General features: G+C 33.8%; 1 protein-coding gene across 4 annotated transcripts; it reads right to left on the bottom strand.

The window, feature by feature from the left end:
- Positions 1-740: 740 nt before the first annotated feature.
- On the bottom strand, positions 741-58,839 carry LOC106080014 (uncharacterized). 4 transcript variants are annotated; one of them, XM_056009900.1, is made up of 26 exons: positions 58,360-58,839; positions 57,605-57,880; positions 53,858-53,982; positions 52,075-52,282; positions 43,189-43,383; positions 41,936-42,016; positions 40,982-41,269; positions 40,184-40,456; positions 36,713-37,000; positions 33,770-34,048; positions 32,850-33,167; positions 32,326-32,634; positions 30,336-30,452; positions 28,590-28,634; positions 26,080-26,139; positions 25,183-25,263; positions 24,833-24,868; positions 24,090-24,152; positions 22,259-22,306; positions 20,792-20,863; positions 20,597-20,653; positions 12,580-12,636; positions 11,846-11,905; positions 9,807-9,869; positions 6,890-6,943; positions 741-5,787 (listed from the first exon to the last, which is right to left on the bottom strand). In XM_056009900.1, exons 1-26 carry the CDS (start codon positions 58,445-58,447, stop codon positions 5,735-5,737), a joined length of 3,594 nt encoding a protein of 1,197 aa, XP_055865875.1. In that variant the 5' UTR covers positions 58,448-58,839; the 3' UTR covers positions 741-5,734. The 4 variants fall into 4 exon arrangements, with proteins under 4 accessions (XP_055865875.1, XP_055865874.1, XP_055865876.1 ...); XM_056009899.1 differs by having other exon boundaries at positions 22,259-22,309; positions 58,360-58,838; XM_056009901.1 differs by lacking the exon at positions 22,259-22,306.
- Positions 58,840-62,605: the final 3,766 nt, after the last annotated feature.

Here is a 62,605-nt window from a genome sequence, read left to right on the forward strand (position 1 = left end):
CTTCAGGGATCAGTGAATGGAGCACAAAGAAAGGATCTCTCGAGAGAAAAGCTGGCTGGACACTATGGACAGACTTCTATCTAGATATTGTGCTGACCATAAAGAGTGGAGGAGTTAGTCTACGGTAGCTTTCACTGCAATCCTACGATCAAAGTCAAGAGACTAATGGAAGACAAAAAAATATTTTTCTATTAGTATTATATTCATTAAGTGAAATTAGAAATCACTATCCCCGCCACATAGTTATGTACTTTTTGTGTGTGGAATTTAGTGTACATGTCAGGCTAAACCTATGAACTGAGTACATAGTCTTACAATAAAATTACATAGTCTTACACAACAGAAACACATCAAATCACTGTATGACATTTACATACGAATGTAATATTCAAATTATAACACATAGACATATATAAATATAATACATATGATTATTATAACATATATTTAGGAGTGTGTATGTTTTTGTTCGTGTAGGAATGTTGTTCGTACGTGCATCTATATTGTTATTGTACAGTAGTAACTCTGAGGTTGTCAATCGTAGTCAAACTGAATTTCCATTTGATTGGATCAATAAAAGTTATCTTTTCTTATTTATTTAAATACACGTTCATTATCCAAAATCTTTTAAGCTCTAATATATGTGACAGTTTTTAAATATACGTTAATTCATTATTTATAGTTATCTTATCCTACTGTCACATTTCTATTTTTAAAAAAGAACACACAGAAGACTGTCGTTAAAATATATATATATAACTTTATTTTCTTACCACATCAATATTAACCACATCACATTTAACTACTACCCATTTGCAGTAATTCTCTCATTCTGACTAACCTATACCATTTACCCACAATATAACATTTTTGACTTATAAAAACAACTTGGGCATAGATCGAAAACACATAACAGCTATGTGTTGTTGGCAAGGTAATCTCTTCAGTACTGAATTACAATTTATATTTCTTGGAATCTTTGGGCTTCCATAGGAAATAATCCCAAAAACTTCGTTCGTCTTCAGCAAAGGACAATGGACACCCCAGTGATCGTCAAGTTTGGACAGTTTATGAACAATTTTAACATGAACTGTTGTGTTAACCGTAAACTTATGTTAGTGTCTTATGTGTTGTTGGCATTGTAAATAAAAGAAAAAATTAAAAAAGTTTTTGTTAAGTTTAATCGTAAATTACACTTATCAATCACTGATATAAAATCTTTTTTAATAACAAAGTGGGATAACATAATGTTCTTGGCTTATATATATAAGGCTAGTCTTTTTGTCCAAAGATTAGTGAGGAATGCAGTATTTCCCGTGACTGCGCAGTCCCAGCTGTGACCTACATATTTTGACACATCCAGTGCAAGCATAACTGTTGTCCGTAGGCGGTCGATTTAGATTTTCTTTTCGCCGTCTGCGTTTGTCCTCGGCAGCAGATTTTCTTTTGGTCTCAAATGTGTATCCCGCGGCCTTCGTGAGTGACCTCGTTCTGACTGCCCTGTTGCCCACACTGTGGAGAGTCGGTGGAAACAGTGACGCATCTCTTGCAAGAGTGTCCGCAGCTCCGAGAGCTGCGGGGTAGTTTGTCTGCAGATTTACTTGACCTATATTGGAGCTTAAATTCACTACGCCTAACAGCAGAGTTTCTCGCCAAGGCTCTACGGGAGGACTGATCCTTACAGCCTTGCCACCAATTGGAGTTCATCTCAGGAGGCCGCATGCAACCAGTTGCTCTCTTCTATGTCAGCCATATCATTGCGAACGCCGGTATGGACAGTATAGAGGGACTTCTTTTGGTCCGACATTTACGCTGGGCAGGGCACGTATCCCGTATGGGAGACGAACGTTTGCCAAAGGCAGTCCTTTTTGGTGAGCTAAAAGGTGGTCAACGTAACAGAGGAGCCCCACGGAAACGCCTCAAAGACCAGCTTAGGCGTCAACTCCTTGTTCTTGGCTATTTACAGTTAAAAATGTACACAAAAACTGAATAGATGCAACTTTTGTTGATTTGATAAGTTTCGGATATTTTTTGGTATCTCAAAAAAAGGGGGGGGGGAAAATATAACGCTGATACTATTTAACGTATCGGCAGAATCAGGAGCTAGTGCTAGAGTTGGGGCTGTAAAGACACTTCGTAATGCTAACCACATAAGATAAGGCAGTTATGTTAAAACATAATTAATGCCTGTTTTTTTTTTTATCAAGTAAGTTTATTAATCAAGGGAAACATATCCAATACTAAATTTTAAATAATTCTGATATGTACGTATCAAAGAAAATATTTTTATACATAAAGAGAGAGAGAGAGAGAGAAAGAAAGAGAAAGGTTGAAAGAGAGAAGGTAGAGAGTTAAAAAAAATAGAAGAGAGAGAAGAGAAGGTGATAGAAAGAAAGTTATTACAAAACCAAGTGTTGGGGAGGGGGGTGATTCAATTCTTCCTGTTAATTCTGACACCACTTGTTGTTAACGGTCGTTGACTTGTAGCACCAGACTGTATAGGCGTATTATATCATAACTAATAAAACTTGAAATAGCCTGGGTAACTTCTTTGTGAACAATACTAAATATAATTTCTATTATAAAGTTCACAAAATCAATTTGGTATGAGATGAAATATATGTAGTAGACTTTAGAAATATTATTTTTTTACCAAAATATTACTCAATACATAAGCACAACCTTTCAGTCTCATGTTCTGAAGTCGTCTCCTCTAACTAAGACCAATAATAACAATGCCACCTATGTTGCATCCTTCACAATCAATCTCTAAACTCTTTCCACCCGTAAAAACGTAAACACACACACCGTAACAGAGGGGATGGAGTTAGTCGAATTATATCATTTCCACAATGATATCGAAAACAATCATACAGACAATTTAAACACTTACAAATAGATTTGATAGAAAAGTAAGATACACAAAAAAAAACCCAGTAAAACATAAACAAAAATATTGTCAACAAAATAGTAATTAATAAAATGCAAGAGAACAAAATGCTCCTGCAACACTAAAATGTATAATAGTAAAAGGCTATAGATTTTTAAAATGCTATGACTGGAAACATTCCTACCATAAGTAAAGTGTAGTATCATGAGATTTTCAGGGCTCGTAAAACCTTCTCCGTAGGAAACTATACCACAGAAAAGAAGGAGAGAGAACGACAGACTATACGATGGAAGGAGTACATTAAGGAATGGACGGGCACGTCTATGAGAGAGAATCTAATCCTGCCAAATGACAGCCAAAAAAAAAGAGAGAGAGAGAGAGACGGTCGATAGATCATCCGTAAACACCTTAACGTCCATCAGGTTAAGGGACCGTTGAAAGTGAAAAGAAAATAATAATAATGTTCCCCTTTCAGACCTTGTGGTCTATAGGGCAGATGATGTAAAGGCCATCTAATTCTGTGGCCTACGGTTTACGAGGGTGTTATGTGGCCAGCACAACGACCAATCTCCTTTACTTTTCCCCAACTAATGTCAGGTACCCATTAGAGCTGGGTGGACTCAGATCCCGAAATTAAGAATCCCAGTCCTTACAAGGATTCGAACCGGGATGAAGGTAAAATTAAAATGATTTTGGTTCGAAAAGAAAAATTTAGTCAACGAATTTCACAATTAACTTACAGGTCAAGCTACTGTAATCTTTAACTCCACGTCTACCTTACCGAGGAAACCAGAACTCAAACCCATCCGCAAAGTTTGGGTAAATATAAGAGAAGTGCTGTGAATAACTTTTGTCAATTAGTGGGAGAGAACTAGACAAAAGCCCATCGACCATGCCATCACTAAACGAAAATGGAGCTGGATAGGACACACCCTGTGAAAACCAGCTACCAATGTTGCAAGGCAGGCACTTGATTGGAACCCACAGGGAAAGAGGAAAGTGGGCTGACCCAAGCAAACCTGGAAGAAGTCAGTCATCAGTGAAGCTAAGTGTACTGGAATGACATGGGAACAGATGAAGAAAGCTGTTCAGAAGCGAGTTCGGTGGAGAGGTGTGGTTGCGACCTTTTGCTCCCCTGGGAGTACACAAAATTAAGTAAGTAAGTAAGTACGCTCTGAATTGAATGATGCATTTCTTGTAGTATTTACATAAAATCAATGGCGTCACTAGGCAGGTGCGGGGGGTGCGGTCCGCACCGGGTGACACCCACCAGGGGGGTGACACCCAAATGGAAAAGAATTGTTCTTTGGAAAAAGAAAGACAACTAGACAAAAATAAGTGATAAGCTAGATACACATACCTTGATATATATATATATATATATATATACACACATATATATATATATATATATATTTATATGTGGGCTCTGCAGAAAAGCGCTGTAGACGCCAGGAAAAAAATAATGTTAAGCCCAGAAACTAGGAAAACGCCTGACGAAGCTTACGGTGCCTCCCCTATGAGGTTGGGGGGCTGATTCCTGTCTTATACTATTTCGAGCACAATTTTTTTTGAATCTGCAAAAGACTTAAAATTATCTACAAAACAATATTTACAAAACTAAAGGCGAAACGGACTAGCTTTTAACGAACATTCACTTTGTACATTTCGATTCTTAACATAGTGTGAATATTTATAAATTTTGTCATAATTGTATGTCTTAAAGTATCTTTTCTTTTTCATTACTTTCTTAAACGTCTCCTGAAACCCATTGTGTGAGACATCATCGGTTTCCTCTTTTAGGTACCCAGCTTACTAAGGGGTTGCGATACAAAACTTGTCTAGCGAAAAACCAAAGGAAAAAGTTTATTTGCCTTCTCACACTTCAGATTCAGCCCGTCCACCTCTTCTTATTATTTATTTTTTTTAACCAGCGATTTCTTACTAAAATAAATGATGCAATCTACAACCAAAGAAAATGAGTTTCTGAAGTACAGAAACACTGATAAAGTTTGACCAATAAATAATTAACTGGGCAGCAAACATTTTTTGGTCTAGATTCTAAAATATTTTAGATGAGAAAGGAAAAGTTTATATAAGGTTAGCACAATGTTCAATAGTTTCCATTTTTTAAGTCTTTAAAGTCTAAGTTGATGTTAAGTCTGTTTCTTATTTAATAAACTTACATTTTAATATATATAGTAACCATGGATAAATATCATGATCAATCACATTTAAAATAGAATAGATACAGATTTTAACATATTTAGAAACAACTTTTGAGAAATGATTGGAGACTGTTGTTAGGAGGAGGAGGGTGACACCCTGAGCTTACCGTACCAGGTTACATCGACCCTAGTGACGCTACTGCATACAATGTACATGTAACACATGAAATGTTAAGATATTGAAACACAGAAGTCATGAAATATTGAAATAATTACAAAATATTATAATATAGTAATTGTCATTACTCTTATAGATACATAGATAAATATATATACATATGTATTTGCATATGAATAATAAAAGGAATCCATTATAGCTGCCGTACAAAAGATTATGAACAGATCTTGCTAACAAACTACAAAGTAAATAGAAATCCAAACAAAAAGAGCACTAACTACGAATTGAATTATGCAATAACCAAATGAGAAAAATAATGTAATAAATTGACAAAATCTTTTTTCTAGAACTTGTTACATTTGTAAATCTAAAAATACTCATGCCATTTATATTTTTGTGAATATTTGTAATACACTTTGGATAGCATAGTTCAAACCTTCGAAATGTTGAAATATGTTCGAATGTATCATTACAATGCCACAACATTGCTTAAAATCCTTAAAAGTCTTCATAGAGATCATCAGTCGTGATCGTAGAAAGATCTGAAATAGCTACACATGTAGCAGTTTAAAACGTTTTACAAATATCAAATAAGATAATAAAAATATAGCAAATAATAATTAAAAGACAAGTTCTACTAAGGCTTTTTAATTTTTTAAAGTAGTAATCTAAACAAATCAAATCAAATTTTCCATGGCAACTCATTAAGACTAATGATATTGCTAAAAAAATCCACAAACTCTCTAAGCACTGCAGCATCGCCACAGTTGTGTAGCGTTCGCTTATCTTGTTAAAGGTCATGATAATCATGTTAATATTCGAATTTTTGGCTTTCATTAAAATGGCATACGGGAGGATATGGTAAACGTTTTGGTGTTCTATAAATGACTAGCCAAATATTATGTGCAAATATAATACAAATTGTACTTTTTTTACTAAGGAAAAAATAATGGGTAAGTTAAATATGGAGATATAAAAGGAAACCTCAGTGCAAGAGACAAGCAGTGGACCTAAAAACAATACAGGTACCAGGTTACCAAAAAGGTTCCAGATTTATCGCTTTTATTAACCTTTTGACCCGGGAAAGATTTTATCCCTTGGCCAGGATAAACGATTAGCTTTTCCCCAAACCTTCTGCCTAAAGGCCCCCATTAACTGGATGATCATTTAATCACATCCGTTTGTTCGTAGTTCACGGTCACATGAGACAATGCAATGTTCCCCCCCCCCCATGCCATGAGAGTCAGAAGTCCGGGCCCACGAGGGGACTTCATATTCCTATACTGTACCCTTGCGTTCCGTGGAGGAACCGGAACCGTTAGTACTTAACCTCTCCGCTTCCCCTTGTTGGTATAAAAGAAATAATGTATTACCATTAAGTAATTGACTAGTTGCATACGTTTTTTTACATTTATTTATGTTTTGTTTATGCCAAGGTATCAACTTCATCCGGGAATGGGTGTGGGAGAAATAACGTGTACTAACTTTTTAACTGACTTACAAATAGACGGATAGACAGACAGACAGAGTGAGTTCATAAAAGCTTTGTTCAAAGTCTTGGTTGCAGTTTAGTTTACAGTACAATCCAGATAGAAATATAATCTGTCTTTTAGAAATATATATCATATACTATCAAAGATAAAGAAAACCTACTTTGAATACTTCTGTTTGGAACATTTTCTTTTGTAGAAGAAGGTTCTTCAGGATCTGGATTTTTAGAACAATTTCATTCATTTCATAAAATTAAATAAAGAATACATAAAATAAAATAAAATAAAATACTTTTATTCTAATCCGAGGCGGTTAGAAATCTAAATAAAAAGCAACAAAAAAACGTGTATTAAGAAAATAAAAATGTACATGCATATGGCCGCCATATGTACAATATACATGCATTTGAAAATACTATAAGTATTTAAACAAGTGAATTTTATTGATAAAAATGTATCATCAAACACAAATATGGTTATAATAAATACTTAAAATCATTTCTTTGAAGACGAACTCCACATTTAATACTATAAATCTTAAAAATGTATAATTTTTTTCCCTTTTCGATATTTAACAAAATAATTAATTACCAATAATCAATTGACTAATCTTTATTCTTATTATTAATCTTTTTTTGTTAGGTACAATAAGTAATTGTTTCAAGTTTCACCATGATCTGAGAATGGTCGAAGGTTAAATAGCATATGCACTTTTTCAGCGAAAACAAAGCCCCACTTATTTAGCCTATTAATATTTAGTCTATTAATACTGAATGCTTAACTTCACTTTTTGGTATCAAACAAAATAATTAATTGACAAATTGGATTAGTTTGTTTTTGTTTTGTTTTTCAAATTGATTCATGCTTTGTTAAAATACAATAAATAATTGTGCAAAGTCTCGACATAGTTCTAAAACGGCTGTGGGAGAATAACATGATCAAAATTTGTACAAGACAGGCAGACAGAGTGAGTTTATTCCCCGAAAGGGGAATAGCTGCGTTTAGTTTTGTGTGGTCTGTCTGTCCGCCGTCCGTTTTGTTTAGAACACAAAAACTGAAAAAGATATTGAAATTTGACATCATGCTATTTAAATCTTTCAAAATTTTGATTCATAGGTTTTTTTAAAGATTTAATTTAAAAACTTAACAATGAAAGCAGTTTTCTCATTAAAAAAAACTTCATTTTACAAATATTCATTATTATTATTTTAAAAACAAACACAGTAGACTATAATAAATAGGAAGCTGTTTTTTTATTTATTAATTCAAACGTTTCTTCTTGTTGTTGTTTTTCTAAGATAATGTTTATAAAAATATTTGTATTACTATTGTTTATATTATACAAGCTACTAAAATTTGAAATAAAGTCTTTAAGACTAAGAATAAGACTTCTTTATTGATCCTTATGGAAATCTGTTGTGATTACAAGGACTCTTTTCTCATATAAAGAAAACACAACAGAAACATACACATAAATAAAACAGACACAACTTAAAGAGATTAGTCAGCGACTAAACACAGCAATCTTGGTCCTTTCCATGTTTCCTGATCAAAGGGTGGAGTTGATAAAGTCTGACCGAGTAACGTACAAACGATGTTTGTACCGCCCTGTTCTTGTTTTAATTGACAGCAGAGAAGAGTTTTATTTAAATCGAAAATATCTTAAAACAACAATAATTGTCAGTGTTTCATATTATACAAGTGGTAAAGAGGAATATACTTCAGTAGACATTCAACCAGAAGGTAAAAGTTTGTTCCTTGAATAAAAGAATAGGCATTTTAATAGAGGCTTTACAAAACCAATAATTAGATTATTAGTAAAGATAAGACAATAACATAAATCTTTGTATCCTGGCGTTCCTGGGGTATTATGTCGTCAGTGAGCCTAACAATACAATAGCAGTTGCAGATTTTCAGTGTATGTTTCTGTCACAGGTCAAAAGCTTGCTGACAGAGTCACTCAATTTTATCACAGCATTAATTATTATTTATTTGCTTCATCCAAATGATTTCTTATTTTTAGACACGATTTCACCACCAAACCCAACCTTTTTCTCTGTTCGCTAGACTGAGTCTACCACATCGGCGACCATGTTGTCATGTTCCTTGGCTTATCTCTCCTTCTCTTATTAAGAATGTCTAACCATATTTGCTACTCACCAGTTTGGACATCCGGGCAAGTCTCCCGGATAATTTAGACTTACAATGTAGATATTGCTGCCCTGAGTAAAACGCGACTTGCAGAAGAAGGACAGTTAACAGAAGTTGGCGCAGGCTACACGTTTATCTGGATCGGCAAAAATAGCGAGGATAGACGTGAAGCTGGTGTTGGCTTCGCGGTGAAATCCAAATTAGTCAACAAGTTAGCAGGATTACCAAAAGGCATAAATGAAATTCTTATGACATTACGCCTACCGCTGACCTCAAGGCGACACGCAACTCTAATAAGTACATATGTCCAACCAAGACAACATCAAGGAAAACTTCTACTCGGGTCTGAACTCTGCAATAATCAAAACGCCCAAAAAAGACAAACTCATAATACTGGGTGACTTCAATGTCAGGGTAGGCTCTGACTGGAAAACCTGGAGTAATGTTCTAGGCAGACACGGTATTGGTCACTGCAACAGCAATGGTGCATTGTTACTAGAATTGTGCACAGCCCACGTGCTGACAATAGCAAATACTCTTTTTCAGCTACCTCACAGAAAAAAGACATCATTGATGCTTCCCAGGTCCAAGCACTGGCATCAAAAAGACTTCGTCATTGTCAGACAGTCTGATAGACAAGACGTCAAAGTCACCAAAACATTATGCGGAGCTGACTGTTGGACAGTCTTAACTGTCCATCAAGCATTAGCGCCGAAGCCGTCGCGCGCCTATAACAAGTCCCAATAAACCATTCACTCGCTGACCCTCCCCAGCTCAATGAAGTAATGACTGCAATATCCAACGATTTAATACAACATTTTTGGCTTTGCTACTTTTAAATATTTTATAAAATGATTTACTTTAGAATTATTTGATTTCTAGAAATATAGGCCTAAATATGATTCTGTACTCTAATTGGGTATTCTTACTTTGAGATCTAGTAATTGAAGATTCATAAATTTGTTTTGGAATAGTCTCCTCAGTATATTGTACTGTAAGAAAGAAAAAAAAAAGAATGTTAGAAGATTTAAGAAAAAAAAAACAATTTAAAATTAAACCATGTGTATCACTGGCATAGAGAAGGAAATCTGGCAGTGGATATCTTTTGGAAGAGACAGCAAGAAGGATCTCACAAAAGTTCAGGGGCTATTATAATACATTTGATCTTTACAGTAGCTGTAGAAAGACAATCACTCATGAAAGGATATAAGTATAAAACGAATTCGTCTAAAAACAGGTTTAGCTTACTAGAAGTGATAGATATACAAGTTTCCGGGAACGATTAAGCTAAAGAATAGCAAAACAAGACTCCTGTGGAGGTGCATAAGGGGGTGCGGCAGCATGCTCTTTGCACTGTGCAGTTGTACTTGACACTTGAGAGCAGGGCACACTTCTCCCGAGTATACTAAGACACAAGACCAATAACTAACAGAAAACAAAATGTATAAAGTTAACTATACAGATGTAACACAACTAGTGGGTTTTACGAGTGTGTAGTTATATTGTACTACTAGTTAGTAGAAATGTCCACATCTTCCTTGGCGTTTATTTGCTTCTTGTTAACTCGAATGTCTCTTAGAGTTTATTACTCACACAACGAGTTTGAGTTTTGAGTTTTTGACTTTAGGCACATCGGCATAATTTAGGCCATGTCGTGTCCACTCACACAACGAACACAATGTACTGATACTTGGTAGCAGACAATAAGCTTATTGAATACATATAATTTGGCTGATGCAGCCCCAAAGTCACAACAAACACTCAGATATTAACATCATAAAATATAGTTACAGCTCCATGTTCAGAATAAACTTTACAATATACATACTCCCTCTGTAAAATATATCCACGTCCACACTCTACAAAGGACCAAGTAATGACTGAGGTTTTCACGAAAAAGTTCTCTGAAACTGACGACGAAGTTTCAGACCGAGAACTTTCTCGTGAAAAAGGCATGAGATGATCAAGTGATTACAAAATCACTTCATTTCACAGTGAATCTCAAACGAGTCTGTGACGAAAGACCCAGTGGTCAAGCTGGTAACTTAGGAGCAAGTAGCAACTAAACACACTTCGCAAGGCATTTTATATCCTTCTTAAGGGGAATCACTCCTGTAATCAAAATTGTTATAAAAAAGATAGTAAACTCTCCATTATGTCACAACCGGCCTATAAGCTAGCATTTCTTTTTCCGACGATATACACAAACTGCCATTTTTCTTGGAAAATCGTTAGAGAATCACATTTACCCACCACGAATTCGATACCAGGCTTGAGCAAATTTGTTATTTATTTTATTTTATTGTCATTTGTTATAATGGAAGTTTTTTTTTTTCTTTTCTATTTTTTTATATATTTTTCTTATTAACTATTTATAACTTCAGAATTGTGAGTTTCATAATGCGCAATGATCATAACACTCCTCTGGATCAATTGGGAAAGCAGGGGGGATCGAAAGAGAAAGGAGGCATCTATAAATGTTACCGTGATTGTTTGTAAATGAATTATATTAAAAATATATTTTACGACTTCATTTTGAGCTCAGGTTCAGGCACCAACCACTGTGCCAGGAATGGCTTATGAAAGTAGAAGTCTTAACGGTTTATAGTTATATATTCATATATTTTGAAACTTTTAGGAGACAAGTAGTTAATTATCTACACAATGTATAACTGGGAATTATGTAACGTATGCAATTAACAATAGTTAATTAATTAATTAGTTATTTTATTTGCGAATTCTTGATTTGTCAGGTACAAGAAATAATTGTACAAACTTTTAATTTGTCCCTAGATTGGTCGTGGAAGAAATAACGTGTACGATTTTATAGCATAGAGACAGACAAACATACAGATAGGCAAACAGACAGACAGATTGAGTAGATATAATCTTTGTAATTAAGAAACACTAGTTACAAAATAAAAATAAAAGTATTTTATATTTTTTTATTCTGTAAATTAGTTTATACCTTGAACAACTGGATTTCGGTTGTTTGGAAAACTTTCACCAACAGGACTTTGTCGTGTATCTTAAACAGAGTAGAACAAAAAAAATATTTTATTTTTTTAAAGAAAATATCTCCATTATACAGCTTGTAAAAAAAATAATAATATTTGCTTAAAAACGTGTTTTGAACCCATCATTTTGACACCGTCAGATGCGTGTTATTATAGATTCAATAATAGATCCAGATTTAATATTAGACATAGACTTCTGATTTAGATGTCTTAAAATCTAGTTTATATCTAGATCTACTTCTAGAATATACATGTAAAAAATATTAGTAAAGATTAAATATTCCTTTGATAAAAATTGAATCAGCTTTAAATATACCCTATTATAGTATATTATCGGAACACTATGACTGACTAAGACATGTCTGTTTGTTTTTTCTAAATCTAGTCAAGTCAAATATATATTCATTGTATTTTTTACAATTAAAAAAAAAACGGTCAAACTAGAATTCTCCTCATATGGCCTAGTAATTCTTTTCTCTGTGATAACTTTAAAATTTATAGGAAAATCGTTTAAGCCGCTTTGTAGAATGTTGCTCGATCAAGTTTTCACGAAGTTCTGACTTGAATAGATGCATTGTTATAGTCCTATCTTCAGACACTATCGTGACACATGCATACATAAATATAAACATACACACATGCACACACATATATATAATCGAAATTCTAATTAAGGTGATTTTACCTTGAGATGTTGTTTTTGATGAATCATAAGCTTCTTCTATAATATTATGATGTGATGCTACAAAATTAAGAGCAAGAAAAAAAAATAATTCAAAGTCAGCATTCCTTGCGAACAGGACTAGCAGATAGATAGATAGATAGATAGATAGATAGATAGATAGATAGATAGATAGAGAGATAGATAGATAGATAGATAGATAGATAGATAAATAGATAGAAAGATAGATAAATAGATAGATAGATAGATAGATAGATAGATAGATAGATAGATAGATAGATAGATAGATAGATAGATAGATAGATAGATAGATAGATAGATAGATAGATAGATAAGATATATAGATTAGATATATAGATTAGATTAGATTAGATAGATAGATAGATAGATAGATAGATAGATAGATAGATAGATAGAGAGATAGATAGATAGATAGATAGATAGATTAGATTAGATTAGATTAGATAGATAGATAGATAGATAGATAGATAGATAGATAGATAGATAGATAGATAGATAGATAGATAGATAGATAGATAGATAGATAGATAGATAGATAGAAAATTATATATGCATCCCTGAATTGTAATAAATTTTGTTGACTTTAACATACTGGGGCCGTTGGGTTAAAAAGTTTAGAACCTATGCTTGTACGTTAGGGCTTACATTTAAGTTAAGTTTGTTTATCATTAGATGTGGCTGTATGGTATTGAAAGACGAGGAGAAATCTACGAAGAGGACTCGTGTATATGTTTTGGGTATATCGAGATGCTTATAAAGCTGGTCCAAAAGCAATAGAATGGCATCCTCAGTTCCTCTAGCTGCTTTGTATGCAAATTGGTGAGGGTCTAGGCTGTTATTGACTTTTGCTACAAGTTGTTTACGCATATATTTTTCAAAACATTTCATAACAATAGGTGTTAGTGCTACTGGGCGTAAATCATTTAAGCAATCTATTTGTTATCTATTAATGTATTCAATATACATATTAAAAGTAATATATAATAATAACTCACTATCATAGGGATAAGTGGGTGCCTCATGCCCAGGGCGCCACATGTAATATGGCACCAAAAAAGTCTCAAAAAAAAAACAAAAAACAAGGAGATGTTACAATACTTTAGTTGCTTTTTAGCGGCCACCGTAAGGGGAAAAGCCGCTATTACGTTTGTGCAAAATGTCCGTCTGTCCGTCTGTCACACTCAGATCTCGTAAACTAGAAGAGAAATGAAAAATATTATTTCACCATGCGATGTGGCTTGAAAGTTTAGGTGATACGGCTACTTTTGGTTTTCTAAAAGCAAACCGTTTAGTTTACAAAAGTAATTATGTAAGCGATGTTTTCATTAAAAAATACACCAATTTTAAAACAATTACGTAAATGTAAGAAAGGCATTGTTACATTATGTTAACACTGTATAGTGTCTATATGTGTATTTTCAGTATCACTAAGTCATTTATAAAATGTACAAGGAATATTCACAACAAAAATGAATATTAGAATATTAGTTAAAGGTGTTTTTTTTTTTCTGGTCAACTAGCTGCTTAATATAAAAGAAAACATTTCTGTTTGTTTATAAAGGCTAAGAATGCACTTTGTATGTAAATAACAAGCACATTTTTTAAAATGGACTTTTTATGCAGCGACTTTTGTGCAGTAGCGTAACAAGTATCTGCAAGACTTGGTGCTATTAGTTCCCTCATAATTTTAAAAATAATCAGATTTTATTTATTTTTTATTTAGTGCCCCCCATCAGAATAAAAAAGGCTTATCTTTGTGCGTTTTGTCTGTCGGTCGGTCTGTCCGTCAAGTTTAGATAAAATAAAATAACACTAAAAGATATTGAAAATCTGATTTACCCTTTAATGTTCCTCCCGTAACATCTCAATAGTTTTAAGTATCTACAATTGATTGTTCCGGATGTTTTTGTGCAAAACTAATCAACGCCAACCTATATTACATTCAATTTCCATACTTAAACGTTGCAAAAACACATAATCAATAATATTTTGTTCCGTTTTTTTTATGTAAATAGCATATAAATGTTAAACTAAATCTCTATACTGACTTATATTTCATTAACTGTAAAAATGTTCCGGATATTGTTGTATAAAAAATGAATTATGTCAAATGGTTGTTTGAAATCGCATACTTGACTAATATTACATTTATATTCTTTGACAATGCGTCACTATAATTTGATTATCCATAACAAATTGTTCCGTATTTTAATCTTTAAACAACTTTTAAAAATATCAACAATAGGCTGTTCAGGGCTTTAAAAAAAGAAAGTAATTTAATAGAAATGAGTATTGAAAATTACTTTTTAGAATTATTTTACATTTAATTTTCTTGCTGAAACATAACAAAAGTTTTTTAATCGATAAAGAATGTTCCGGATTTTGTTTTGAAAAGAAATTGACGTACATTGGTTAAATTTTCTTACTAATCGTCGCCACAAATTTTTCGAATTTTATTTTAAAATCTACTAACGCCAAATAACTGCTTGAAATCCCTCTTCTAATTAATAAAACAAATAATCTTCGCATTTAAGAAAAAAAAAATTCCTGTTTATGAAAAATATTTTAACTCTATTTTTATGTAAAATCTCATTTTTATCTTACAGTACATTTAATTTTCGAGCTAAAACGTTACAAAATCTAATTATCGTTAAAATTATGTTCCGATTTTTAAGGAAAACAACTTCCAAACACCAAAGTATGGTATGAAAATCTCTCCACAAAGCTGTGGTACATCTAATTTTTATACGAGACCATCCCAAAAATTTAATTAACGGTATTACATTTATCTGGAATTCTTTTTTTCTTTAACTATTTGTACAATTATCCGGAACAATCTCTTATATATACTTAGATCTTTTGCGTTCCTATTTAAAACTATTTCGATGTTTCGAAAGGAAAATAAAGGTTAATCAAATTTCGATAGCTTTTAGTTGTTTTTTTTTTAATTTTAAGATGACGGACAGACAGACTGACAGACAAAACGCAAAAGAAATGCGGCTTTGATCATCTTTAAATAAATTCTATTAAAATTCAGTACACCAATGTCTTTAAAAACCTCGTCCTAATACAAACATTTTTTTTTGTACTAGCCTATTGTGACATAATGGAATTTTTTTTTCTTTCACGTCATAGGAATGGATTCTTTAAATGTAATGATAAAAAACTCGGTGCACCAATGTCTACGAACCCTAGAAAAATTACTTGTAGTTAACCCTGTGGCGTAGGGATTTTTTAATTTCCTTTGACATCATATGTTATTAATTTAAATGAAATTCTTAAAGAACTTCACTCGGTGCACCAATGTCTACGAGCACTCGATAACTGGCTCGTATTGATGAAGGCGTTTTTTAGTCTAACTAGGCCGTGTGGCGTAGTGTAGTTTTTTTCAAGTCATATGGAATGAATTCTTCAAATGAAATGCTACAATAACTTGGTATAGTAATGTTTATTAAGCCTCGTTATGTGACTCGTGTTTAAAAAAAGGAATGATAGCTAGAATTAGATCTAATCTAGATTTTTTAAACTAGATCTAGATTTTTGTACAGTATATCTAGATCTGGATTTATATGCTAATTAAAATCATTGTAGAGTCTAGATCTAGAATTTTAAGTCTAGATCTAGTTTAGACTGATATAGATTAGATCAAGATGTAGAATTTCAATTTCTATACAATATTTGCAATGTTATAATATACTAAAACTAATCTACTATTTTTAAATTTAATCTTGCATTCGGTCTATTGATAGATTATCTACAGTGGCGTAACTAAGGGGGGGGGGAAGAATTTTAAAATCCCCCCGGGCCCCCACCTAGGGGGGTCCCCCAAATGGGTGTCCGAAATTTATTTGTAAATACATAAATTAATATATTTGATTGACAAATAGTGTCAACGGGTGTCTTTTTTTTTTCAACATTTATGGATTAAATTTATCACAAAGACTAAACCTAGATCTAGGTCTATCAGTACGTTGACTTTGTTGACATTTTAAAAATATTTTTTCCCACAGAGATCAAAGTCTTTTTTAAAGTTTGTTTTACATTTTAAACTTTGTTACCACGAATAAAACTGCATGATATACAGCGAATTCCAGGTATCTTGTTACCTTTACTAATAATAGATCTAAATGGCTAGTATTTTATGGCTACACTAATTAACCTTGAAGCAAAATTTACAGAATCGAGTATAACATATCCAAAAGTTATTCTTAATAATGCTAGAATAGTCCATTATTCGGGTTTGGCGTCTATAATATCAGAATTAAACTTCACACTCGAGTTATTACCCCTCTATTCATCTTTCCTCAATCCAATGGAAACTCTATTTTTATTTCCATCTAATCCTTTTGCTTTCGCACAAAACATAAACAACAAACAATGACGTAATATCATATAATATTAGCACATCCTTCCTTTTGAAGTTATTATCACACCCATCCTTTTAAAGTTCTTAAGAGTGATATCTACTAGCAGGGCCGGCCCTAGCATTTGCGGGGCCCTATGCGAAACGGATCGCGTGGGGCCTAGTCTGGGTAGGGATGAGCATAATGTCAAATTTTTTTTTTTTAAATTAGAAAATAGACCTACTTTCGTCTTTGCAATACATTTTTATCAAATGAAAGCTCGCAATGCCACTTTTTATTTATAGGCACCCCAAAATGTCGATTTCGTCTTTTCTTCAGGAGATTTGAATAAATTCAAAAAAAATTTCAGGACTTTATCGTATATTTTGCCTTTTCATGAGATTTCCTGGAGGCCCTGGAAAATCAGGAGGTCGCGAAAACAGTGTTATTTTATATACGTTACAATGGTTTAATTTAATAATGTACACTTAGAATTAGTTCGGTTCATATGAAAGCGCGGGGCCCACTGCGACCGCATAGGCTGCAGAGGCCCAAGGCCGGCCCTGTCTACTAGGAACTTTAACAATTCGTCCACTTCTGGTTGTCTTGACTGGCACAACAAGTTCTCTAGACGTTGGTCTATAACTGTCTGTTTCGTTTGTTCCAACAGTTTGCAGTTCATTGTCTCCATCGGAATCATAGTACCCAGAGATGTCTTCATCGAATCTCTTATTCAAAAAGCGTTGATTTCTTCTGTATGTTTTTCCGTTTGTCTTTATGATGTAAGATCTGTGTGCTGAATGTTTTTTTTATGACAACTGCTTTCTGCCATGTTTGACCTAGACGAACTCTCCGACAGTATAATCTTTAGGTAGTCTTGCTTTTGCATTGTATTTCACTTTGCTTTTCATCTGTCGTTCGTTGAATAATGTCTCTGCATTTTCAGCTACCGATGGTTTCAATAGTTCGGGATCAGTTGGAATGATTCCCTGAGTCTTCTACTCGTCAGCAGTTGTAATGGTGAATACGGCATTCCACTTATCGGAGTATTTCTATACTCGAGCATAGCGAGATATGGATCTTTCCCACTTTTGTATGCTCTGAATACTTTTGCTTGCGCACAAAACATAAACAACCAACAATGACATAATACCATATAATATTAGCACAGAATCTTCTTCATGAAGTGGAAAATTAAGAATTTTTTGCCTATCTTTAATTCTGGTCAAAGCTTTTGCGCCCAATTAATATAGTTCAGAAGAAACTACAAAAGTCTGGACTGCATATACGGGCAGCTGCTAAAGAAATTAGTACCCTTCTTTCATGCTTTCTGCAAAATGATGAAAAACTGACTAATACCCAATCCATCGAAAAAGGAAAAGAAGGTAGTGAATACTATGGATTCCCTGTAATCAAAACAACTAGAAGAAAGAAAAGACTTGATGGGAAGTTGAGTTCTAATGTAGGACTGTCAATAGAACTACAATTCAAACGTGTTGCGACAGAAGTGCTGGACAGATTTCATATGGAGATGAAGGGGAGATTTCAAAGGCTGGAAAGAAAATGGATACCTTTGGGTTTCTTCTTGAACCAAGACACTTGTTAGACGAAGACCCGCTTATGACTAACTGTGCTACTTTTCCTGTTTGTATGATGAAATAAATGGCAAATCGCTTTTTCAATGATGTCATTGATGCACGAGCACTTTTCATCAACAAACCAATAATACAATCACCAATAGACATATTTAGGTAAAAAGGCTTCATATGGTAATTACGTGTGCTCAAACTTTGCAACCTCTTCCGAATACCGCTAATTCAGGCCACTTCCATTACGTCATGTGAGAGATCATTCTCAAAGCTCAAGCTCATCAAAAACTATCTCAGGAGCACAATGACACAAGAAAGGCTTATCATGGTTTTAATGTCAGTGAAGTCACAAATACTAGAAAGTATCGATGTAGTTGATGTTATAGATGTCTTTGCTGCACAGAATGCACGACGTGAAGCGATATCCATTTAGATTTGTCACTTGTGCATTATTTAACTAATAAACAACGGTATTATTCATTAAAAGAGTCTTGATTACTTTTTGATAAGTTTACTAATATACTGAACCAATTTGATTTGGGGCTTATATATTTTTGCGTACATTATCCCATGTCATATGTCGAATGTCAAAATACAAGGGGCCCCCAAAGAGGTCAATCCCCCCGGGCCCCCAAATCCCTAGTTACGCCCCTGATTATCTAGGATTTTGTTTTACATAAATCCTATCTAAATTACATTTACATTATTCCAAATTTATATTTTAGACCTATTAGATATAGATTTTAAGATTGCTAAATCAGAAGTTTAAATTAGGTAGATCTACATACTCATTCTAGTTCCATTTAAATGAAACTGCCAAAATCTCTGTTGATAACTGTGCTGAGACATCGAAGTACAAGCACGATATATCTGTTCTGTTGTTGTTGTTGTTGTTTTTTAATTAGAAAAAAAATGCTGAAAGATTATCTAAAATCGCTCGTCTAATATATTGTACATATCCGATAGATGTCATGCCGTTATGTGTAATTTATGTCTTTATTAATAATAGGCTATTAGTTTGTAACCAGTTTATTATTAAGTTAAGAGCAATGCCTGGTCGTGCGGTTAGGGTGCTGAACTAATAATCTCGACGGTCCGGGGTTGTTTCTTTGTTTGTATTACATGTTTCGGATGTTCCTTCAGAGTTTACTTCCTAGTCCAAACCTCCCGCAGGACGACGGGGGATGGCAGCAAGCAGGATTTGAACCAAGGACCATTGATAAATCGGAACGACTGTTCATACCCTGCTCGCTGCCATCGTCCAGCGAGAAGTTAATTATTTTTAACTTAGAAGAAACACCTGAAACATATAAAACAGAAAAAAATCATTTTTTACAACGGCAAATGAATAAATGAATCTTTGAAACACTATTACTTTTTACCATCAAAATTAAATCACGTCTTGAATATTCCTTGCGAATAGGCAGATCCGACAGGAATCCGACTCCGAGGGGGGCCACCTCTGAGTTTGTGTGATAACACAAACTCTCATCACACAAACTCTCTTTGTAATCGTGTTTAAAATGTGTTTTGGAATGCCATTTTTATTGAAATGTGTGTCCCATTCTTAGAACTCTCCATCTGTCTCTTTCAGGGGCCATCTGCTACCTTCCTCTTTCCAATGAGATGATCTTTATAGCGCCTACGGAGGTCTGTCTGTCTGTCCGTCCGTCCGTCAAAAATATTTTTTGTTACCATTGTATCATTAAATAGACTGATTAAATTAGACAGACAGACCACACAAAACTAATAGCGTCTATTCCACTTTCGGGGCCGCTAAAAAAGAAAAGGGAACGGTTTACATACAAATGTTTAAAGATATTAATCAAAACTTTACTTGGAATCCTACTTAAAAATCCTATTAAATTTTTAAAAAATTTTTTCACATGTCATTTAGTATTATTACAAACTAGTCCCACTTTTAAAGTACAGTCAGGATGTATTCAATAAAAAAATGGGAATTTTTATTTTAGCTTAGACTTTCCAAATATTTTATGAGCTTAAGCTATTGTCTACTGAAAAATTTACCTTAACTAATATATTTTTTTCAATGTTCAAAATTCTTACCGTCTATAGAGAGTCCGACCGAAGGATTTACAACATTTAGGTAGTTCTGGATAGGACCTTTAAAAAGAATAGTGTAGACAAATAAATAGCAATAGGAAGTACAGATAAATCTATTCGTTCATTCGTCTTCAAATTTGCTTTTCTATCAGTCTGTCAATGTATCTTATTTACTTAGTCACAAAACCTTAAACGTACCTTGTAACGTAAGATATTCTATTTGTGACTCTCTTCTATTGCTGCCTTGCTGTGGCCCATCACTTTGCAAAGCTAAAAAGAAAGTAAGTTTGAAACAAAGATAAAAGCACATTCCTCGTCCCATATGCTAGGACAAATTTGTACAAACGCTCCTTCTTCCCTAGCGCTATTAAAGCATGGAATGGGTTGCCTGAGCTAGGCAGGAAAACCAGTGACTTGGCGGAGTTTAGGTCATTGGTTAATATGCATGTCTAAATGCCTGACGCGTAGGAGGTAATCACCTTCTTTTATTGAAGTAACGTCTGTAACATATAAGATAAGATAAGATAAAATGATTGACCATTGTAGTCTTAAATTTTTAACTAATATTTGATATCCGCCCTCTATTAGGAACTCTTAAACACACACACAAAATCTTTCACGAAACACTAGGACTGATTGGTTGTTTCACAAACAATTGGGATAATTCAGTACTGGAAGAATTAATCAGTAGAGCAGAGCCAGAATTAATCTCTCTAAAAAGAAATAAGCAAAGCGTTCCGCTAAATACATAGAATGTGCTAAGTGTTCCGTTATGGGAAAAGTCTTGGAAACACTGGTTTAGACATCCGAAGTTACAGCGTAGCAATAAGACGAGGAAGAATTAGATCCCTTCGGACCAATGGAGTGTTTCCTATTACAATTTTATATAGAAAATGAGCATGTAAATATAACAAATGGTGACATCTCAATTCAGGAAAAAAAATAAGTAAGACTTTTAATATTTTGTATTGCTTTGTTTACATTTAAATTTTATATTTACAATGGTTATGTCAACTCACTATTTCTGTCAGTCTGTCTGTCCGGTTAAATGTGTGTACACATTATTTATCTCACACCCATTATCGGATCAAGTTGAAACTTCACACATATTCATTGGCATTAGACAAGACATCGATTAATAAATGAAAATTAACCAAACAGTCAATTTATTTTACTGGTTATAAATTATTTTGTTTGATACCAACAAGGTAAACTACTCCTCCAGTATTCTCAGACATTTCGAAAATTTCTTGTGCTTAATCCTCTTAAAAATTGTTAACGCATTCTCCGATCAAGTTGATACTTTAAACAATCATTTATTGTACCTAACAAAACATGAATCAATAAACAAAAATACACAATTAGTCATTTAATTATTGGTAATCAATTATTTTGTTTGTTATCGAATAAAGGAAATGGCTTGTGCATTATTGATAATTTTTTTAGGGCGAGTTCTTCCCCTTTAATGTGTTTTTTTTTTCTTTTATTAAAGGAATTTTATATATTTTTTTATATGCATTGCAGTAATTATACCCATTGCCGTTTATGGCTTTTGCTTTTTCTATTTAATTATTTTCATTGTATACCTTTACATATGTATTCATCACACAAGGCAGATCTACTTATTAAAGAATACGTATAACAGAAAAAAAAGCAAAATTATACCTTTTTTTCTATTGTCACGTAAATCGAAAGTCTCTTTATTCTGATCTTCTTCTAAATGAAAATACAAAACATAACAATGAAAAGTTTTTGTGTTTTAATTAAATAAAAGTAATTTTATACTAAAAAAAAAAGCGAAACAACAACTACAAATATGGCTCCTTCTTTCTGTTTTGGAATACAATAGATGCGCCCAGATGAGTCACTGGCTTTGGTTACGTCTTGAGATGGGGCAGAATCTGGAGTGACTGATCAAACCAATTCTGGAGCGGCAGAGTTTGCCACAGTTCGTGCATGTATATTCATCTGTCCTAGGGCTAGCTGACAGGGCAAATTTCTTTTTCTTTCTCTTGGCTGTCGCAGCTTCGTTTCTTTTGCACTCGACGAAGTACGTACCAACAAGTACAGTCTGTCTCTATGCTATCCGGTACTGGGCTATCTCCTCCCACATAACTTGGTCGATACCCATGGCTCATGTCCCACTTGCAGAAATCTCTGTAAGTTAGTCTTGGGCGGCCCTTGGGTCTGACTCCCTCTGCAAGCTCAAAGTGTAGGATATCTTTAAGGATTCTTCCATCTAACATGCGAGTGACATGAAGGAGAGCATAGAGCTGTGCATATTGACCCGTTTCAAAACTTCCTGGTTTTCTGACATGATCCCTCCAGGAGATGCACATTATGCGTCGCAGGCAACGTAGGTGGAAGCTATTTAATCTGTGTTCTTGACGCATGTATGTAACCCAGCTCTCACTGCCATAAAAAGGTGTACTCAGAACGCAGGCATTGTAGACTAGGATTTTTGTTGCCTTAGTCAATTTGGTATTTTCCCACACGCGCTTGGAGAGTTTTACCATTGCTGCAGAAGCCTTTACTATTCTTTTTGTCAGCTCAGTGTCTAAATCTAGTATGCTGGTTATTGTTGTTCCCAAATGTGTGAATTCCTGCTCTTTACTAGAATGACAATTCGTAATGTAATTGAACACGTTTACAATGTCGTCCTGTTACCATTAGCAATAATTTATTATTTTTTTTTTTTTATTTTTTTTTTGTGGGTACAATAGATATTTATTTAAAGTTTCAACTTGATCCGAGATTGGTTGTGGTAGAAATAACGTGTACAATTATCTATGGTGAAAAAAACAACATATTTAGCCATATATGTGAAAACTAAGAATTAATTTAGTTAGTATCAAACAAATTAATTACTTACCAATACTTATTTGACTAATTCATAAATTTTATTATTGTTTCATGTAGTTTCATGTTTCTTCGCCAATGAATAAGTATGCTAAGTTTCAACTTCATCCAAGAAGGGATTTGGGACGTTTTTAAAAGTTTTTCCAGACGAACTGACAGAAAGAGTGAGTTCATATAAGCTTTGTAAAAAGGGTGCCCTTTTAAGAAGTTGAGATCTTAGGAACAATTTAAGCTCCTTTTTTTATGGTTGATATTGTAAGTCAAACCATGCACTTAAAAAGAATAGGCAGTGGCAAAGATAAAAGGGGGCTAAAAAATAAAAATAAAAACATAGTTTTGATTAGTAAATAATCAATGACACAAAATTTAGGCATTTCTTTTTAATAATGTGGGTCCAATACTCCTATTTTTACGTTGAGATGGGAAATGGGGTGGTTGAGTGGCAATGCGCTCCTCAAAAAGCTGTCCCCAAGGATACGCAAGTGTCTTACATAATAGTATCCTTTATATTTCTTTCACAAAATGTTCTATGTCTAATAGTTTTAACCTTACCGTTCCGTAACAAATACTTTTTTACCCCCCCCCCTTTCTAAAAAAAAGTATTAAAATTATTTAAAAATTAAATTGATTATTTTACCTTCTAATAATGGGTCTAATTCATGTGAATTATTTTCTATAACTTCAATACCAGGGCGCCGATCTGAAGACGAAAGTAAACATATATATATATATATATATATATATATAAGAAACATTCCATCCATGATTGCAGATGTGTTTTTATGAATGTCAATCACATAAAGAAAACATTTTAAAATCTACTTGACATACACTTTTTTTTTCTACATCTAGGCAGCTTCTAACGTTGGTGTATCGTTTGGACCACACGTGTAATACTTTGTAAACTATGTTCAAAATTCTTGTTAAAATTGCTTTTGGAAAATTGCAGAAAACAAATAAATAAACAAACAAACAAAACTTAATCAACTATGCGTATCTATTATTTCATATTAATGATGGTCGACACAGCAACCCGCTTCTACGGTAATCGTACAATATACTGAAGGGAAGTGATTTTTTTTTTTCAATTATTTTAATTGTAAGCTTCACTTCACTTTTTTTTATTTAAATAATATAATTTAGCTATATAGTACCAAACTACAAAGAGTTAGTCTAATGTCACAAGTCAGTACAGTTATTCAGAAGGCTTTGTCATCGTCAATTTGAACTAATACTGGCGTTGGTTTATAAAGTACAAGATTTTTTTTTCGTTGCATTCATAATTTTTTTAAAACTGTTTCATTACCGAGTGCACTAAAAGCTCATCCACGATACTATTGTAAGCTTAAATGGTATGTTTTGAGTTTATATTAAACTTACCGCTAAGATTGATTTCATGGTTTACGTACTGTCCTTCTTTGGTCGCAACAAATAAAACAAGAAATAATGTTATAATTACAAAAGAGCTATTTTCAATTTGAAAATTGTTACATGTTATTTAAAAAAATGTATGTTATATGCAGAGAACATTTTATCTTTGATATTTAGATATTTTGATATTTAGAGTAAATAAGTTAAATGTATATGTGTCATATTTTTAGAATGGATATTTAATTATTTAGTCCATATTGATCTGTTTATACTATAAATAACAAAAATTATTTTAAATTTTGGTTGTTATAATTATTTCAGTGTTATGATTATGTACTTATTTAAAACGTTAACAGTACCTTGTTCTGTAAGTTCGTAACTTTCTGAATTATTATCTGATGTCTCTTCTATGGTGTTGATATTTATCAGTCTTTTTATATCTAGAAAAAAATGTTTGTATGTGTAACAATTTTAATAAACTAATCACTACAAACAAATTTACACTTAATATTACTGAAACAAAACAAACAAACAATTTTTTTTTCACTGCAATCGTTGGTCTTAAAGTGCATTAAATATTTGGCCACAAAGTTAGGGAGTTATGGAGTGACTTTTTTTTACTTAAATACAACTTAAGTATTAATATTTTTTGTTACATCAGTAGCCCTAGTTGGAGAGAGACGGTGGCCAAGAAAACTAAGGACAGGGAAAAAATATATACATCAGTAGTTATTGTTTGTTTGCTTTTGTTTGTTTGTTGTTGTTGTTTTTTTACATTGGCTTAATATAAAAATGATTTAAATGGGTGTTTTAAAAAAAGACAATTTGTCGTCTGACCTATTACATTGAAAGGCACTACCAACAATAATTTTACAGCCAAATTTTAACTCTGCACGTACTAAAGTTACTTTTTTTTCATAATGCACTCCACTACTCAATGGGGAGGCGCGGTTGCTAACTGGTTTAGCGCTTTTCTTCCGTGGATGGGGTCCTGAGTTAGAATCTTGTTGAAGACTGGATTTTGAATTACGGGATTTTTAGGGCTTCCCTGAGTATTTGACTTTAGCTGGATAAAGTAAAGGTGGTCGGTCGTTGTGATGGCCTATTGACACACTGCTCGTTATCCGTTGTCCATAGAAACAAATGACCTTAACATCATCTGAAAGGGGAAACTTTTTATACCACTACGTAACATTTCTTCGTTAAATAATAATTTTCAACAAAATGCATTTTGCAAAATTTAAAAAATATATTACCTGATATGTATTTTCGTGAATCTCTTTTAGATAAGATAACTTTCGATGAATTTTTCCAACCTAGATGTACACAAAACTTAGGTAAATGGTTTATTCTGTAATGTTGTTTATTATGTTTTAAACATCTACTGACATACTAATGTAGCTTGGCCTGTTTACTTGTGTCCTATCCTTTTTGACACCTCATTGTTCACAAAATGAGGACTAAGACTAACTAGCTCAAATTAGGTCATGCCTTATCACTCTTAGATGCCAGAGAGACGCTTATTAAAACGTAGTTCAAGGCTACATCAGGGAAATATAATTAACATAGGTTAAATTAAATGAAAAAAGACAAAGAAAATTAATCATAAAGGGCTAAGGGTATTGAGATCTCATGGTTATAGATTATTCTAAGTAGTAGTAGTAGCTTGGGACTAGAGAGAGAGCTAGAAGGCAGATCTAGAAGTCGCTAGTTTCAAAGTAAATAGTTACTCATTTATTTATCATTATTACTGTATCCTGTATCTGCTTTATGCATTTACTGTATATACATTTATTGTTTCAAGTTTGAGCTTAAAAGAATTAAAATCTAGAAAAAGTTTATCAACACTTTGTTACTTCATTGTTTATTACGGTGTTTAAACGTTAATTACGGCACCTCCGAATCCGCATGTGTCACAAGTTTATCTTATCAATATTATCAAGTAAAACAAAAATTATCACAAATCTTATATTGCAATTAATTAAGATAATATGAGACTAAACAACGTGTACAAAAACTCAAGAGAAGCGCCCGATATATCAACCTGAGTTCGCTGTTTAGTAGGATACGCAGGTAAAATTATGTATTTCAATATTTTCAGAACGGAAGTTATAAAATGCAAATTATTGATAACCAAAAGTATATCTTCCGTTGCAGAAAACGCTCATATACACCATGATTTCCTGGGAATAAAACTTAATGTTTTTCTACTAACTCTATACGGCCAGCAAGTAAATTGCATGCTTTTCTACATGTGGACTAGCTCCGACTGGACACAATCTATAGGGGTATCTTGCGGGTGTCAAGCTCAGAAAAAGTAGAAAGCTGCTCATTAAACTATTGCTACAGAAACTGCAAATACATCATACCAACTAGACCTTGACGTCAGGACGTTTCATCTCTATTGGTAAAAGCCTTCGGGAAGCCAAGAAACCGACTAACGTTCCGGTGACTAAAACTTAGACCAGAATAGGATCCTGGAGCGTCAGAAACCTTTACGAAAGCGGCAGAGTGAAAGATTTGGCAAATGAAAAGAGAAAATTTAAAATCAAGGCTCTAGGCCTCAGTAAAAATTGGTGGAATGGAAGTGTTCAACACAAACTGATATTTGGTTAGACATTATAGACAAGAAGATCAACTTTTGCTCAGAGGCGCAGCTAGGAATTTTCCATCAATTGGGGGCCCGGTGGGTGACCTCTTTGGGGGTCCATGCATTTTGCTTAATATTTGATACTTAATGTAAAAAAAAACAAACCTAATTTGGGGCCCCTTCATGTGGGGGCCCGGAGGGGATTTTCAAATTCTCCCCCTACTCCCCCCACCCTAGCTACGCCATTGTCTTTTCTAGTTGTTCTTAATGGTCCTCGGATTTAAAGAAATGAAATAATATACGCAAATAAGGGGATATATTGTAATGCGGGGTTTCTATTTAGTTATTAAACTGTTTCTATTTGATGTAGGAATATAATATTGTTACGATCACTCCTAATCAGGCCTTCTGTAAACACTGATAAACACAACACATCAACACATCAAGAACTTGACAACAGGCTCCAAATAATCTGGTACTTTAATAATGGTCAAATAAAACAGCCAATATGACACAATTGGCAACACAATCAACTACTACAAGGTTAGACTGTATATCACTGTACTAAACTCATCAACTCTACTGTCTCTTCCTGGACTCAAACGTATCACTGGAAGACAGCACCGGGACCGACTTCATGGACGACTAACAGTCCCGGTATCCGGTCTTGAACTGCCACTTTTTTACACACTGCGTCTCTGGTCTGCCCAGGCCTATGATCAGACGACCATAACACTCGTCATATTTGCTTGCAAAGTTCATACCAGTACTGTCCTTTGTCTATCGACAGCCCTTGACCTGTGTGATTGGCCTAAGTCGTGTGTGTCAGCAGGCCGCACACACATTAACCCTTTTGCGCCGCCAATAGAGTTATAACAATATTATCGTACGCATATTGTATGAGTCGTAATGATCATAATAAATAGTTAGCCTAGATCTAGAACAAATATAAATATATGACTGAAACAAACTAATTGATACACTTAATATAAGCTTTGGTTTTTAAAAAAAGTAATTCTCTGTATTTGTTTTAGAAATTTAAACACGGAATAAGGATCAACTCGACGAATAATATTGATAGTGTCTTTTTTTTCCATTTACGAATTTCTAAAACTATTTTTTTTTCTGTTTAATTAAGCTGATTTAAAAAGGAAACAGATAAACAAATGTACTAACCTCTATTCCGAAGGATAACTTGCTCATCTAATATTTCAACATTGACTAATAATAAAAACAAATATAACTTACTCAATGACTCATTTTTATTAGTTATCATACAAATTAATAAATAACATAAAAAATTAGTACAATTAAATGTTATAACAATATATATATATATATATATATATATATATATATATATATATATATATATATATATATATATATATATACTAGCCATATGTTACCCGCGGCCCGCGGCTCTTAATTTGCGTATTACTTTCGATATAGTCACTGAGAGTGCTTTGTAAAACAATTAAACGAAATAATTTAAAAATAGTATGACCGGACTTTCAAAATAGCTAATCGACTTAAATTCATTAAAAAAAAAAACATGTGCTTGTAGGCCTACATATATTTCATTAAAATTTTTTATGAATAGACTTAATATTGTAGGTTCATGTGTTAAAGTATAAAGTAGATCTTGAGTTAGTCATAGATCTAGATATAGACTAATCTCGGATAGAATTCTGCGCGTGCGTGAAGACTTCGCGCTGCTCATGCGTGACCTTTTTTATTAGATTATGCGATTCATGAATAAAACTATTAGAAAATATATCAACACGGCTTGACAGCTTTAGCAAACGAATGTATGAAAAATACTTAAGAAAAAAAATGTGAATGTTAATTTGATTAAAATTTGAAAAGAATTGGCTATAATTAGTATGTTAATGTGTTAAAGTATAAACCTATCTTTGCAAAGAGAAGTTCTATCATCTTATAGTTGAAGTAGAGTATTAGACGTTGGAATAGAGAGATGTGTAACCTTTTGGGTAATATCTAATGAAAGAATCTATGTCAGGAATTCTAAATTCACAGATTTAAGGAAAGAATTTATGTAAAAATGCTTTTGAAACACAAATTTGAAGCTTAATTTTATGAAATAATGAAATCAATATATATTTTAAAATTTTCATGTGTCAAAGTAAAAAACTATCTGTGCAAAGTGTAGTTCTTAAAATTAGATCTAGATCTAAATCCTTTCGATCTATACTTTTATAGAGTCGGTGAACTTTTTTTTTTAGGGTCTTAAGTTTGTTTTAGGGCTTCAATACCTAAACTACGGTCCCAGTTAGTACCCATGGAACATTTATGCCAAGATTTATCAAGATGGTCAAATGGTTTTGATTTCTTTTCGTCACATACAAACATACATACCTACATACATACATACATACATACATACATACATACATACATACATACAATACATACATACATACATACATACATACATACATACATACATACATACATACAATACATACATACATACATACATACATACATACATACAATACATACATACATACATACATACATACATACATACATACATACATACATACATACATACATACAATACATACATACATACATACATACATACATACATACATACATACATACTTACATACATACATACATACATACATACATACATACATACATACATACATACAATACATACTTACAGACATACATACATACATATATACATACATACATACATACATATATACATACATACTTACATATATACATACGCCTTACATTCTACTTTATAGTAAATATATATAAATATATATATATTAATAAGACTTTGAAAAAAAATCTTAATTGTGTTTTTCTAGCAAAGCTTTTTAAACAAATATTTGTATACATTTCATCAACTAACAATATTTTAAAAGTACTAATTACCTCGTCTGCTTCTGCACCAGCATAAAAAGATTATAAATATAACAAGTATTCCAAAGCCTAGTGCACTAACAATAATCGGGTAAATAATGTCCATTATTGGGGTGTCACCTTCATCAGCTGTTTTAAAAAAAGAAAAAAAACGATGCATAAAAAGAAAATTAACCCGAATTATATTTCATCTTCTAAGATTTAAGTAAGGAGAATAGTAATAATCAATATAACAACTACATTTATATCAAAACCGGCCGATCGCTCTAACCCTGTATGAAGGAGCTGAAAAGAAGTGTAGAGCAACCTTTTCGGTGTATCTGGTGTACAAAATAAAGAACGTGTTGATAGGCTATGTTTTTTTTTTTAAGGTATACAATAATTTTTGAACACTTTTATATTACATTTTTCTAACTTGAGGACAAAAAAAAAAAAAGAAAATGAAGGAAGCATTAGACTTTCAAAACATAAATATATGACAAGTACTTCGAAAAATGTGTCTGTCCAATAATTGACAAGATTGAAATCAATGGATGCGGTATTGTTGGGTTAAGAGCAATTAGCTGGTATACACATGTGGTCAATTATTGGAACAAGAAATATAAAAAAAGCAAGTCGACTGATCAAGGCCGTACGTTTTATGATAATGGCCCTGTCTTTCTTGGAAGTAACATTTTGTACACATGATTTTACACCTCGCATGGAATCTGAGTTTTTAATATGTAAAATATGAAATAGAGTAAACTACATTGACTAAACCTAGATATATAACTTAAGTTTATAAAACGAAAAACATAAAGTTGGAAAAAAAGACGACGATCTTTGGAACTATTCTTCTTATGGTAAAATTATTTTATTCCAAGTTTAATAACGTCGTCTAAAAACTATTGATGGTTTCAATACGCCTAATGTGTTCTTTTATCTTTTCTTTTTTTTTTATGTTTCTAAATGTTCACGATTTTTGATGAATTTCTTGCATTACTAAGTATGTTTTTATTCTGTACTACATATAATTGGGTTCGAATCCTGGTGAAGACTTGGATTTTTAATCTCGCGTTCTTTAAGCGCTTTTTTTGTCTACCCAGCTCCTGACATTAGTTGAGGAAAAGTAAAGGCGGTTGGTCATTGTGCTGACCACATGACACCCTCATTAGCTGTGGGCCACAGAAACAGATGACATTTACATCATCTGCCCAATAGATCGAAAGGTCTTAAAGTGGAAATTTACTACTTTTTTGTTTACTACATGTCATCTTATACATAAGAACAATTCGACAATGATTAATGTTTTCTATGGCGGGTATTTTTGCGAGTTTTATTCGTCTTGGATTTCGTATAATTATTTGATGTAGACTTTAAAAATAATAAGGCTTGTATTTGAGTCCGATGATATATGTGAACTGCAGTATTTCCTGTGGACACGCAGCCCCAGCTGTGACCTACATATTTTGCCACATCTAGGGCAAGAACAACAGAACATACTTGAGAAAGGCGTCAAACATTGAATATTTTTAATTACTTTAAAGGGAAACAATCCGACATGTCCTACGTAAACAAATTACGTCCTTAATATATGCAGCTGCACATTCATAGAAACAAATGGAAACAAACGGAACCTTGAAACAAATGGAACCTACACAAGGATCTCTAAAACAGCTTAATGATTTTACAAACAATTTGACAGTTCATTTTTAGAGCAAGCCTTCATGACGCTAATAATATGCTTGTAAAATATTTGTTATTTCTTTTGATTTGAAGTTAATTTTATCATAGCCCCAAACCTCCTGCAGGACGACGGAGGATTGCTGGTGGCAGGGTATGAACTCGGAACCATCAAGAACACCCCAACACACACCGCACGACCACGCAGCCATCTTTTTATCACGACTTAATACTTTTAATTAAACTAGCGCATTTAAACAAAAGCACAAATACCAAAATATCAAATTTGTATTTCTGTTTTAGTTTCAATACACCAGATTTGATTTGTACAAAGTATTACCATTAATTAAAACGAAATTGTCTTGAAGGACAGGCTCGATTCCGTTGCTGATATTAATAGTGTATACAGTGAAGTTGTCTTCTTTAACGTCGTCTATGAGAAACAGCAATATTCCGAAAAACGGAGTTTTTTCTTCATACACAACTGAGTAGGAATTAAAGTTGGCTAGCTGTTTGTTTACACCATAAAGAAGCGTAAATGTTTTGGGCTTTGGGTAACCTAAAATCTTTAAAGAGAATGCAGCTAAATGTCTTGGATGCACTGATACTTTATTCCAGTTGAGTTTTTGGTCCCACCATTTTAAACTGCCTGCAAAAAAAAATAAAAAAAAAGATAATTATATCCACATTATAAATATGATTCATATTTATATACACATATACACAAATGAATACAAATATACATATATATTTGAATTCAAAAACATTAAAATGTTTGAATGTACATATAAATTACATTTTACTTTTTAAATATTATCTTGTATCTTATATTGTTTGTTTTAGATTTTAAAAATATATATTTACATTTTACTATAACGGAAACAGTCCACCTTGCAATTTTGTAAAAAAACATGTTGGTCACGGTACTTGTATAATTGGAAGACTGTTCACAGCTTATATTTTTTATTTCAAACAGGAGCTGCCAAACATTCGGACGTATTTCTGCAATCGTATTTGTGTAAACACGCTTGTCGAAATAATCTTTAATCTCTTCTGTTTCTATATGCATAGTTGGCTTTGGGTTGCCCGTTGCAATTATTTGAAATCTGACATCTTCTCCCTCAGAAACTTCGAGACTTGATTTGTTATCATTCACTATGAACGTAGAAATGTTAGCCTGGTCTAAAGAAGCCAAAAAAAAAAAAAAAAGATAAAAAGAAAGTTAATGTTTTTTGCATAAACTCAGAGACGACTAACTTTGATAAAGTACTGTAGGGAATCGGCGACGAAGGTGCCTTTATCCCAATTAATTGCTTAAAATGCTTTTATCCAGCGAAGAGGCATGATAGATTTTAGATAGAAAAATATAGAAATATTTAATAAAAAAAGAACGCACTTACAGCTATATATTTCAATAGAGTAGAAGTTATTTCCTTTTACCATATCAATCAGAAGATTAATTACCAATAATTGACTACTTGGTTAATATTTTTATAGGTTTATGTTGTTTTTTTAGGTACAATGAATATTTATTTAAGTTTCAACTTTATCCGAGAACGAGTGTGGGAGAAATAACGTGTACAAACTTTTTACCAGACACTAGACAATGAGAGTGGGTTGACATAAGCTTTGTGTTAATAAATAATACAAAATAGCCCACTATACAGTACTCATTTAGTTTAGTAGTGTATAAAACCTAAAAGCCATTAAAAACATGAAAACATTTTTATTGGTTGTTTACAATTGTATATGTCTTATGACAAAGAAATGGAAATAATACTTACATGTAACATTTAATACAGCTGTAGCTGTTCCCTGAAAATTACAGTCCTCGCTATATTGAGCGTAGCAATGACAGGTAGCACCATTTTGTAACCTCGTTACATTTGTGTGGACTATAATGTTAGTCCCATTGGATGTTACAGTCTTCCCCAAACAGATGAGTGTCCCTCGAGTTACTATAAGTGATGGAAATCGGCAGGCGATTTCTACGTTATCTGAATCTCCTTCTTTTATGATTCGACCATTGTTTACTACCAGACTAGGCTTGGGGAATTTAGCATCTGTAAAATATGGGAAGAAATAGAACAAATGTATTGCTTGTAGTTTATTAAAATTAGCAATAGGACTAATTCTTATGGAGTACACTGAGAAAAATAGATAGAACAACTTTTTATTGTAACTCTATATGTCACTTCTACCTTTTAGCATTTTGTCATGTCTGTTGCCGTTTCAACTTATGGCCATTTTGCCCCATATATCATTGCCCCTTATCTCTACAACTTCCATTCCTATATATATACTGTTATAACCCTAGTGGCGGACTGAAATGGTTAATGTGTGTGTGACCTACTGACACACGAGACTAAGGCGAATCACACAGGTCAATGGCTGTTGAACAAGGGACAGTACTGCTAATACACGCAAATATCGCCCGTGCTGTGGTCATGTGACGAGAGCCTTCACGGACCAGTGACAGAGCGTGTTAGAAAGAAGTCAGTAGAGTCCAGGACAGCAAGCAGTAAGGACTGTGTGCTACAAAGTGAGTCCTCGAAAATGTAGCTGTACGAGCTAGAGAGACTTGTAGTGATTAGTTAGGCAGTTCTGTTGTGTAGCAAAGCATTTGAAGTTAGTGTAGCCAATTGTGTTTATTGGCTGTTGTTGATGTAATTGTAAATAAACCGCTACCTGGTTTATTGAAGCTCTTGTTGTCAAGTTCTTGTGTTAGATGTGCTGTGTTGTGTTGTTGAGCAGTGTTTACAGAAGGCCTGATTAGGAGAGAACGTAACAATATATATATATATATATATATATCTATGTTATAAAGTAGAATGTGAGGTGTATGTATGTATGTATGTATGTATGTATGTATGTTACTTATAGACATCAAAACCGCTTGACCAATCTTGATAAAACTAGGCAGGAATGTTCCTTGGGTACTAACTTAGACCGTAGTGTATGTATTGTAGCCCAAAAACAAACTTAAGACCCTCAAAAAAATAAAGTTGTCCGACTCTATTACAGCTATAGTATTTTATGGATCTAGGCCATGTCTACAATGTTGACATGAGAAAAGATCGAAAGGATTTAGACCTAGATCTAATTTTAAGAAATACACTTTGCGCAGATAGTTTTTTACTTTGACACATGAAAATACAAAAGAAGGTCCATTGATTTCATTATATAATAAAATTAACCTTCAATTTTGTGTTTCAAACGCATTTTTTAGATAAATTAGTTCCTGATATCTGTGACTACAGATTTCCTGACAAACATTCTTTCATTAGACAATACCGTAATGAATCGCGTACTAAAAATTAATTCGTTTAATTGTTTACTTTATAATCCCATCCCTAGATCTAAAACTCTAATTCAACACTAAGATGATAAAACTTCTCTTCGCACAGACAGTTTTATACTTCAAAACATAAACATATTAATTGAAGTCCATTCATTTCATATTTTGATCAAATAAACATTCAAATTTGGTTTTCTAAAGCTACATTCGTTTACGAAAGCTGCGAAGACGAGTTGAGATAGGCCTAGATCTATATTCATTCATGAATCGCGTACTAAAAATTATTTCGTTTAATTGTTCACTTTATAATCCCATTCATTTAACAAAGCTATCGCTCTTTTCGTTTTTAATAGATAAGAATGTATCGACTTCGGGTAAACCCATTTTCGCAAAACTAATTTTATTTTCGTAGCGAAAGAGAAATAACGTGAAAGGATCATTAGCTACGTTTAACATACATCTAAATCCAATCCACTAGATTATTCAAAAGCATTTTTTACATAAATTAGTTCCTGATATCTGTGACTACAGATTTCCTGGCGAACATTCTTTCATTACACATTACGAAATGGTTACACATTAAGTAGACTGTGCCCTGTGTATGCCCTATGGGATCGTCACATCCTCGATCCAGGCCCCTTCACGCTATCACATTCACCAGTTCCAGAAAAAAAAAACTTCGTGATATATCGTTTATATCCAGTAGTAGAGCGTAATGAGACATAGACCTCTGTCTGGAGTAGTCCAATCCAGACCTCAGTCAAAAAGCACTTGGGGGGGGGGGGGGGGGGGGGGGAAGCTCCACTATTATTCGCCTTAGTGAAAAAAATACAAGTGGAAAGGCAGTGGGGTTATTATTACTCTTGGTCATTTCCAAGCCCCGATACCCACACGGGGGAGTATCGCCACAAAGTGGAGGTTTGGAGTCTTCCTTCTCCTAGTTGGGTTGCATTATTTAGGCTGACGTGCCCCATCAACACGAAGCTAAACTGGTTTTGAGGCGCCAGTGTTCCGCCTTTTATCCCTTCTCCTGTCAGTTTGTATTAACTTCCTCCCCAGCAAAGAGCAATCTACAATCTTCTAACTAAGGACAAGTCACACACCTCTGTTAAATTACCATCTCAATTAAATAAATTCCACACAACTCCCACTTTGTAGACACTGCGCTTACCCTTATGAAACCGAAAACCATATCCTCTTTGAATGCCCCTTCCTAATCCACCTTAGGCAGATCATACTTTCACTACAGCCCAACATAACCAGCACCCTGTATGGCAGTGCTGAGCAACTGAAGAAAACAGCGCACTATTTTTCCTTTGTCTGCAAAAGAGCTCACAGCTTAGCAGCAAAAAGCTGGCTAGAATAAGAAGAAGAAGAATTGTATTTGGTGACGACAAGTAAAAACTTACAAATAAATAAAAAATCTCACCGGTAACAAATACGTTAACAAGAGACATAGTTTTAAAACTTGCATTGTAGGAATTGTAGGCTGTGACTGTCAATTGAAATTTTCCAGTCTTTAGAGCGAATACTTTAATTGAGGCACTATTATATCCAGATTTGACATCCCATTTCAGAGAATCAGAGACGTCTACGGAAATAATAAATATGACATTCGGGTAGACGTCTTCATTTGAAACATTCGCTAAAATGTTAGCGTCTTCACACATTGAGAGCCTTATTTCTCTTGAAGATAAAATTAACTGGGCAGGTCCATCTGAAGTCAAAATAGAAAAACAAAATTATTTTTTTATTATCCGGCGCTTTGAGATATGTTTATATAATAGGTTATTCAAAAGTAATCTGCATTTTTAGTGCTAAAATAGTGTACAGAAATTATATATGTTTTTTTTTAAACATATAGTTTTTCATTACTTCTGTATTTGTATATAGTTGCTTTCATCTGCCTCGGATAAATTTGCCCCATTCTCAAAATGAGCCCTTTTTTTTTAAGAGTTACAACTATTATTTTATTTGATTGTTTGTTTGTTTGTTTGTTTTTTGTTTTTTTTTAGGGGGGGGGGTTGTTCTTGTAATGATATTTGCTTAAAATGTAATCTCTATCTTTTATCGAATGTAGCGCTGGCTTAACATTTTTCTAGTTCGGGATGAATGTAATTTTCTTTTCACCTTCAGAGTTATTTTGGGCTACTGTGGTCAGTTTCTCCACCAATTGATTGTTTTCTCAGGAATCGTCACAAAGAGTCGTGGAATACGGGAGAGTCTCATTAGGCTTAATTCAATATGTATCGACATATCAACACAACTGTAATATTCAGCCAACCGGCATTTCATATATTTTCTATGCGACAATTCACGGCAGTTTGTTTCGACAGTTCTAGCTGAGGTATCGCGTCTTGCAGCCAAAATCAGTGGAATCAAGCAAGGGTCAGAATCAGGATGACAGTGAATAGTAGAACTGAAATCATTATAATTGTCAATCAGAACAATACTATGAAAGCGGAGAGAACAGATTAAGATATTATAAGAATCTGCCAGGTTCCTGATATTCACACAATTGTTGTAATTTTGGATTTTTCTTTGATTCAGTTATATTTTGAAACACACATTGGCTATCTCTGAGAGATACTCGACTGTATCAGCGTAGATGAGGCTCAACGATGACATTCTTGTCAAGAAAACTTAAACTATATGGCCATATTACACCATTGGCTCCATATGAGGGCAAGTATCGAATAGCAGACTTTGTCATCAGTGCATCTTTTCAAATTAAAATGATATCGTTCCTTTTAGATTCACCACTCTCTACTCCATGGATGCATTAAGTAATGACGTACGTCCAGCCCGAAACGTGTGCAGTGCACGGACCAAAGGTTTAGTACTTGTTCCCCATTGAGCTCAGGCAAACTGCTTCACTATTTACCTATTCAATACATATGTCAAATCATGTTGGCATTTTAATTTTTTTAATGCCTCATCTGTTTACAAAACACCTTGAGACTACACTATATTTGCTTACAGAAGGCGGCTTCCGAACGAGACAGCTGAAGATTTCTTACAAAGGCCGCGGGATATGCACATTCGAGACCAAATGAGAATTAACTGCCATAGGACAGACGTAGACAGCAAAAGAGAGAGCCTAAATGGATAACTGGCGGACAACATTTTTGTCTGCCGTGAACGTGACACAATATGTAGGTCGCAGCTGGGACTGCGTTGCCACGTAAAAATACTGCATTTCTGATTAACATTAATCTTCCGACTCAAAGATAACCCTAATTAGTATTAACATTATATAAATAAAATTACTATTAATATTTTTTAATAAGAAAACCGTTATTATGTTAGCTAGTTATTATCCTTGATATTCAATTTCCATTGCATGACATTATTACCTTTTAATGTAAAGATCCATATTGTTATAAACCTGGTGGTGGCACAGATGGGGTAGTGGTGTGAGTGTAGTCAGCCGACGCAAATCGCCCCAGGCCAGCGCTAGACGAGCGGTGAACCGTGACGAGTTACGACGATCGGCCGAGACGAGTTAACAACATGAAGGTTCGAGTAGGATCGGCGTAGTGAACAGAGCTCAGGAGCGTCCCAGAATGGTCGAGCGACGTTCTGTCCGGTTCTAGAAGGCCAGTAGGGACCCTTTTTAAAGAGCGGAGGTGTCGCAGTCAAGAAGGTTCAGAAAGCGGGTTCACGGCAGGGGTTCAGAGCCCGGTTCACTACAGTCCGGTCGACTACAGCACAGTTCAGCGGTGTGGTTCTGTACGGAGCATTACGACGGTTCAGTGCGGAGTACTGTCAAGTACAGTTGAGACGAACGGCGTCTTGATCTTGGTCTGTGATCGAGTCCGACACAACGAGCCCAGTGTGTGAAGTCAGTCCTGAACTGTTGAACCCAGTGCAAGCCCGGAACGAGACGGAGAGGCCAGTGCAAGAGTTGATACGGCGGTACAGTGTTTGTACAGTGTACGTGTTGCCAATTGTACAGTATTGGCTGTTATTTATTCAACTATTAAAGTGTTACGTTACTCTGGAGCCCTGAGTTGTCAAGTTCTTTACGTTGGTGGTGTATGGTGCAGTTTGCAGAGAGCCTGGATAGTGAGATTCGTAACAATATTTATATAGTAAGCCATAAATACGATATAAGTATATATATATATATATATATATATATATATATATATATATATATAATATATATATAAACAGGTTCATTTATGCAGTGTTACAGTGTTAAATACAGAATGTGGTGTAATATGTTGATCTCAAAAACCTATATATATATAACTAGACTGGGTATAGAGATCTCTAGCACAACACAAAAATTTCGTGAAAAAAATAAAAAAATTGAAAGAAGGCGTTGTTTTGTAAAGTTGTTATAAAAAGTAAAGTTGTTTTTTCAACCCTAACCTATGTAACATATAATGTAATGTTTAGATCCATTAATCCGAGTAATTTAACCTCGAAAATAAGTGCACTTTCGTCTCATAATTATTATTTTGCAATTTTGAGATACATGATCTAAATCTAGAAAGTTCTTGTAATTAGTCTGTTTAAATGTGCAATCAAAAATCAAATCTAAAATTCAATTATTTAAATCTAGGACTTTTTCGAAAAATTAAAAACGAATAGAAAATAGCTTTACTCCATAGATTTGCGTAAATATGTAGTTCTGTGATTAATATTACAAGTCCACATTCCCTTTAAACCACAAAGTGGTATTGCATTATTTCTAAACTTTGGAAACTAAAAATCACTATTTTTCTAAAGACAGAAAAGATTTGTGGTGACTTCCCTTAAAACTTGAAAATGAGTTATGTATATTATAGGTCAGTGATTTGATCAATATCGGATAAGAATTTGTTTTCGTTATTGGTCTGATGCTGAGCTGTAATTTAATCGTTTAAAGTGTATGAAAATTATAACTTACAAGCTACAAATATTTTTGCCTTTTCAGTTTGGCTCTTGTAACAGAGATAATTGGATGTGCAGCTACATATAGCGCCATTGTCTGTTTTCTTGACTGTATGAAGCATAGTTATTGCCGAAGTTATGTTTCTGAGTGTTTTGTTCAGGCATAAGAGAGTTAGGTTACTTTCTATAGCCGTCGAACAAGTAACATTCACAATTTCCGATAATTCAGACGTACTGTTCAAGCGTTGTTTCTTGTTCATTGTTATCTTCGGCTGTACAGAACTGTTGTCTACAATTAAAAGAAATAAAAAAAAATACTTGCTGCATGAGGTGGTCATGAGCTAAATCAAAACAAAAGCTTAAACGGCTTGTCTACCAAACTTAGGGGGCTAGAGTACGAATCACAAAATCAACCTCTATTGAGTGGCGCTAGATGGGCACATATAGGCTGCACTTACACCTTTTTCCAGATACACCCTCTTTCTTAAGAATGAATCAAAATGAAATGAGTAACCAATAAAAGATGTTGTTATAATACTTTTGAACAATAGTTTTCATTTACCCATTCATAAAGGTCCACAGTACCCCTTTCAAAACTTAAAATAATATGGAAAGACATATGCTTAGTCATAGGCACCAAAATCAGACCTATGCGCTCCCTGGTCATGGCCACATTGTTATATGCTTGTGAGTCTGACTGCAGAATTTGGAGTATCCTAGCAATGGAATTGTGATGCTGCTAAAAGTGGCACTAAAAAAAACCTTCAACAATTATGCATTAAAGAAAAAAAATATTTAGTAATAAAATATTGACCTTTAATAACGACAACTACTTCAATTTCAGAACATTTTTTAGGGAAAATAGAATTGCATCCCTTGCAAGTTACAATATGTTTCCCAGGACTTAACGCTGAAAGCTGAACTGTTGATAAAAAATTGGATGTTGTCATCACTGGAATAATTGAAATGGCGTCATCAGCAGACCATTGAAATTTAACACTTGGATTGACTTTACTGCTAGCTGCATTGCATGTGACTGTAGTCGTTGTACACAAATCCATTCGAATGTTAGTTTTGGACAGAAACAATTCGTTTGGGCCATCTAGATAAAATAAACAAGAAAAACATACACTTTTTAAAAAAAAAAGACAATATCCCCATTATTAAAAAAATATATAATTGTGTGGTTCAATTTGGGTATCGAACCCACGACACCATCTGCAACTAGAAAATATGCATTTTCTGAGTCAGCCAAGAGGAAGGTAAGTTAAGTTTCTGCGCTTATTTATTGGTATTTTCATTTTATGAACATTTAGATCTAACACAAGAACTAAAGCTCTGATTTAGAACTCTTAAGTTCTAGTCTTGTAGATCTAGAATCTAAACTATAGATGCTATCTATAATAGATTTACGTAAGAATATAAACAAAGCCTGTAAGTTTAAATTCAAGCAACTTTTAATTTACAAAGTTATGGCTGACTACACAATGTTGGCTTAAGACCTAGATATAGTCTCCAGCCAAATTTATTTTTGTTTTAAAATTATTTACTTTGTAACGGTCAAACTAGAGTTTTCCCAAATTGGCCGACGAACTAGTAATTCTTTTCTACGCAAAATATAGCAAATGTTTTTGGGATCACCTGTCCACCCACCTAGGTTCCACGAAGAATTGACTTGAATATAGATATTGAAAAAGAAAGTTATTATAAAAGTTTAAAGAAAATTTGCGTTAAAACTATATAGAACAAAATTAAGATTTGTTTTTACAGGCAAATGTTGGTGTGAAACGAGTTGCAATGGAATCAGTTGTGTTTGGCTTTATTCTACAATAAAATGTCTTGTTGTAGTCTGAAAAAAAAAAGAACATAAACATTTTTAGGCATTAAAAAAAACATTGAAATAAAGATACTTTCATTCACACCGTACTATATAATAATAATGTTTTTTGACTTGGATAAGTGTGGTATCATACGCATTAAAAACGGCAAGGCAGCCAACACTAACATTGCATTTAAAGGCATCGAAGAATTGAACTCTGCCTCCCTTTATAAATATCTTGGAATAAACCAGAATGCCAGGATAAACCATAAAAAAATTAAAATAGGACTTTCTTGGTAAATACAAGCAGAGAGAAACTAAAATTCGCAACACAAAACTGTCTGGCAGTAACCTATTCACTGTAATAAATATTCTCTTTAAAAAAACTACTTGCATAAGTGATTTTAAAAATTAGATTTTTCGCTTTCAGCCGTTGCATCAGAACTTTGAATGGTTTAAAATATTGAGATGTCGGATTTTCGCTATCTTTTCTAGTTTACGTGATCTAAACGGGACGGACGGACAGACGGACAGACATTCACACAAAACTAATAGCGTCCTTTCGGGGGCTGCTAAAAATACTTAAAAAACAAATCTGATAGTAAGTGTAACTGTATCAATTAGTTTAGATCAGTCATCTAATTAAATTTGTTTTTACCAATTTGTTTTTGTTTTTACCAATTTGTATTTACCAATTTGTTTTTACCAATTGTTTTTCTTTAACGCATTTTTATGCTTGTACTTTACTTTTAGTTTCACAATAGAAATATGGTCCTGCAGTTTTCTGGACTAGTTGGGAAGTGGGAAGAAGGGGTTATCTGGGTGAATCTTACCGTGATATTTTTTAATGCATAAAAAAATGACTTGAATTCGAATTCATGGCTCAAGCCTTCTCAAGGGCACTAATTTAACTTATCATCTGTCAAGTACGATTTTTTCCCTTTTCAATACCAAACCAAATAATTAATTACCAATAGTTAACTAGCTAATTGCTTATTGATTTTTTTTTATTGCTTTTGTATTGTCAGGTAGTGGAAATAATTGTACAAAATTCAACTTGATCCCAGATTGGATGTTAAAGTATGCAACCTTTTTACCAGACAGACAGACAGACAGACAGAGTTCATAAAAAAGCATTGTAATCTAAAAAAAGGTTAATGTAGGTTTATATTGACTAGCTAGGTCAAAAGGTTCTGCCTAACCTCTAGGATAATCAACGATTATAGTCGCATTAGTGTTTCCCAAGTCTAGTTGTGTAATTCCATCGGTCCAAAAGACAGCTCCGAATCCTCTTGATTTAAAGCATTTACATTCAGCGCTTTTTCCTGCTTCAATGTAACCGTTCACAACGCTTGGCCCCTTAGGACAAGACCGGTCTAATCTTGTTTTCAAAGGATCTACAATTAAAATACACAAATGTATTAAAATTATAACTGAAACAATATTTATTTTTTGCAATGGAATATTATTTAACTGCATTTTTATGATATAAAAAAATATTTTAAAATACTTTTAAAAAATCAAAGCTTATATAATTATGTATCAATTAGTTGTGATCAGTCATGTTATTAAATTTGTAATATATATATATATATATATATATTTATATATATATATTTATATATTTATATATATATATATTTATATACTATAAACTATATATACTATAAACTATATATACTATAAACTATATATACTATATATATATATATATATATATATATATATATATATATATATATTTATATATATATATATATATATATACTATAAAGTAGAATGTGAGGTGTATGTTTGTTACTTATAGACATCAAAACCGCTTGACCAATCTTGATAAAACTTTGCAGGAATGTTTCTTGGGTACCAACTTACTTAGACCTTAGTGTATGTATTGTAGCCCTAAAACAAACTTAAGACCCTAAAAAAAAAAAAAAAAAAGTTGTCCGACTCTATTAAAGCTATAGTATTTTATGGATCTAGGCCATGTCTACAACGTTGACACGAGAAAAGATCGAAAGCATTTAGACCTAGATCTAATTTTAAGAAATACACTTTGCGCAGATAGTTTTTTACTTTGACACATGAAAATACAAAAGAAGATCCATTGATTTCATTATATAATAAAAATAACCTTCCATTTTGTGTTTCAAAAGCATTTTTTTACATAAATTAGTTCCATATATCTGTGAATATACATTTCCTGGCGAACATTCTTTCATTAGACATTACCAGATGGTTACACATTAACACATCTCTCTACTGAGTCTATTCCTAGGCCTAGGTCTAAAACTCTTATTGAACTCTAAGGATAAAACTTCTTTTCGCAAAGATAGTTTTATGCTTTAACACATAAAATTACTAATTATTGTCCATTCATTTCATATTGTAATCAAATTAACATTCAAATTTGTTTTTCTAAAACATTTTTAATACATTCGTTCGCCTTTCGCTAAAGCTGCGTAGCCGTGTTGAGATAGGCCTAATATTCATTCATGAAAAAAGGTCACGCATGCGCAACACAGAATGAACTCTATGAAAGCCAATTTTTAACTCTAGATTAGTTTAGATTTAGATCTATGTCTACCTCAAGATCTACTTTATACTTTAATACATGAACATTCAAAATTAAGTCTATTCATCTCAAATTTTTATCAAATATATGTAGGCTGTTATGACATGATTAGGAATTAGTTATTTGTTTCGGGAATAAGGGGAAAGTTTTAATTAGCGACAAGTGACGTGACATATCTTTAAAAATTAAGAACGCTCTAAGTGACGCTGAAAGGAAGACGCTTCTTGTAGAGTAGTAGACTTGAGTACGATAGATATACGGATTTACGACATAACTGACATCGGACGATTCCCTTCTTGAGTATTAAACATATTTGTAGAACAACATATCAGCGTCGACTACATATTTGATTGTTTCGGCCTTTCGCCGGTGTTACTGAATTAGTTGAGTTCAGCGTTACTTCCAGTCAGATCTACACTAGACAGATTGCCAAGAATCAACACCGCGCGGAGGCTTTAACAACGTAGCGACCCCAGACTCGGAGCTCACTGGCATCAACATCCAGAAGGATAGAAGCCCTCTGTTAGGAGGAGGCAGAAGTTAACGTCATCGGCCTAGTCTGCAGCTAGACCTTGATTATACAGCCACCTCGGCGAAGGAAAGCCAGTGAGATCCTGGACTCGTAGACCTAGGAGGTAACGAAATATAGATCTAGATCTACATTTGTAATTTGTAAACGCCCATACGTTGGGGCATCGTATTGAAGCCTGTAGTTCGGTATCGAGAAGGCTACAGTTGTTGAAGGGAAGAAAACCGACCTGTCAAAGCCGTACTGAAGAGATATCGCCTGCCCGGCATCTTGAGAACGAACGTTAAGGTCACCTTTGCAAGGCCAAGATCGACCGTTGAGGTCACGCCAAAGAACTTTTGACGTAGGAGCCATCTTACTGCCTACGGCACTTAAGTACAGTAGTGCTAATTTGATCTACGTCTCGGCTGAATCTGTGCTACACGTTAGATATTTTAGCACTGGACTTTGACTTTGTCGCTGTGTCAACTGTTGGACCGTTCCAGTTTCACTTTGGACAGACGACCACCTGGAACCACCGTACCTGCCTTGGAACCAGCAACAGGAACCAGACTCTACGTCACCGACGAACCGGAGCCAGACGACAGATCACCGTGAACCAGAACCAGACGCCGTACCACCGAAGAACCTGAGCCGTTGCAGACCAGTACCGAAGGACCTTGGAGAGCCGAAACGTTCACTGTCCTTATCTCACCGCTAGGGAAAACATCGCCGTGAGCCTTGCCGCCGGGACAGACATTAGCGTAGGAAGAGTGGACCCGAGACTGACTGTGGAGTTATCGCCGCTTCTTAGACAGATAAGTCAAGTGTTATTTAACTACTTTCTCCTTAGAATAATTAGAGTCTGTAGGGAAGTGACCACTCGCTAGATTATCACTACCAGGTTAAATCGTGGTGGATTGGGGATATCCTTAAAATTAGATGTAATCTAGCAAGAGGTCCAGATATACGTTTAGCTGTTAATTCGTCCCGTATGTGAATGTGAATCATTTAGTTAAGTTTTTTTGTAGTAACGTTGTGTATTGATTGTTTGCAATACTCCCGTCTTAAGTCTTACTGTCAGACGAAAGTCTCAATCATTAGAACTAGAGCTATAGTTTGGTGTTTATCGTATTTAGGTTTATTTTCATAGTTTATTTGTATGAGTAAGTTATATACACTCCTGGCTGTGAAAGCAGGTAAGAAGTAACTACGATCTAGCGTAATCTAGACTAGATCTGAGGGATAATCGAGGTGAAGCCTGATTGCCCATTTGTAATTTTAGTATTTGTAAATAGACAGGTTGGTCTATTTACCGGCGACTCGTGTTGAGTAACACGTAGTCGGTAGAGTGTGCGTGTGTCGCACATCGTATTCAGTCGGGTCAGAGTGTAGCCTACACGCCTACACACTGGTACCAAGGATACTAAGTACAGAAGTTATTATAAGTCGAAGTTGGTAGTCTAGACGCCAAGGGGTTTAGAGCGACGAATTTAATTCGTTTGAATTAAGAGATATTAGGGAGCCGCGGAGCGAGGGTACGCTCAAAAGGTAATTTGATTTATAGAACATAGGTAATAGAAGCTATTAGAATTTAGTGTAAGATAATTTAAATAAAAAGCGAGGTAAAGTAACAAAGAAGTAATATGGCAACTGCTCCAGGTTACGACCTAGAAGAGTTTAGGAAAAAGCTAATCCAAGAGGCCAAGACAGAACTGGAACTACGCGGCAAAGAACTGGCCGCCTATGTGCAGCAGATGGTGACGGCAGAAACAGAACGCTTAGAGAAGGAGAGGATAAGAGAATCAGACCGCAGAGAGCGGGAACGAGTCAGAGAAGCTGAAAGAGTCAGAGAAAAAGAAAAAGAAGAAGCAGATCGCATAGAGCGGGAAAAGGTTAGAGAGGCAGAAAAGTTGGAGAGGAAAAGTTTAGAGAGGCGGAACGTGTAGAGAGGGAGAAGAAAGAAGAGGAGGACAGAAAAGTGAGAATTCAAGTAGAACAGATGAGGATAGAGGCTGGTGTAAGTGTGCCCACCGAAGAAAACAGCAACAATAGTGCCAACATAGAAAGCCATAGTAGCGCTGCATGGATGAAAAAGAAAATCCAACCGTTTGCGGAAGACAAGGACGACATCGGCGACTATCTGAAACGCTTTGAAATCAAGCTGGCGAAGTTTAATGTCCAAGAGAAGGAGTGGTCCGAAATCTTGTTGGACTTCGTACATGGGAAAGCCCTCACGATTTGTCAAAACCATGACCACTCGATGCAAAACAGCTATCAAGTGCTAAAGAAGGAACTGCTAAACGCATACGGGCACAACGCGGCAACATTCCGAAAGAAGTATTACGAAAACACTCCATCCAGCCAAGTTGATCCACAAACAACCATCAACTCAGAAAAGGACTTCTTCACTAAATGGCTCGGATTCGAGAATGTTGAGAACACCTACGAGGGGTTGAGGAACTTTATTCTGATTGATAACTTTATCAATAAGTGCGACCCTCAGCTACAGTCCTTTGTAAAAGAAAGAAACCCTAAGGTAATTGAAGACTTGGTAGAAATTATTTGGATCTTTAAAAACGCGTACCCAAACAACCCACTTTCAGTTAGCGACTACAAAAAGGTTATTGACCTGGTAAATTATGTAAAGAGAAATGATGTTAGTGATAGGGATTATGGTAGGAGAAATGATAGGTCCAGGGAACGTGGGAACAATGGTCGGGATAGTTATGAGGGCTTAAATGATAAACCTTGGGAAAATGAAAACAATGGCAGGGAAAGTTATGATAGGAGAATAGATAGACCTAAAGCGGGTGATAGAAACCTTAGGGATGTTACATGTTTTAACTGTCAGGAAAAGGGACACATGGCATACCAGTGTAGGAAACATAGAGGGAATGGAGCTGGCAATGGGAATACACAGGATAAGAGTGGCACTAGTGATAGGAGAGGCAATCGGCCACCGGATAGGGTTAATTTTGTAAGGAGCATCCAAGACAGGGATCGTGATAGTAGGGATAGTGAACCAGATGAAGAAATTAACTACGTTGATTGTGGGGAAGATAGATTTAAATTATATCCGGGCATGATAAATAATAAACAGATAAATGTGATCCGGGACACAGCTAGCAGTACACTCGTGGTTCGAGGGGGATTAGTGAAATCTAAGGATTATTTAGGCTATACCAAATCAGTCAGATTGGCAGACGGCGCAGTTAAGAGGTTCGAAGCATGCAAAGTGTTCCTTCGATCTCCATTATACACAGGGTATTGCGAAGGGGTAGCCATGCCAAGGTTATCTAGAGATGTTTTACTTGGAAATGTAGCAGGTGTCAGAGCCGCTTCTGACAAACAGGTTAGAAGTTGGAAAAGCAGGTATGGCAACAAGAAGCGAAACAAACCTAGAAAGGACATAATTTGTTTTAACTGCCATAAACATGGGCACATTGCGAAAGACTGTTGGAGTAGGGCAGAACAGTATGAGCAGAAGATTGCGAGCTCGGATAGGAGACGCAGGTCTGTACCCGATAGTGATGATAGAAGAGATGACTGTGGTAGCGGTAATCGCAGGTCATACAAAGGTAGAAGGCCACAAGCGGGCTATAGTGGCGTAAGAAGAGATGTTAACTCCAGTTGGAGAGAACAAATGTATGAGTCGTGTAGATAGCCTGTGAAACATAGCACTATGAGATCATAGTGTGTAAATAAGTTGGATTTTATTTAAATTGTTTATTCTTAATTAATTGACTTAACTAGTAGTCATAACTAGATGGGTATTACGTTGTTTTACAGTATCTGGAAATAGTAGATTTATGTTATAATATACATGTAATTTGGTTATCATTAGATTGACTCATGTTAATTATTTATTTCGGGTAGTATGTATGAGTTGTATGTATGTTTGTATGAATAGAAAGGGCATTTACTAGGCGACGAGGTAGTTACATCACGAAAAAGTAAGTTTTATAATTTATTCTTTGTATTTGATCATGATCATACATCAGTCAAGAGTTAGGTCGTGTGGGGACAAGTAAGTGGAGAGAGGAAATAAAATACACTTGTAAATGCCCGAAAGAACGTTAGAGGTATATTGGCAGAACGAGTATTGATAAATGTCGATTTGTCATATTAGGTAAATTGTCTGTCCTGACGTGTGAGGGAAAGCGGTATAACCTCTGGAACGTGATGTGATGATGTATAGATAGACACACCTAGAGTGTCAGCGCAAACGAACTATGTCTGCGGTCACCTATGGCACATCACATTGGACAGTATCAGTTAGTGACACGTGAGGGAAATATGTATTCAGAGGAACTTGATTGTGGACACAGGAAGAGAAGTTGAAATCGCAATCAAGACTCAAGTTGTGTTGTCTTTTATGTTTCCCTACATTTTGGCCCTTGCACATTGTAAGAATAAGACAGTAGATTAAAAAATTGACAGGCAATTTTTTTTAGCGGGAGGTGGAGGAGTTGTTATGACATGATTAGGAATTAGTTATTTGTTTCGGGAATAAGGGGAAAGTTTTAATTAGCGACAAGTGACGTGACATATCTTTAAAAATTAAGAACGCTCTAAGTGACGCTGAAAGGAAGACGCTTCTTGTAGAGTAGTAGACTTGAGTACAATAGATATACGGATTTACGACATAACTGACATCGGACGATTCCCTTCTTGAGTATTAAACATATTTGTAGAACAACATATCAGCGTCGACTACATATTTGATTGTTTCGGCCTTTCGCCGGTGTTACTGAAGTGTTGAGTTCAGCGTTACCTACAGTCAGATCTACACTAGACAGATTGCCAAGCATCAACACCGCGCGGAGGCTTTAACAACGCCTACAAGCAAATGTTTTAATTTGAAAAAATGGATTGAAGCCTATTATCTATTTTGATTCGATAGCTTCATTCACACTATTTTTACATTGACACATTCGCTTTACTTATTACATTATTATTTCGTTTAATTGTTTACAAAACACTCTCAGTGACTATATCGACAGTAATGCGCAAATAAAGACCCGCGGGTCGTGTGTGTGTGTGTGTGTAATCTATATCTAGATATCTAAATCGACAACATGCGGACAATGGTTATGCTTGTGGATGTTGTCTGTGGCAAAATATGTAGGTCACTGCTGGGGCTGCGCAGCCATGGGAAATACTGCATTCCTCACACATATTCGGACTCGAAGAAAAACTTTATTATTTTTATTATAGATATAGATATAGATAATAAATCCGTACGATTAGAAATATCTTTTTAGCAATTATTTTTGAAAGGGTGAGAAAGAACGGGGTATCTGGGTGATCAGTTTTTAAATGTATTTTTAAAAAAAGGAACGAAATGAATTCGATATTGTGGGCTAAATCCTTCTTATGCTTCTCAAACCAACGCGGTAACCACTGCCATTTTACAGCAGTCTAATATAAAAGGACTACTTAGCTTATACCACCACTTCAGTCAAGTACTATAGCTTTCCTTTGTTTGAGATACCAAACAAAGTACTTTATTACCAATAATTAATTAACTAATAGGATATTTTTTTAAATTGATATTTGTGTTATCAGGTGAAAAAAAATAAGTGTGCAAAATTTCAGCTTTATCCGAGATAGGTTGTGGGAGAAATAACATGGACAAACTTTTGGTCAAACAGACAGATATACAGGTAGAGAAACAGAAAGAATTGATATAAGCTTTGTAAACATGCTAATAACATGTATCAGACCTTATTTATACCATAGTTAATGTATATTCCCCATATACGCTAGAAAGATACACATTAATTTAAAGTCATTGAAATAGAACTGAATGTTATGTTTGTCAATATATTTCATCAAACGTTTTATCTAAACATTTGTACTACTTTATTTTAATAAAACAAAGGACTGAACAACCAAAATGTAAAAAAAATTATTGTTTAAAAATACAAAAGTTATTTAAAGAGGAAGAACTCTGTCCCTAAAACTATATCTAGCAATAATGTACAAGCTATTTCCCTTATTTGAAATGAAATAAAATAATTAATTAGCAAAAATTAAATAACTAATTGTGTATTTTCGTTCATCGATTCATATTTGCTAGATCCAATAAATAATTGTTTAAAGTATCAACTTGATCGGAGAATTTGTAAACCCAACAAATTAAGCCATATCTATGAAAACGGAAGGAATAGGTTACCTTGTTGGTATCAATCAAAATAATTAATTACCAGTAAAATAAATTGACTTTTTAATTATGAAACATATTTTTTTATATATATTTAGCAAATATTTAGACTTATACTATTAGCACTACGTCCTTTCCATTAAACAGTCACTCTATAATGCTTTTCAGGTGGAACTACATGTGTATTCATACCAGTTTCTTTAACAGAGTAATACCTTAACTGTGATTTAGCTCAAGTAAATTTTACTTGAAAGTGGACTTGGACAATGCATGTACTCTTCCATTGCCCCAATTAAAGATCATCTTACAACGCTCTATTGTATTTAAAAAAAAAACAGTTCCCCTGTCAGACCGTGTGGTCTATAAAGCAGATGTAAAGGTCATCTGATTCTGTGGCCTTCGGTTAATGAGGGTGTCATGTGGCCAGCACAACGACCAACCGCCTTTACTTTTCCCCAACTAATGTCAGGTACCCATTATAGCTGGGTGGTCTAACTAAATTTTTCCAAATTAGGCTAATTAATTATTTTTTTATAGTTGAACATCAACTGTCAAATTTCTAGGAAATCGTTAGAGCGGTTTTCGAGATCAATGTCCAGGTTTTTTCCTGTCTGCACGAATTTGCAATCTGAATAAAGGAATTTTTAAAATATAGACTAATTTTATGTAATTTTTATGAATTTTATCAAATATTAGGGCTATTCTATTTTTACGATTTCCATAGATTTCCTTCAAAATCAGTTATATAACGATAAGCCCCCTTGGAAAAAAAAACAACGCAATTGATTAATCCGACAATGATTCACCTTAAAGAAGCGAGGTATTACTGTACTACTTACAAAGTGAAACGCTGGGTTTAATGGTGTTCTGAATCTTTACTTTCTTAATGTTCTTTGGCTGTACAGTAACCTGCAGTTGGTGCTCGCCGAAAGGAAGTTTCGTCACATCGAGTGTCAACGTGCATTGCGCCTTGTAATACTCTGGAACTCCGTAGGATTGAAGTAATGTATAACTTACTTCATCATACAGAATGGTGGTAGCAGATTTCTAGTTTGAAGAAAAAAAATAGTATATTAGTTGTTTAAGTCTCATCTAGTATAACAACAAATATGTCAAGTCCGGCCCTACTATTTTGTGACGGGTGAATACTACTTGTTGTTCTCCCTCTTTTTTTTTTCTTTAGGTAGCTCTAGTTCGTCAGACTTGCAGAAATAAAAGAGTGATCTTTTTTTTACGTGGTGTCCAAACTCTTGAGCCATTATCCTTTAATTAAGTGTTCTATAGTGGTAATATGGTATCGAAGTTCACGTGATAATATGAAAACCTACTTATTAATTGTTGTTTTAAATTATGCCCAACTTGTATGCATGCTAAATAGATTTTTTCTCTTAAAAAAAAGTAAACATTATTTTTGGGTAAATGTAGTAGTTAGTAGGACAGAACTTACATAACGTAGCAATAAAAATGTAAAAAAATAAATTTTTAACAAAAAGTCTAAAAACCATTTGCATAAATGTGTTAAAATATGGTATAATGTAATCTCCTGTACTAAAGAGCATCCCGTGTTTGTTACTATTAATAGTCAATAGTTGTAAAAGTAGTGTATTTTTATGAAAAAACTGCTTGCATAAGTGATTTTAAAAAATTAGATTTTCTCTTTTAGAAAAGAAAAAAGTAGCCGTTGCATCAGAACTTTGAATGCACTAAAATATGTTGATGTCGGATTTTCACTATCTTTTCAAGTTTGCGAGATGGACGGACGGACGGACAGACATTTCACACAAAATATATAGCGTCTTTTCCCCTTTCGGCAATGTGAGCCAATCGAACTAATTTTGTATATAATTGTACTGTTTGATCGGTTGAAATTCATATTTGGTATAAAATTGTTAATATTCATACGTTTTCAATGAACTGATTGTTATGAAAATATGGTTCAATGTTAGCCTGGCCTTAAAAATGTATTTTAATGATTATCGTATTATTGGTTGACCTACAGGCAGGGAGTGCATTCTAATCTTTGTAATGTCCTTTTTTATGTGATTTGTCTGTCTGTCCGTTCGTCACATTTAGATCTTAAAAATATTTAAGAAAAAAAGAACTAATCAATCAAGATATTTTGCATCTTCCAAAGTTTACATTTGTTTTCTGAAAGAAAGAGGATTTGTTTGTAGCATAACATTTGTAAGTCTTTTGTTTCCATGAAAATTACAATTTTTTGAAAAAAAATATACATAATAGTCATTGGTGTTCATTGCTGATTTAGGCAACCCGTTCTATGCTATAATTTAACTTGGAAAGAAAGATCATTTACGAAACTGTCCTGGTATAGTGAATAGGAAATCTATCTCTTTCAAATAATAGTACTTTAATTCTACTTTAAGGACATCTTTTGGCCATCTGCAATCTTATGTAACCATAATAACAAAAACTTCAATAACGACATCATGGAATGTTGAATAAATTAAGTACTTCTTTTTCACGTCAATAAAATGTTAAAAGATTATTATAAACATTTTTATTGCTTCTGTTAACACACATATATATCTTATGTTAACTAATCTTTAAATGCTATCTTATTTCTAAGTCTTAGCGTACGCGTATTTCCTATATAAATCTTACATTCAACACATCTTTAAATTCACACTTGAGCTCAGGGAATACTTTGCTGGTATTGCACGTAACTATAATGAAAGCACCAGAAGGATCCAGTAATGGTTTTCCACATATTATGTTACTTGGTTCGGCTGGGGGGAAAGATGGCATTTAGTTGAACTGATAGTTTGCTTATGTTCATATTTATATAAACGAATTGCATTCTAACGTTGAATAATGAAAGCTATATTTTTAAAGAAATGTAAATAGATGTAATAGAAAATAATAATGTATATTTACATTTCTGTTTTAATAGATGTGTATGTAGAAAAGTTTGTTATCGTTTACTCTTTACATAAATCGATAGTGACTTAAGATACTTTAATATTATCTTATACTTAATTGAACATTTTTTTTAAACATTTTCTTTCTATAATAATCGAAACAAAATAATGTTAACTTATTATTTTAATGTATATAATAATAATAATAATAATAATAATAATAATAATAATAATAATAATAATAATAATTAGATATGAATGAATTTATTTTACAGTTGATTTTTGCACATAACAATAAATTAAAGAGATAAGAAATTATTAAAATTTCAAGGCGTACTTCAGAAACTATTTACGATGATACGAATTGTATAAGATTCATACTAATCTAAAAGTATTAAGGATAATTAAGATTAAAGAGACTAAAGAGTTATTGTAAAAGAAAATTCCTCTAAATATAAAATCAAAGCAATACAAAATAACTTATTGTATATTGTAAAATACTAAGTTTTCCATAAAATATATAATAATCATAGAATTTTTTTTTCCTGAAACACAATATAGAAAGATGAACAAAAAAATTAAGTCAGGGTTTAAGCCCTATCTTATCATATAATAAAATACAGACGTTACTTCAAAAAAGAAGATGATTAGGTTCTACGTGTGTCCGTAGATCAATCTAGTAATGAATGTTAATCAATGACTTAAACTTTGCCTGCAATAACTGTAGTCTGTAGAGATGGAGTTTCTGTTGAATTTTCTTTAACTACTCCATTCTAAGAAAGCAGATGCCGGCAGGCAATTCAGAGGTCAAAATGTATGAAACCTTACAGAGAAAGCAAAAACAATATGGCATGAGTTGGAGACAAGTAAAGGCGGTTGGTTGTTGTGCTGGCCACATGACACCCTCGTTAACCGTGGAAACCACAGAAATATATGACATTTACATTATCTGACCTATAGATTGTAAGTTCTGAAAGGGGAACTTTCCGTTTTGCAAAGTGTTTAATGAAACGTGTCAATATATCATGGGCTGTAAAACTAGATGTTTAGTAAAATCATATTTCATTGATGAAGTAACGCTTGGCACAAGTATATCATTAGCGAAAATTGTCATCTTTATATTGCACTTTGTGAGGAAATGTCTCTCGCTTAAGAATCAGCTTTTTACAACGCTTACAACGCTTATATTAACTCACATCGTCTGTCTGTCTGGGTGGAATCTTTTACACCTTATTTCTCCCATTTCCCATTCACAATCAAGTTTAAACTTTGCACAATTACTCATTGTCGATGACAACATATCTATTTTTTTAATATTTAATCAATTTGAACATTTATCCAATTAGTCATAATCAATAAATTGTGTTTTATATAGAAAATGAATTAAGCTAAATGAATTAGGTCGTTCGCTTAAAAAAAATGTAATAACTAACAATAGTGTATACATTTTTAATTTTTATAAGTACTTCAGTTGCTCAGTCAGCCTTCCATCATGGAGGCTCAGGAATTAAAGTTCGAATTCAGGCTAGAAAAACTTTTTTTTCTAAATTGCTTTTCAAAAGGCAGAATGGAATCATACCTCTTCTTTACACCCCGACTAGTCTACGTAGTGATTTGACAGCGCACAAAGCATGTTATTATTTTAAAATTTTGAGCAAAAAAAATGGTATTTCCAAATGTATTATAGCTAGTTTCTTTATCTATTTAAATATCACGATTGGTTTAATATTGATGAATGTTCATTCAATATAACATTTATTTTTAAGTATCTTATATATTTTACTTATTCTCTTCTATCTACTATTAATTTATTAGTGAACTCTCTTTCAACGTTGGCCGTGCAAAAATAAGGTATAAAATAGTATTAATGCAATACAAAAAATCGTATTTTTAATTTGGTTATAAGTAATCTAAAGTCAATTCTAGTTAAGGCATTTGCATCATCTATTTCAAATTCAGATAATAGGTGATCATTTGAGAGATAAAAAGAAGGGTTGAGGGTTAATGGCGTAGGTTATTATATCTAGATAATATTCTAATAATAGATTCCGGTATTTTTTGTCATTCAACAAAACTGTCAACCTGAATAGCGAGCTAAAATTTAGGTCATTTTTTTTAATGAAGTTATTTTTAGTTTTGGGGAGATTCCAAAAGATGTCGAAATTTAAAAAAAAATCATGTTATTTTAAAATAAAGATTTTTATTTGAGATTTTAAGTTCGACTATGTCACTAAAGATTCATATAAAAAATATACACTTTTAAGTATTTTTGCTAATGTATTTTATAAACATAAAATATCACTAATTGCTTAATTTATGTATCAATTTATCAAGAGATCTCAAACTGCGTTTCGTATTCGCATGGAATTTCGTACACAAGTTCCTTTTATCTCTTATCTGCTTGCTAAAACACGTTTTTTTAGACAGATTCGGAGCCAGTACGCCGCAATTTGTTAAAGACAGCAAGCTTTCTCTAAGCCTTTGTATTTTATTTTCGGTATTTCCCCCAAAACGTCGGATTATATATTTATATCTCAAACCCCCAACCCTCCCCCCTACCGGCTTCGCCCATGTATATATATATATATATATATCCTGAGAGCAAATTAACGGGCTTTACAGGTTACAGGTGAGTAATTCATAAATTAAAAAAAAAAAAGCATTTGCGATTTGATATTCAGTACAGGTTATAGCTAGAATCTATTTACTTTAAAAACAATTTCGATATATTTGGCTTTTACATTAGGTAAAACTACCACACTACAACTCTGTAAACTTAAAGGTCTACTTTTTAGTCTTTGGTATATAAATAGGCTAAATGCAAAGTCAAAGTTCTATTAATTAAACTATTTTTAAGATAATTAATTTTAAAACTTGCTATACAGAATAAGGTGAATAACAGCTAGAAATCATATAAACAGAATATTTTGTGTTGGTGGGTTTGGGAAGAACGCAAAAAAAAGCTAAGCATTTAACACAGCAAAGATTTATTCTCAAACCCTCCACCCTACAACTCCATCTTGCTATTCCAATCTTGCTTTTCAACTTACTCGTTATCAAATATTTTGTGTCGTTTTTCTAGTAATAAATGCACACGTCGGGATTTGCAAGTCAAGCAAAGCCGGTGAATAGAGCTAGTACAAAGATTAAGAAAATTAAAATAGCTTTGTACAAAAGCTTGCTGATAGCTAAGGTCAAGATGGTGTTGGAAATGATAGCATTTTTTTTTACTTTTTCTAAAGAAGTATTTTTTACCGTGTCAATTAATGATAACCTAACTATGATTATATTAATATACGTAATTTTCCTACGGATACTGGCTAGTAAACCTGAAAAAGTAAATAGAAATAGTTTTAAAAGATATATCATAAACTCAACTTCATAAAAACACTTATGAACTTTTAAATATGATATTGTTTGCATTGCTGTTAAAATATGATTTGTCACCTTGATAGAGATTTGTCAATTATATCATATAATGTTGACTTACCATAAAAACTAACCGTGTAGATCAAACTGTCTCCACATGAGTATGAAGCAATCGATCTCGAAGTGTTGGAAACCGGAAGAGTCAGTAGGTTATTCTGGCCATCTGTGGAACACTTCATATGATTGAATGTGGCGCACGTAGAGTCTGAGTAAAAGTCAGCGTACCATTCCTTGTGTCCATCAGTGAAGTTCACATGCAATTTTGTAATCCACTGGGGCTGTCTTGGGCAAACAAATGTAACGGTGTCTGTTTCCTTCACTTCCGCAATTTCTGATGCTGTCACGACATCAAAATAACTATAATTAGAACATAGTTATAAAGCTTATATCAACCAACTCTGCATGTCTGGTAAAACGTAAGTAAACGTTATTTCTCCCATACTTTTAAAGATTCCTCAGTTTCAGGAATTGAGACTTTATTATTTGATCTTTTTAAAATGCATAGAGGAAATGTCAGGCTAACCTTTGATCTTCCCAACATCACAAGCACAAAGCACAACCTTTTCTTGGATAAACATATGACTTTCTAGGATATTGTTTTACTATTTACTTTGCGTTTCAACTAAACTTATGGCTATAAACACACAGTATGGAATAGTTATAAATATTTTTTTTTATTTTAAAAGGTTATAATATTCTGAAAGATTGTAAGAATGTTTTCTACAACAAATAGAAACTATGCAATGGATGACGTAATATTATTTGTTAAAGTATAACACGTTATAGACCTTTTCCTATTATTTGAAGTAATCTTACCTTCACTAACTTGAAATACAATTAAAGCATAGAGTGAAAATATCAGTAGGAACCTGTATTTTGACGTCGAAACATATCTTTTTACCATTTCCAATCACTTAAAAGACTTTAACTGCTTCAATTGCAGGAATTCAGGAAATCCCATATATTTTATCTTTAACGGAAATTCAACAAACTTACGCTATAAGCTATCCTTTATTAGTTGACTACTAACCAAGAAATGCAATACATGACCCACCGTGCGCCGTGTTACCTTTAATTTGAATTATAATTATATTATAAAATTTATTGTAACTAAAAAGGTATGAACACGAAGAGAATTAGCATAACTTATTTAAAAATGACTTAAACAAATTTTGGCCCACTTCTCGCAACAGGAGTTCATTATCCATTATCCAGACAAGAACTATTTCAAGGAAAGGGAGCGTCCTGGTAAATGGGGCATGTCGTGTACTGCCTCTATTAAGCAGACATATTTGTTTTCATTGGTAGCTGTGATAAGAGACGAAGAAGATATAAGTCTACCAAGATGCCTATAATCCTGACGAAAATCTAAACAATGTATAAATCTATAAGAAAATGTGAGTTAAAAGTTAAAATGTGTTTACAATCATTAATTATTAGGCTGTTTATGCCTATGTAGCACGCATATAGTATATGCTAGATATTTCTGGTCTTTCCCCCAGGTGCTACTAAAAATAGCTCAATTTATTTTAAGGACTATATTGGCTATATACTTAGAATGCAAGGGAATATTTATAATGCTATATGTAGCCTTAATTTTCTTAATGTGAGATCCGCCATTTCTGTTTTATTGGAGAACAACAATCTTATTTAAAAAAAAACCATAGATCTCAAATTGTTATCAGTAAACAAAGGCAATAGTACCAAATCCAAATTGTGTGTCTATTGGTATCTAAAATAAAAATTAGATTATTTCCAATCTCTAAGAGAAAGTTATTATAACCAGGGGCGTAACTAGGGATTTGGGGGCCCGGGGGGATTGACATCTTTGGGGGCCCCTTGCATTTTGACATTCGACATATGACATGAGATAATGTACGCAAAAATAAATAAGCCCCAAATCAAATTGGTTCAGTATATCAGTAAACTTAACAAAAAGTAATCATCAAGACTCTTTTAATGAATAATACCGTTGTTTGTTAGTTAAATAATGCACAAGTGACAAATCTAAATTGATATCGCTTCACGTCGTGCATTCTGTGCAGCAAATACATCTATAATATCAACTACATCGATAATTTCTAGTATTTGTGACTTCACTGACATTAAAACCATGATAAGCCTTTCTTGCGTCAATGTGCTCCTGAAATAGTTTTTAATGAACTTGAGCTTTGAGAATGATCTCTCATATGACGTAATGGAAGTGGCCTGAGTTAGCGGTATTCGGAGGAGGTTGCAAAGTTTAAGCACACGTAATTACCATATGAAGCCTGTTTCCTCAATATGTCTATTGGTGATTGTATTACTGGTTTGTTGATGAAAAGTGCTCGTGCATCAACGACATCATTGAAAAAGCGATTTTCCATTTATTTCATCATACAAACAGGAAAAGTAGCACAGTTTGTCACAAGCGTGTCTTCTAACAGGTGTCTTGGTTCAAGAAGAAAGCCAAAGGTATTCATTTTCTTTCAAGCCTTTGGAATCTGCCCTTCATCTCCATATGAAATCTGCCCAGCACTTCTGTCGCAACACGTTTGAATTGCAGTTCTATTAACAGTCCTACATTAGAACTCAACTTCCCATCAAGTCTTTTCTTTCTTCTGGTTGTTTTAATTACAGGGAATCCATAATATTCACTACCTTCTTTTGCTTTTTCGATGGATTGGGTTTTTATCAGTTTGTCATCATTTTGCAGAAAGCATGAAAGGGTACTAATTTCTTTAGCAGCTTCCCGTATGTGCAGTCCAGACTTTTGTAGCTTCTTCCGAACTATATTAATTGGGCGCAGGAGCTTTGACCAGAATTCAAGATAGACAAAAAATTCTTAATTTTCCACTGCATGAAGAAGATTCTGTGCTAATATTATATGGTATTACGTTATTGTTGGTTGTTTATGTTTTGTGCGAAAGCAAAAGGATTCAGAGCATACAAAAGTGGGAAAGATCCATATCTCGTTATGCTCGAGTATAGAAATACTCCGATAAGTGGACTGCCGTATTCACCATCACAACTGCTGACGAGTCGTGAATCAGGGAATCATTCCAACTGATCACAAACTATTGAAACCATCGGTAGCTGAAAATGCAGAGACATTACTCAACGAACGACAGATGAAAAGCAAAGTGAAATACGATGCAAAAGCAAGACTACCTAAAGACTATTCTGTCGGAGAGTTCGTCTAGGTCAAACATGGCAGAAAGCAGTTGTCATAAAAAAAACATTCAGCACATCATAAAGACAAACGATGAAAAAACATACAGAAGAAATCAACGCTTTTTGAATAAGAGTTTCGATGAAGACATCTCTGGGTACTATGATACCAATGAAGACAATGAACTGCAAACTGTTGGAACAAACGAAACAGACAGTTATAGACCAACGTCTAGAGAACTTGTTGTGCCAGTCAAGACAACCAGAAATGGACGAATTGTTAAAGTTCCTAGTAGACAGGGCCGGCCTTAGGCCACTGCAGCCTATGCGGTCGCAGTGGGCGCCGCGCTTTCATGGGCCCCGCGCTAATTCCAAGTGTACATTATTAAATTAAACCATTATAACGTATATAAAATAACAGAGTTTTCGCGACCTCCTGATTTTCCAGGGCCTCCAGGAAATCTCATGAAAAGGCAAAATATACGATAAAGTCCTGAACTTCTTTAAAATTTATTCAAATCTCCTGAAGAATAGACGAAATTGACATTTTGGGGTGCCAATATATAAAAAGTGGCAATGCGAGCTTTCATTTGATAAAAATTTATTGCAAAGACGAAAGTAGGCCTATTTTCTAATTTAAAAAAAATTATTTTGACATTATGCTTATCCCTACCCAGACTAGGCCCGCGCGATCCGTTTCGCATAGGGCCCCGCAAATGCTAGGGCCGGCCCTGCTAGTAGATATCACTCTTAAAAACTTTAAACGGAAGGGTGTGATAATAACTTCAAAAGGAAGTATGTGCTAATATTATATGATATTACGTCATTGTTTGTTGTTTATTTTTTGTGCGAAAGCAAAAGGATTAGATGGAAATAAAAATAGAGTTTCCATTGGATTGAGGAAAGATGAATAGAGGGGTAATAACTCGAGTGTGAAGTTTAATTCTGAAATTATAGACGCCAAACCCGAATAATGGACAATTTTAGCATTATTAAGAATAAGATCTGTTATACTCGATTCTGTAAATTTTGTTTCAAGGTTGATTAGTGCAGCCACAAAATACTCGCCATTTAGATATATTATTAGTAAAGGTAACAAAATACCTGGAATTTCTGTATATCAAGCAGTTTTATTCGTGGCAACAAAGTTTAAAATGTAGGACTAATTTTTTTTTTAATTTGATCTCTGTGGGAAAAGATATTTTTAAAATGTCAACAAAGTCAACGTACTGATAGACCAAGATCTAGGTTTAGTCTTTGTGATAAATTTAATCCATAAATGTTGAAAAAAAAAGACACCCGTTGACACTATTTGTCAATCAAATATATTAATTTATGTATTTACAAATAAATTTCGGAAACCCATTTGGGGGCCCCCCCAAGGTGGGGGCCCGGGGGGATTTTAAAATTCTCCCCCCCCATCCCCCCCCCTTAGTTACGCCACTGATTATAACTCAATTATAAAACAAGAAAAGCATTTTAAAATATTTTTTAAAGACAATCATCATCATCATCTAACTCTATTTGAGTAAGGGCTTGAGAGGCTCAAAAGCCCTAGACAGAAACCCTGCTGTTTTGCGTAGTGCATACATGTCGCCATATAGGTCGAGACTTTTTGGTTTCCCAGACCTGTCGAGACGGAGATCAGCAAGTCTGGGACAGTCAAACAGAATATGAGGCACAGTTTCCTCTTCTTCCCGCAGCGAAAGACAGTTTAAATAATAATAATAATAATAATAATCTTTATTATCCGTAAGGAAATTTGTCTTACAATTTGTGCATTACACCAAACAAAAAACATTATAACTATAAGAAACCAAAGTGTACATTCACACCAGACTCACTCATAATTTACATGTGACAAAGTTTATACCAGATTGTTCTTATTTAATGATTTGATTGCCAGGGGAAC

The sequence above is a fragment of the Biomphalaria glabrata genome, chromosome 14 (genome assembly GCF_947242115.1).
Source record: "Biomphalaria glabrata chromosome 14, xgBioGlab47.1, whole genome shotgun sequence".
Classification (NCBI taxonomy): domain Eukaryota; kingdom Metazoa; phylum Mollusca; class Gastropoda; family Planorbidae; genus Biomphalaria; species Biomphalaria glabrata.

Bases quoted from the DNA above. Each gene is read 5' to 3' on its own strand.
- LOC106080014 (XM_056009899.1), bottom strand. From the start codon at position 58,447: ATGGTAAAAAGATATGTTTCGACGTCAAAATACAGGTTCCTACTGATA. The intron at 30,453-32,325 runs GTAATACTTTGT...TTTTTAAAACAG, and splicing joins CAATTTCGTTTTAATTAATG to CTGATGAAGGTGACACCCCA. The intron at 6,944-9,806 runs GTAAGAATACCC...CTAAAAATCCAG, and splicing joins TTCAATTACTAGATCTCAAA to ATCCTGAAGAACCTTCTTCT.